Source organism: Lolium rigidum, chromosome 4 (assembly GCF_022539505.1).
Source record: "Lolium rigidum isolate FL_2022 chromosome 4, APGP_CSIRO_Lrig_0.1, whole genome shotgun sequence".
Taxonomy (NCBI): domain Eukaryota; kingdom Viridiplantae; phylum Streptophyta; class Magnoliopsida; order Poales; family Poaceae; genus Lolium; species Lolium rigidum.
In genome coordinates, this window is record NC_061511.1 from 238,405,821 (window position 1) to 238,477,042 (window position 71,222).

General features: G+C 46.6%; 4 protein-coding genes across 5 annotated transcripts; all 4 read right to left on the reverse strand.

Moving 5' to 3' along the window:
• Positions 1 to 9,848: 9,848 nt before the first annotated feature.
• On the reverse strand, positions 9,849 to 10,651 carry LOC124707346 (photosystem II reaction center W protein, chloroplastic-like). Its single transcript, XM_047239003.1, has 2 exons — positions 10,531 to 10,651; positions 9,849 to 10,438 (listed from the first exon to the last, which is right to left on the reverse strand). Exons 1-2 carry the CDS (start codon positions 10,592 to 10,594, stop codon positions 10,119 to 10,121), a joined length of 384 nt encoding a protein of 127 aa, XP_047094959.1. The 5' UTR covers positions 10,595 to 10,651; the 3' UTR covers positions 9,849 to 10,118.
• A 6,208-nt stretch (positions 10,652 to 16,859) lies between these two features.
• Positions 16,860 to 18,903, reverse strand: LOC124648462 (40S ribosomal protein S15-like). The gene is made up of 3 exons (XM_047188229.1): positions 18,725 to 18,903; positions 18,558 to 18,615; positions 16,860 to 17,169 (listed from the first exon to the last, which is right to left on the reverse strand). The coding sequence occupies exons 1-3, from the start codon at positions 18,901 to 18,903 to the stop codon at positions 16,921 to 16,923; spliced, it is 486 nt and encodes a 161-aa protein (XP_047044185.1). The 3' UTR covers positions 16,860 to 16,920.
• A 7,155-nt stretch (positions 18,904 to 26,058) lies between these two features.
• Positions 26,059 to 29,911, reverse strand: LOC124707347 (calmodulin calcium-dependent NAD kinase-like). Of its 2 annotated transcripts, XM_047239004.1 has the most exons (8): positions 29,815 to 29,911; positions 28,953 to 29,176; positions 28,785 to 28,846; positions 27,764 to 27,985; positions 27,444 to 27,573; positions 26,948 to 27,273; positions 26,574 to 26,715; positions 26,059 to 26,485 (listed from the first exon to the last, which is right to left on the reverse strand). In XM_047239004.1, the coding sequence occupies exons 1-8, from the start codon at positions 29,909 to 29,911 to the stop codon at positions 26,246 to 26,248; spliced, it is 1,443 nt and encodes a 480-aa protein (XP_047094960.1). In that variant the 3' UTR covers positions 26,059 to 26,245. The 2 variants fall into 2 exon arrangements, with proteins under 2 accessions (XP_047094960.1, XP_047094961.1); XM_047239005.1 differs by lacking the exon at positions 29,815 to 29,911 and having other exon boundaries at positions 28,785 to 28,860; positions 28,953 to 29,340.
• Positions 29,912 to 34,723: 4,812 nt separating this feature from the next.
• Positions 34,724 to 45,169, reverse strand: LOC124707348 (TNF receptor-associated factor homolog 1b-like). Its single transcript, XM_047239006.1, is given in 14 exon segments — positions 34,724 to 37,094; positions 37,722 to 37,917; positions 37,996 to 38,342; positions 39,221 to 39,374; positions 40,251 to 40,360; positions 40,605 to 40,876; positions 40,879 to 40,967; positions 41,065 to 41,223; positions 41,563 to 41,692; positions 41,779 to 41,847; positions 41,924 to 42,012; positions 42,899 to 43,010; positions 43,873 to 44,090; positions 45,090 to 45,169. Coding segments are annotated over 13 exon segments (4,128 nt in total). The 5' UTR covers positions 44,051 to 44,090; positions 45,090 to 45,169; the 3' UTR covers positions 34,724 to 34,871.
• Between the last annotated feature and the right edge of the window lie 26,053 nt (positions 45,170 to 71,222).

Genomic DNA, 71,222 nt, shown 5'->3' on the forward strand with positions numbered 1-71,222 from the left:
GTCCTAGCTGCAGGCACAACAATTCAACGACTCGCTCTTCAGTTAAGACCATGTCCCTTGATTTCTCGCTCATGTCCTAGCCCTCTCACCTCGTCAGTCTGGCTGCTTATACACAGTCTTGTTTCGACAGCTGACGGCCCACCTAGCGCATTGGGGGGCTTTGCTAGATCAGCGTCTGGTAGTAGTTTTAGCCGGTGTGCCTATCTCAATGCCATTGGAAGATGTTGTGTTTCTGGTCTAGACCAAGCTCGAGATCGGGGTGGTGGTTCAGGGTCTGGGTGAAAGCTTTGCAAGACCTCGGTCTCTGCGACGTTGACGCACTCGCGTGCCATGCACCTTCTTGAAGGCGTCCCCGCAAGATCCCCCTCCTTTGGATCCTCAAGCTCTGCTCGGTTGCTGGCCCATCGTGGAGTCCCCCTCGGTATGCTGCTTTGGTGCGTAGGAGGTTTGTTGGTGTGGACTAGGACGTGCTTGCTCCGGTGCAACTCAAGGCTCCCTCAACCGGGCGCTTAGTGGCGTTCTTTGTGTTGTTTTTTGTTGTTGATTTCGGTTTGCGCTTTTGCGCATGTGTATGTTGTAACTCTTAGCCGATTGATGTTTTCGTTATTTCAAAGTTGGAATCATTTCAAGCCTTCCGTCTAAAAAAGTTAAAACCATGTCATATGCATGCAGAAGAAGCAGAAAATGGTGGTGTTCAGGCGTCATAGGGAGAGGCCGCCGGACTCGTGGTCCTCAAGGGTGGAGAGGAGCGGACGGCATACAAGGACCAAATGAGGTCGAACACACCCATCAGGTTGTTGCTCAGCCCCATGCCATCTGCCCACATCCGCTCGTCCACAAGTATCATTGCTTCCACGCCGCTCGTGATCAAACCTCCTTATGGCATCTCTAGTAGTTAGACCCATCCCGGACATCAAAAGTGTCCATTTGGATCGGCCAGTGGACACTCATATGTCCGTTTGGGTCGGGTAGGCCCAACGACCCGACGTATTTTGCCCACCTAGATCGAAATTTGATTTTCCAACCAAATTCAGACAAAAAAGTCAATACATGATCCAAAGTTGTCATACACTCAACAATAATTGTGGTTCAGAACACGGTTAATTTAGTCAATCACAAAGCACATACAAATAGTATCTAATCAAGTTGCATAAGGGTCACAAGGTCGAATAAAATGACACAAAGTAGGATAGATGTGGGGATCACGCGTCATGTTCGCGGATGATGGCTCGCTTCTTCTCGAACCAGGTCCTTTCGTCTAGATCCATGATGCTTAAGTCAGCTTGTGTGCGGCCTCCATCATTTGGACCTCCATGACATGTTTGGTGAGGTCGATAAAGGTGGCGGCGGTAGCCTCCTTCTCTCGGCGCCGGTTCTCGCCCCTCTTGGTCAGGGCCTCTTGTGTCTCGGCCATCATCGTCTTCTAGGTATCACTCAATGCAAGGGCCAACGCATCACACTTCGGATAGGCCTTGGTTGACTTGTTGCCCCTTGGCCAAGATGAAAGGGCATTTCAGCCGAAGGCTTCGTCTTCACCATTAACGGCCACCGCCACACCGACTACGCGATTCTGGATGATGATATTGTAGATTGCATAATCTAGCTTACACTTGGATGTTCTTGACCGCATGCCAATAATGGACGATGTGGTAGCCCTTGCCCCACAATGTCTTGAAAAACTCCAAGGCTCAGAGCACTTGCACAAACACAATTTGTTAGACCTTGGTTCTATGCCAGGGCATTTACATTGCATGAATAACGCTGGTCGTGCCCTTACCACATCAACAAAGCCGAGGACGCTCACTTTACCCGAAATGACATGATTAATTTCCGCACAAAACTTGTTTATCTCTTGTTGGATGTACGCCCACCTCTTTTGGAGGGACAGTTGGTTTCAGATACTATGAATCCGGAACGGAGTTAGTTGCCGGCGTTCATGGAATTCTTGGGTGACCTTCCTCCAATAAGCATGAACTTTTTGCTCGGCACCACTTATAGGATCTTGGCTAATATTTATACAAGAAAGATAGATCACGAGTTCCTGTATGTTTCTATAGGCGACAGTCCTTTGGCTTGTGCCCTTTTTCTTTCCATCACCAGCCTCCTTGGAGCATGCATCGACCTCACCGTCCTCGAAGCCCTCGCCCTCACCACCATCAAGCACGGGAGTGTCTTGGTCCATTGGTTGGCCAAATTGGGAGAACAATGGCTCCAAATCGATGTCGTATCCTTGGGTCTGCGCATCGCTCCTAAGGCCGTCTACCAGGAGAAGCCGGCGCCATGGATCGTCGCATCGATGCAGGCCTCATCATGCTCGACGTGGTAGGCCTACAGATCACCGAGCGTTAAATGACTATAGCTCATGATAAGCAACACGAGGTCAGGCGAGCATGTCGGGTCGATCGGCGTTAGGAGGGGTTGTGGCATTTCCCCGAACACAGGTTGCGGGGAGCGGACATGTTCTCCCGTGGGATCGCCCAAATCTTCCTGATGTGACCTCCTCCCTGATCCTAGCCAGGCATGCGGTTTAGGTCCAGATGAGGAGCCCCGGGAAGCCCTTGTTGTACGTGGCATCCGGTGACAATGACCGCGAGCCGGCGAGCAGGGACAGCGATGCCTGGACCTGCATTGCAGGACATGGCGTAGCCGGCGGAAAAAGTGATGGACGTCATTGTAGAGGTGGGAGTGTGGCCTGGGAACTTACATAGCTCATTGACGAGTACTGGGCATGACCAATGATTGACTCCCGCTTAGCATAACTAGAGACATAAGAAGATATCCCGAGTTGGGAATCAGCATTGGCCTGCATCTCCAAGGCCATGTTAACGGCCACTTGATGGCTGTGAAATACGCCATTTTTCCTCACGTATAAACCCTTTCTAAGTATTTTTTTACTAAACATCTCTCTAAGTGAGCCACTAATGACTTATTGCAAAGATGTGCAATCCCTTCTATTTTTGTGTGATGTGCAGTAAATCGCATTTTAAGGAAAATGGACATGTAATTACTGAAGATAATCTCGTCACAAATGCAGCAAAATCAACCAGGGTCGAAAGGTCGGTTCTAGGAGCAATAGCGGGCATTGGTATGTGCAAGCCCCACCTGCACTGTTCGCCCGTACAAGCGCTAGAGGACCCCTGAGGTCAAACCGTATAACTTTCGTTAAGGGATCCATTCCAGAAAGAGAGCCATTCATCTCCAAATAGAGCCGCCATCCACCAGATCCATCTGCAACTCATCGAAGGAGATCCACCACCATAGTTCATCCATCTCCTCTCCAATCTCCTCCATAGTCATAGACATCGCCTTGTAATAGAGATCTACTTGAGAATTGACGACCATTGTAAGAATATTTAATTGCAATCCAAGTATTTACAACATGATTTCTACATTTGATCTTGTTATTATGCGTAAGTAGTCCTCACGGGCTGCGGGTTGAGGTGAATCCTCATAGCGTTTATGTGCATCTTATCATATGGGAGTCCTGTGTAGAGATTGAATATGAACTTTGTTATCTTGTATCTTTGTCTCTTTGCCTCAATCCGAGGATTTGTAGGTACCTGAGCGTCTCAGGATCGATCAAGGGAAGATGTGAGATGAGTGTAGAACGGCTTGCTATCTCGAAACCTCAGTGACAGAAAGGGGAAAGTAACGGTAAATGCTTAGTGATTCGATTGGGATAAACAGTAATATCATCTATCTTAATGCTTTGGTCTATTTTACTTAATAACGGTTGTAACTCGTGGTTGTGGGGACAACAGTTGTGGGGATCAAGAGGCTATTGTCACCTCTGGTTTTAGGAACAATAGTATTTACGGATGTGCTTCTCATAAATCTCTTATCACTATTTTATTTGCTATACAATATTGTGCTTCATTTCTATCTTAATCTCATATGTATGCATAGCTACATGAGAATTCTTGACCCTGGCCTCTTTAATTTTCATCCATGGAATACAACACCAAACAAGGTAAACTAGAAAGGTCAGGTAAACGTAAGATAAAACTAAATAGCAAGTCATGTAGAAGTTTTCTTAAATCCATTTAGCAGTGTTTCCAAAAGTTCGATTAAACCTAGATCTTCTAGGAAAAAAGCTTACAATACTACAATACATAATCCGGATCGAATGTACTACCACCCTCGCGGCTTTTGCAAGCCCTCTTGTTGATCTCATTGTGGCGGTGGAGGATAGTTCCCGAAGTTCCATTGGCTGCTCCAATGATTGAACTGGGAAGTAAGATCGTTGGTGGAGTCTCGAAGGCTGATGGAGAGGTTGCTCATGTTCTCAATGCTTTCTTCAAGCGCGTACATGTTCCGATAGGTGGTGAAGTCATGGAGTGGCTGCTGCTCCTATTCCGGTCCTACATGTTCTTGTTCAACTTCCTATTCTCCTTGTGGTTCATTTTGTTGTTGTGGTATACTTGCCTCAACCTGCGCATCATAATGCAAATGCCCATCCTCGATAGAGACCATTAGGCAAGAGGGAGCGATCAAGGGACCAGCTCCCGGTATGTTGAAGTAATATCTACCATTTATTTTTCTGACCATACCACATGCATTTAGAGTAGTAAAACCAAGGAGGCGAGGGCCTTCCAATGCTCGTAAATTACTTACATTGATATTAAGTCCTCTTGCCAAGATGGTGATGACTCCCCCTCCACATATGGCGCCCGAACTTCAAGTGCTTGGTGGTTCAGGTAGACAATGCGCCCAAATTTGGACGGAAGTTGCTGTTCGTGAACAAAACCTTTGCGAGGATCATCATGTCCTCTTCATTGGGTCTTGTGAAATCACCGCGTGCCTGCAAGGTGTTAGCAGTAACATAGTACAAATAGCGAATAACAGGGCATTCAATAGTATTCCCCTGAGGGAGTGCGATGGATTCAAAGTAAATCAAGCATAACGGTTGTCGGTAGTGCTATTCCCAATGCCAAAGTAGTTGCATCACTCATCTAGAGTCAGTTCATACTCATGGTTCATCAAACGGAATGATATCCGGTCGACTCCGGGTTGATTCTCCTCCGAGTTGTGGTACTTCCCCACAGTATGCTTCAAGGTGCTAAGGAACTCGAGTGTCAAGCGACGATAGGTGGAAGCCTCCTGAAAAACAAAGTGAAGCAAACCAACATTGTTGTAAAGAGTATTGAAATCATGGTGTAAGCCTAGTTGGTACAGAATATGGGGGCATGCCCATTTCATCGACTTAATCTCGCGGTTGACCCATTGACTTTTTTCATCCTCTGTGTTGTGTTAGGTCATAGGAACATGTAGTACCAACAATTATCATATCTTACCTCAATATTCCCTCCCATAGACGAAACCCTAATCTACGAGCCCCGAAGATCTACCCGCTTTGACCAGCCTCCAATAAAATTTGACCCTTGGACTTTTCTATTCCTCTTTGTTGTGTTCGGTTCATAGGAACATGTAGTACCAACAGTTAGCCCATCTGACCTCAATATTACCTTTGGTAGACAAAACCCTAATCCGGGAGCCACGCAGATCTACCCGTTTTGACCGGCCTCCAATGATAGTTGGCCCATGGAATTTCTCTTCCTTTGTCTTGTGTTAGGTCATACAAACATGTAGTACTAATAATTAGCCTATCTTACCTCAATATTCCCTCCGGTAGACGGAACCTTAATTCGGTAGCCCCGCAGATCTGCCCCTTTGACCGACCTCCAATAATAGTTGATCAATAGAATTTTCTAGCTACTAGGGTCACATAAAATGTTGTGTGCTAGATCAACCATATCTCAAGATTTCCTTCTGTGCTCAAGATAAAACTGCACAAGAAACAACACATAAAGTATCATGGATGCAAACAACACACATGAAATTACGCAAAACCCTAGAAGCAAAAAACTAAACCATAGAAAAAAAATGGAGTCAAACCTAGGGAGAAAAATAGAATTGAGGCTATGCCACTTTGACGTTGCCTCTGTACGTGGGAAACATAAATTATGGAGGCAAAAGTGGGCAGGGAAAATGATACAGCTACGCCGACGATATAACCACTGGCATATGGCAGGGGGCTATGCCGACGGTTCAGCGTAGCTTGGTGGCGTCATCGACCGTTCTGCTTGGGATCGCACAACCACGTGGCAGGGCCTGAACCTACGGTGACCCTCGGCATAACAGGAGCTATGCCGACGGTGTTTCTACGCCGACAGCCGTTCGGTGGCCCTCGGCGCCTGTGAACTACGCCGACGGCCCCGACCTTTGGTTGTCGGCATAGCTACAGGCCGTCGGCACAACATCGTTTTCCTGTAGTGTCAAGGACGATGCCAAAATGTGTAGCGTCGCCGGCGCGGAATTCTTGAGTAATTTAATCCTAGGAAAGTAATGTTGTATGTGAAGTCCTTGGCGTCGACAAGGCATTTGTTCTAAAAACCTTCTCCTTAGTTAATGAAAATAACAAATCTTTTTCCTTGTTTCAAAGAAACTTAATTAAATATATAATTTACATTGGGCACTTAAATAACCTTAAACTTAACACTGAGTCACTGACAGACATAGCTAACTGTTGCCTGTCTTGTGCAGTATTCAAGTGATTACATGAACTCAGGAATATCCATCCGTGTGTGTGATAGATTAACGGTAGTAATAATGCATATCCTTCTCGTGTGTGAGGCCTCCGGACTTGTGGTCATCGTTTCGTGGTCGAAGAAGATGGCCCAGCACACACGCGAGGATCCACTCCGGGTTCAGAGCCGTTGACAACCGCCCGAACCTCGTGCCCTCCTCCTCCCGTGTCCATCCGCTCTTCGACCAGCTCCGGTCCCCATGGCCTCCACGACCATCGTAACCCCATGCCCTTGAGGACCGCCGGAGACAGATTCAGAGCCGACAACGCCTTCCTGTTTTCCTTGGAGTAGCCATGCCCACGCCTCAGCGTCTCGTTCCTGGCCGCTCTCAGCTGAGCCAGCTCTGCAGAGGATGACCGCCCGAGCCTCGTGTCCTCCTTCTCCGCGTCCAGCCGCTCCTCGACCAGCTCCGGTCCCCATGGCCTCCACGACCATCTTAGCCCCATGCCCTTGAGGACGGCCGGAGACAGATTCATGGCCGAACACGCCTTCAGGCCTTCCTTGGAGTACGTGCACCTGAACGCCTCGGCCCTTGCCACCCTCAGCTGAGCCCGCGGCGGCGTTCTGGAGGCGGTGGCAATGACGACGGTGGTGGCGCTGAACGTAGCCATTCGCTGATGAGTCTGATGTGTGGTGTACTCGGCGGGACAAGTGCTCTACTCTGTGCGAGTTTGGCTACTAAGGAACGTTATATGTAGTCCTTGATCATAGGCTGCACTTGCCACTTTGACATCACAGATTCTTTTGGAGTTCCACAACGGGACTACGGGAGACGAGCGCAAGCAGGTGTTCGCTGCCAACCAGGAAATCCAACAGACAAAGCCACATGAATGAGAAGTTTGCAAGCACGGCTGTAGCTTGATAGCGACGAAAAATGAAGAACGACAAATGAAATGTGCGTTTTGCTGGAGCCTGGAGGCAGAGAGAGGTAACAAATCCTTTTGCATGCACGGTAGCTAGGCATATACACAACCGCCGGAGACATATTTACATTTTTCGATAAAGAGAATATATTAATATCAAGAAGATACCAATTACACCCAGCCTCTGCAACAACGCACCACCCTAATGGCACTACGGATGCACACAGCCAAAAAAAGGAAAAGAAAACTAAGAAACAAAAGTCCCGCTACAGCATCTCAGGCCTAACAACAGCAATACATCCACCACCATGACAACACCTGAATTGCAGACTCTCCAAAAAACGACGCCTTCAAGAAGGGAACAGTGCTCAAACACCGTCGTCGCCCGATCAAAGATCTTAGGTTTTCACCCTGAAGATAGTCCCCGCTCTCAAAACAATGCCTCCACCTTAAGGCCAGACCTTGGGTTTTACTTAACCACATAATTCGAAGCGGTCCAGCCAATTTTGATCTTGGAGGAAGAAGCTAGGAAACAACATCCTGTTTTTACTCGAGAAAGAAAATCCAATAGACCAAGCCATAAGGTATCACAGGGTTGCAAGCCACAGGTACCCGAGGATCGTATGGTATGGCAAAGGCTGTTGTTGGTAGCAGCAAAAGGATGATGAAGGACAAACGAAATGTGCATCTTAGCTGGAGCCGTGACACAGAGATAACAGATCCGTTTGCACTGCGTTGCTAGATGTACTAGAATCAGACTACGAGACAGAGGAGACAGGCGTGAGTTCAGGAAAGCCTTGTCGCCGCCATTCCCGCAGGTGGCACGGCATCGACCTGTCCGGCCGAGAGGCGACGGACTGAAGGAAGCTGGGTATACGTCGAGGACAAAGGAGAGTGCAGCAGTACCAGCAAAAAAGATATGACCAGGTTCAGATTTGCTCGATTTCACCTGATCGATGATTCAGGTGGATACATGACGACCCAAGTTGTCAAGGAGCAGTTTCATCATTAGTGGTCGTCAGAGAAGAATCGAAACCCAGGACCTCAGGATATATAGCTCAAAGCCAACTGAGCAACCTCCTCGTTGTGTTACTACATCGAAGCAAGACCTGTCAGTCACTTCCTAACTGTTGTCCCGTGAAAGCCGCAGTTGCCGAAAAAACTGACTGCGAGCGTACAAAGCTGGTTCCCTATCATCAAACGTAAGCCGTAAGCGTGGGAACTTCACGTGGACCTTGGTTAACTGCAAACATCATCGGAACTTAGACAGAGACCAGGTTCAGTTTTTCTCAAGTCATTTGAAGACGAATTAATTCAGATAGTTTGTGATGACCCGGGGTGCCAGAGGAGCGTTCCAAGGCTTTTGTGCTATTGCAGCGAAGCAAATCCTCCAATTACCTTTCTGTACCATCGGTAAGGTATAGCCTGCCTGGCTAATAGCTACTTAGGTGACATCTGCAAGTGAGAATATAGGATGATGCATTCCTCGAACACAGAATCAGATCACGTGTGCCGGTAACTGTCCGTACTTACGGTATTGCATAGTGACAGTGCAGCATTAGCTCACCGGGGAAATCAATGTTTTCTTACAGGAAGAGCACACAGGGAGCACCACATCAATCAGCAGAAACATGAAGGAGCTCAAATGTAGTTCGGAAGTAAGTCAGCTATAGACCAGAACAAGACCACCAAAAACTGAAACCGGAAAGTCGATTTTGAAGCAGGGTTTTGGAATTTGTCGAGGAAAAACAAAGCTCCGATTGAGAGTATGAAAAGCACTCCTTTGAACATGAATAAAAAAAGATGATGAAGTTCAGATGCTCAATTTCACCTGATGAAGGAGCTCAAATGAGGTTCGTCGGTAGTCAGCTACAGATCGATAAGGACCACCAAAAATTGAAACGCGGAACTCGAATTTGAATCAGGATTTCGTGGAGGAAAAGCAAAGCCCCGATGAGGTATAAAAAGCACTCCCTTGAACATAAATAACAAAAAACATGATTAAGTTCAGAGTTGCTCAATTTCACCTGATGATTCAGGTGTTTATGTGACGACCCAAGTTGTCACTGAGAATTTCATCATTACAAATCATTTTTTGGGGTGAGTGAGGCTCGAACTCTCGACCTCAGGATCACTCGCATTAGCTATGAGACCTACGCGCTAGCCAACTGCGCCACCACCCCTTTGTGATGTTTAGGTGAAACAACCGTTAGTTTAATATTATTCTTGCTACTTGATTATCCTGTCAAATAATAGTCTGGAAAAAAATAGATCATCCTGCTAAATTCTGTATACGTGCATTGCATAATTTGCATTAAGAGATTTGTGCAGCTTATATCATTCAGTAAAACTCCTTGGACAGCAGGATGAGAGATTTAAGCATTTAGACACAATAAACTGAAGGGATCCCTAAACTGAATGCTTAGGTGTGCTGCTTTTGGATCTTAATTAGGACCCCCATAGGCCCAGATCGATTACTAACAGCTGGATTACATAGATTAACACAATTGAACTGGAACTCGCTGAGAAAAAAACGATCATAACATTCGCAACAATTTAACACTGTCATAAGCTCATAGCTGACTGCTGCTTCTTGAATCTTGAGTTAAACAATGTCATTCGCAGGCATGCAGAAGAAGAAGACGGTGGTGGCGTGGTGGTTGAGAGTTCAGAGCGAGAGGCCGCCGGACTCGTCGTCGTCGTCGAGGGTGGAGGAGTAGACGGTGTAGAGGGACCAGATGAGGCCGAAGACGCCGAGCAGGATCCACCCCAGCAGGTTGTTGCTGAGACCTAAGCTGAGTCCGGTCCCCTCCGTGGACACCCGCTCGTCCACCAGCGCCATCGCCGGCGCCGCAGCCGTGGCCATGGCGGTGGCCGCGCCGAGCAGCGGCACGCCGCCCTTGATGACGGCAGGAATCGCCTCCTTACCGTCCTTGGAGTAGGCGCACCTCAGCCTCTCGGCCCTGGTCACCCTCAGCTGGGGCAGCCCTGCAGTTCAGCAACAGCGTCTCAGCGTTAACAATTCAGCATGCTGCAGATGGCAGCAATTTGCATATTTTTTTCATGACAAGATTACTTACCTAGGCCCAGCGACGGCCTGCCGGCGACAGCGACCGTGGCCGCAGTGGCGCTGATCGTTGCCATTGTAGACCTGAGCTCTGGATGGAGAGATGCAGCTCTGAAGATTGCTTACCTAATGTGTAGGTGCAGATTGTTTGGCTGTCCAGCCCTGGCGCCTTATATGTTCTATCCTCATGTGCCCAATCGGCACTTGCCACCTGGACAGACACCACATGCAGGTTCCTACTGGCACAATAACCAGAGGTTTGCACGGTGAAACGAGGCTCCAGCCAGGCAAACCCCAACAAGTTGCATTGGTTGGCTTCAGGTTCAACACATCTCAGGAAAATAACCAGAGGATGCAGCAAGACAAACGAAATGGGCATCAGCTACAGCCAAAAATAACAGATACTTTGCGTTAGAGCTCTTTTACAGTACCCAGCGATGAATATGGGTCATCCAATCGATGGATTGAACGGTGAAGATGAAACCATACTGCCTGACTTCGATCGTCCAACTCACGAGCAGTATAGAGGTGTTCTGCGCCTCCGGAGCAAGCAGTATACGTGAATGAGGGTATTTTAGGAAGATCATATTTTGTAGCAAGCCAGAGTCCATCTCCTACCTCCGTTCGTCCAGTTTGCCCACCCAAAAAATCCCCTCACTCTGTTTCCGGCTGCCACGGACCTGCACCCTCGTAGCCCCTCCTCTCTCCCCTGCTTGAGCAGCGGCGGAGACGCGAGCCACCCTTCCCAGCCAGGGTCCGGCCGCCGCCAACGCGCACCCCCGTATCCCCATCCCCTCCTCCTCGGTCGATTTGAATGGCCCTACGAACTAGGGTTCCGGCCGTCGCCAGCGTGGACCACCGTGTGGCGCAGCTGGTCGATCTTGGGCCAGGATCCATCCTCGGCCATGAAGTTTTAGGAGGGCCGCGCGGCCCAGCCGGTCAAGTACTGAGCAGAGGCAGAGGCGGTCTCGCCGGCGGTTGCCACTGAGCGCGGTGACGAAGCTGAAGCTGCGGGTGGCCGAGGCAGAGGCGGTGTCGCCGGCGGTTGCCGCCGAGTGCGGCGACGAAGCTGCAGGTGGCCGAGGCAGAGGCGGTGTCGCCGGCGGTTGCCGCCGAGTGCGGCGACGAAGCTGCAGGTGGCCGAGGCAGAGGCGGTGTCGCCGGCGGCAACCGCCGAGCGTGGCAACGAAGCTGCAGGTGGCTGAGCCCACCGGTACAGCTCTTCTCAGACGGCGTCCCGGACAAGGCTGACCATGGTTGGCGGCGGAGTTAGAGCGGCGGAAGTTGCGGAGGTCTGGTGATTGACGGCTAGTGCCTCACAGAGTCTCCACTGATGGGGCGACGAGGCCTGAAATCCAATCATAGGACTAGGTAATGCTTCTGCCTCAATCCATAGCCCTCTCGAGATGAAATCATATCATCATGAACTCTAATTTAATTGGTGGTTCGCATTGCTCAGTTAATTATGAGTTCACGGTAGCTTAGTATATTTGGTTACCATTCTGTATGCTCTTTTGGAATATTTGTCGGCACTGTATTTGTTTAGAGTTAATTATATATGAACCAAGAACCTTCAGCTGCTTAAAAATAATAAGCAATTACCCATTTATCAACAAGCTCTTTCGCTAATTTTCTGTTGGGACTTGGTTCTTACCAAAGGCTGCATACACACCGTAACAGAAAACCTGTTCAATCAAATTTGTTAATGATGTTTTGTTAGTTACTACCACAATTGCATTCTTAAGACCTGCTGAATTAAAGTACGCCACACATACATCTTCACCATTTGATTGGTGTTCTATTCACACTCCTGATGTTTCTGACCAAGAGAGTACAAAAACAGAACCAACCCCTATCTTTCTCACCAACATGGTACAAGAACAGAGGCATTCCTCATTCAAATCAGCGCTAAGGCAGCCCTAGTACCAAAGTTATCGTCAGTTGGTTAATTGGTTAACCAAGCAACTTAGCGTTATGGTCATCTTGTGGTAGAACCAACAGCTCTACCGGGCCTAGGGCGTAGTTTGTAGGGGAAGGAGGGAGAGGTGTGCGGACGAGGCGGTGGACGCCGGCGGCTGGGCGCCGTCGTGCGCGCGGAGAAGAGGAGGGCGGCGGCTAGGTTTGAGAGACCGACTCCTCAGGGAGTCGGCAATAATGAATCTGATTATTGCTTGATTGTTTTGCATCGTTACATCTGATATATAAAGAGCTAAACCCTAAACTGATAATGGGCTAAGCCCCTAGTTGGGCCCCTGGTTGGGCCCCCTCCTAACATAACCAATACCGGTCATAACATCTCTCCCCGCCTGTGCAAACAGCTCGTCCTCGAGCTGGTAGTCGGGGTAGTGCTGGCCGACCATCGGCGATTGGCGGTAACGCTGGTGGCGCTGCCGGCGGCTCCCCACGGTAAGGCTTCAGCAGACCCACATGAAAGACATCATGGATGCGGGAACCCTCTGGCAGCTGAAGGCGATATGCAAGTGTGCCCACACGCTCCAAGATGACGAAGGGGCCAGCGTAGCGAGGTCCAAGCTTGCGCCTCGCACGCGGGTCGAGGGACTGGGTGGAGCGATGAAGAAGGCGCAGCCACACCCAGTCGCCCACCGCATAAGCCACCGCGCGATGATGACCGTCGTAGTAGTGCTTGGCGAGTTGCTGAGCCTGAACGAGACGTTGCCGCACCTCAGCAAGAATCTCGTCGCGGTTGCGGAGAAGCGCCCCCGCAGCCTCTGTCCCGCTGTGCAGTTAATTTCTCGAGCCAACCTGTTAGTAGTTGTTTTGGACACCTTGGTGATAATCCACTCAATATGCATCTATTTAAACCGGTGGAATTATCTATAAGGATTCGAGGTGGGACTAAGAAGAAAAATATAAGCAGACGCTAGACCGAGTTCTGTGCATCTCGTTGTCGTGAATTGGCCCGATTGAGATTGAGATTGAGATTGAGATGGGATTGTGACTGGGAATTGGGCCGTTCGTCCGTCTCTCCTGGCAGCTTGGCGGAAGCCTCAACAACCGAACGGGTACCTGGTGGCAAGTGTGCAGTATTATGTGATTTGCTGGGAGGGCAAAACGGTCCTAAAAATAGTTGGACGAAAATTTTGGCAGAAATTTTAGCTTCTTTATTATTAGGTATAGATTTAATTTCTAGAACTAAAATTATATTTAACCAGGTAGTCTAAACATCTGGTACATATTTGTAATGTTGTGGTATAAATCATAGATTGTACTATACTATATAGAAGACATAGTGCTACTATAAACTGGTGTCGAGCATTCCTGCTGTTTTTCTAGCAGTTCCATTCACTGATTAGTACAATGAGCTCCTATAACTTTGCTAGTGCACTCTATGTGTTCCTGTCTAGTGTGCTGCGTCTACCTAGCATGAATGGCCGGTGCTGGGAAAGCAGCTACCCTTAAGTCACTCTCATTGACATTATGTGATATACTTTCGTTGCTAGTCCTATAAAAAATTGGTACTTCTGTTGCTAGCTTACCTTGCATTGCAAGATTACCCGCGGTAGTACTGCTTTAATTTTGTCTCAGTTGAGATACAAAATAAAGGAACTCCTAACTTGCAATTGTTGTCTTGTATGACAGGTTGATGCTGATGAAAGAATTTGGCTGGAGCTGGATGGAGGAATGATATCATCACCTATTTTTAGAAGGATCATAAAAAATTTGTACTTAGCCAGAATATTTTTCTTGTAGAAACATCGAGGCATGTGTTTTAGCTCCGGTCCGTCGAGCATATATTTAATCGTGTGTTCATGTAGTCTATGATGAGATGTTTAAGCTCCATGTAAATTTATCTCGCCAGAATTATTTCATGGCATTATATTGATGTTTCTTTGTCTTGTCGTGCAAAATCATTTAGGTTCACCACTCTCCATAGACAGCTCGATCTCCATCCGAGGAGCACCGCATCTGCAAGGGGAGCTCAGATGTTTGTTCTCGTTTAGTTTTTTCAATAGAGCACACATAAAGACGCTGGATAACTATGTATGTGCCCGGCTTTTTATTAGTTCCTCATTTCTAACGCCAAACCCCTTCAACTTGGCATATGAGTTGTAGTACTTGTAATCTTCTTCCTCTCAAGAAAAAGTTTCATTAACCTCCATACCCTCCATGACATACACTGCAAATATGAATCAATGCTAGACTATATTATAAGTCTGAGAGTCAAATTAACACATGTTTCAGTATGAATATGAATTTTTTCGATAAAGGGAATATATTAATATCGAGAGATACCAATTACACCCAGCCTCTGCAACAACGCACCACCCTAATGGCACTACGGATGCACACAGCCAAAAAAACGAAAAGAAAACTAAGAAACAAAAGTCCCGCTACAGTATCACAGACCTAACAACAGCAATACATCCACCACCATGACAACACCTGAATTGCAGACTCTCCAAAAACGACGCCTCCAAGAAGGGAACAGAGTGCTCCAACACCGTCCTCGCCCCGATCAAAGATCTTAGGTTTTCACCCCGAAGATAGTCCCCACTCTCAAAACAATGCCTCCACCAAGGTCACCGCCGGGCACAACCGGTTAAGGTCGGACCTTGGATTTTCACCCCGAAAGGTAGGACTCGCGCTTCACATGTGTTGTCGCCCCCACTTTCATACCGCTCGCTGTGAAGCCCGGACACCAAGCAAGCCCCTCAACAGCGCGGAGACTTGAACCTCCCTTAGCTAGTCCTCCCTCTCGGCCTTCATGAAATTCTCTTCTTCCGACTTTCATCATGGATCCATAGTCACTTGATGTCAACACGAGAAAAGAGCTTCGCGCCGCTCCCTCCGGAACCAAACGGTCGGAATAAACGCATGGGTGCGCACGACCAAATACCTCTCGATCCAGCAAACTCCGGGCAAAGCACCGTTACATTCGCCGGCGGAGCCTTCCGGAACTCAACCCTCCGGCCGGATCACGAGTACGGAGCCTCCGGTAGGTCCTCCTCTTCACGCAAGAGAGGCCCTAGGACCGCCGCCTTTATTCAGGCCGGACCCCCACGTCTGCGACCATCCCGGGCTGGCCAACCCAACCCTCCACCGGCGACACCATCGCCGGCTTCCATGCACCTCCATCTCACCACCGGCTGGCGATGATAGATCAAAAATCCACCACCACCAACCGCAGGCCGACCCTCTCCGGCGAAGAAGAGGCCACCTCCTCCGTCAAACCCAAGGCTGCTGCCCCGGGCGCCCTCGTGTCGCGGAAGATGCCCGAGATCGCCTCCACGCACCAACGAGAGACGGGGGTGGATGGCATGGCGCAGACCAAGGGTCTGGCCGCCGCCCACCACCAACCCCTGCCGGAGTGCTGCGGGAAGCCGACGAGAAGAGGGAGACTGCAGCGCCGCCCATCCCACCCGCGCCAGGGGACAGCCGACGGGAGGAGGGCCGCCGCCGCCGTCGCCCATCCCACGCGCGTCAGCTCCGCCAAGCATCGAGGAGGTGGGGATCCGGCCGCCGATCTGCACGCGGCGACGAGGAAGGGCCCCCGCCGCCGCCACGCCCCGAGGGACTTTGCCCCCGGCGGCGCTACCGGCGGCGGCGGAGGGCGGGGTGCGGGAGGGTTAGGGTTGGGGGAGGGAGGTATGAATATGAATATGGGTCATTCCATTCTTAAATTCTTAAATTATTCACATGGCTTGCCACGGGTGAAACTTACAATGGATCTGCATAGGGATTCAGTCACCCTGTACATTCTCAGTTTCTAGTCCTGCTACCAGCATCTAGGCAACATAAAAAAAGATAAAACTATTCAGAGGGGTTTGCCATTGGTGAAACTCACAATGGAATCTGCATAGGGGTTTGCTGCGTGTGGAATTCTCAATATAATGCAAATTTACGAGCTAATTCCATCTCAGAGTGTGAATTTACTTAGGATGAGGCCATGAGGGCATGGCAGATGAGGATGCGGAGTCGCTACGGCAAGGTCCACGAGTGGGCGACCCCAGTCAAACACGGCGGCGAAAAGCGGGTGTGGCGGGAGCGCGACGGGAACAGGAACAGAGATACGTCGGTGCCGGCGACCAAGACGACGGCGCGTGAGGCAGAGGGCAGACGACGATCTCGGTAGTAAATGGGCTGAGATCTTGGCCCAGCAGCAAGTTCCATTACGGAAAAAAGCTTCCACTATTTCAAAGAGTTGGAAACGTCTATGATACCCTCAGAAAAAAAATGGTGACATGTTTGTATACTGCTCCCTGCAGTACAGGGTACCGTAAAAACAGGTAGCAGGCAGGTGCTCACAGTTCCAATAGACATACTAGAATTTCCACCACATACTTCTTCCACTACATTAGACATACTAGAAATTCCACCTCAGACAAAACAGATGATCACAAATCCAGGAAAAGCTTCGGCGTGGGAAGTGCCGCAGGATCCTTCACTTGAGAGGAATGAACCTTGAGGAGTGGGTGGCGCCGATACCGGGCCTTCCGTGCTTGACAGGCTTGTAGGTAAAGGAGAACTCGCCGAGGTAGTGGCCAATCATCTCAGGCTTGATCTCAATCTGGATGACGAATTTCCCATTGTACACTGAAATTATGCTGCCTATCATCTCTGGCACGATGATTATGTTGCGCAGATGAGTCCTCACAGCTTTTGGCTTCTCACCAGCAGGTGCCTCCCTTTTCTGTACATTTTCAGAAAACAAAGTATGAGCTTCAGATGCTATAATCTCAAACAAATTTTCAGTACAACAAAGTTAATGGTTCAAAACAACATTAAATTATGTATATTTTTGAAGCTGGATGTCACACAAATAACTTAGAGACGATGAAAACACTAAAACCTGCTACAGACCAAAGTATTCCCATAAACTTAAGCACACACAATTCTACCACTTTATCCAGATCACATTAGTCAATTCCAATCAAATAACGAGTACTCAAAAATTTTATATCATACAGTTCTAGTTTGTGATTTTCTTTTCTTTCTACCCACATTAAGAAAATAGATGTGTCTCACAGTAATTAGATTATAAGGAATATATGTATATGTCAGTGGACTCTGAAAGATGCAAAACAGAGCACCCAGACTGTTAGCACTACTCACTATACAGATCTACTATCAGAGTGCTCCATGGTAGCCTAAAGATGATTTCTCCAACATCAAAAGTACCAGATCAAAAACTTAAGAACTGGAAGTTGATAACTGAACAAAAAATTGTAGGACATGGCCTAGACGATCTTTCTTTTCTGTAGCGTAATGAAAATATACTTCAGCCTATTTCAAACAGAAAAGTCAGCATCTTAGCATGTTGCACAAAAGCTTGCGAGCAATACCCCTCCAATGGCACAAATCAATACATTCAATGGGTTGCAGTATCAGTTGGCTGTTGGCATCTCAGACCACTAAAAGCAACGACATATCTGCTATAGTTATCCAAACACATTGCATGAACCCTCTGAATTCTACAAACCAGAACCAGGGTATGCTGCCAAAGCATCAGAAAATTAAGATTGAAGCTCATGCCTTACCCAACTTCACAATAGAGTTGAGTTTATTAGCAATAGAAATGTCAATAGTTTACCAAGAAAATCTCAATTTAACCATCCTTTTTTAGAGCCAATTTAAGCATCCTAGTGCCGGAAACAGTACATTTAACGAAAAGACTTAAATTCTTAATGCTGCAAACAGTACATGGCACAATTAAACCTACAGGGAGAAGGACAAACTCAAGTATTTTTTTTCCTACTTACCTCATCAATAATATCCAAAACAGTCACGAAATGAATCTATTGGACACTACAATGACCAGGATAGAACGAGTAATCCATCAAACCATGTACTGGGTGAAGTAGATATACCAAAAAAAAACAATCTTTTTTGGTCAGACAACTCCTAATTATACTACTTCATACACACATGATGATTGCCAAGTTAAAAATCGCATCCAGTCAAAGCTCGTCTAGAAATCATCTACTATTGTGGCGTGCTGGCACAAGTGCTGACCACAACGGCGGTTACAAAGTGCAGTAAATTCAGAAAACCCAAGAGCAGAGTTGCACTAAAAATTACCGCCTTGCGCAGCTTCACCATGAGCGCCAAGGCCTTCCTGCTCAGCCCCCTCTTGTACCTACAGCAATCAGAAAAGCAAGTAACTTTTATCACTTCTTCCCTTCCATTCAAGCGATCTCGCTCGATCTAGCTAGATGCACGCGCGCGCGCCGCCGGGCTCTACATACTTTCTGCGGCCGCGGGCGTGGAGGAGCTGGACGAGGTCGTCGGTGGACATGTCGAGGAGAGCCTCGAGGTCCACGCCGCGGTAGGTGAACTTGCGGAACGTCCTCCTCTCCGGCTTCCCGGCAGCGGCCACCGCTGTCTCCGCACCGATGCCCGCCTGCAGTGCCACGAAGAAGCGCATGGATTAGCTCGGTGATAGGGGAATGCGGGAGGGTTTGGGGGCGCGAGTTGGCCGCGGCTCACCATGGCTGCTGCAGGTTGCGGGAGGGGAGCGGAGGCCGGAGGAGAGGCGGTAGGGTTTCGGCGTCCTTGGCAGCGACGGAAGCGGCGGCGGTGGGGTTTTGGAGAAGGTGGCAGGTGGGGAATGTTGGGCGACGGTATATAGGAAGTAGGTCGGGGAATTAGAAGTTTTTTTTTTGGAAGACCGATATAGAAGATGGAGTCCTTCGCCAAAGTACTGTTGGACTATGTTTTGAAACTAGAATTTATGTCCCCTCCACTCTTTTAAAAATTGTTAATTTTGGGCATAGTATAGCAATATAAAAAGGCCAATCATTAAAAAGGTTTTTTTACATGATAGTAAAGGAGTGGAACTCAGTTATAGGTAGAGCTAGTCCGATGGAGGTTTGGTTGAATAAGCTAAGACATATAAGAAAATTTCTTAAGGGATGGGTAAAAAATCAGAGTGAAAAGTATAAGAAAGAGAAAGAGAGATTACTAAACATTATCGATTATCTGGATTTAAAAGCGGAAACAAGTACTTTGGATACAAATGAAAGGGAAGAGCTGAAAAAGGCAAATGATAGTCTAACTAAACTAAGAAGGGAAGAGGAGTTAAAATGGGCTCAGAGAGCGAAGGTCAAGCATATTCAAGAAGGGGGAATAATACGAGATATTTTCACCTAATAGCAAATGGTAAACATCGAAAGAAGAAGATCGTCCAACTTGAACAGCAAGAGGGGACTATTGTTGGGGAAGATAATCTAAAAGTTTATATTACTGAATTCTATAAAAAGTTATTTGGAGCTCCGACTCCAACAAATATTTCTTTAGTTGAGGACGAGATTAATGATATAACGCAAATATCGTCTATTGAGAATGAGATCTTGACTGCCCCTTTTACTGAAGAGGAGGTTCACCAAGCTATCTCACAAATGGAGCTGAATAAAGCTCCTGGGCCGGATGGATTTCCAGCTGAATTCTATCAAAAAATTTGGGAAGTAATAAAAGACGACATAATGGCTCTGTTTGCGCAATTTACTAATGGGGATTTGCCCCTTCATAAATTGAATTTCGGAGTTATCACATTACTACCCAAAAAAGAGAATGCGGTTCAGATTCAACAATATAGACCTATTTGTTTACTTAATGTCTGTTTTAAGATATTCACTAAAGTTGGTACTAATCGCATATCTGGGATTGCCCCGAGAGTTATTAGGCCAACTCAATCCGCATTCATGCCTGGGAGAAATATTTTGGAAGGGGTTGTCATACTTCATGAAACGATTCATGAGCTAAATAATAAAAAAATGGACGGTGTGTTATTTAAGATTGATTTTGAGAAAGCGTACGATAAGGTAAAATGGTCTTTTTTACAGCAAACATTACGAATGAAAGGTTTTGCTCCGGAATGGGGTAGATTAGTGCAACAGTTTGTGCAAGGTGGTAGTGTTGGGGTGAAGGTTAATGATGACATTGGTCGTTATTTCCAAACAAAAAAAAGTCTAAGGCAAGGGGATCCTCTGTCTCCTATGCTTTTTAACAGTGGATATGATTGCCATCTTAATTGAACGAGCCAAAGAAGATGGTCAAGTCGGAGGGTTAATTCCTCATTTAGTTGAGGGAGGTCTCTCTATACTACAATATGCTGATGATACTATCCTTTTTTTGGAACATGACCTCGACAAAGCCGTTAACATGAAACTAATCTTATGTCTTTTTGAAGAACTCTCGGGACTCAAGATTAATTTCCATAAAAGTGAGATTTTTTGCTTTGGAAAGGCAAAAGAGGAGGAAGACCAGTATAAGCAGATCTTTGGATGTGATGTTGTACAACTCCCTTTTAGATACTTAGGTATTCCAATACATTACAAAAAACTCAAAAATGCTGACTGGTATCCGGTAGAAACACGGTTTGAGAGTAAATTAGGATGCTGAAAAGGGAAGTTACTATCCTATGGAGATAGGTTAGTGCTTATTAATTCAGTATTAACTAGCTTACCGATGTTTATGTTGTCTTTCCTGCAAATACCCGTTGGGGTAAGGAAACGTTTGGACTTCTATAGATCTAGATTCTTTTGGCAGTCCGACGAAAACAAAATAAAATACCGGCTTACTAAATGGAATATTGTTTGTCATCCCAAGGATCAAGGTGGCCTAGGTATTGAAGTTCTGGAGATCAAAAATAGATGTTTATTGAGCAATTGGCTTTTTAAACTTCTTAATGAGGATGGGGTGTGGCAGTAGTTGCTACATAACAAATACCTAAGACAGAAAACATTATCAGAGGTTCAACTGAAACCGTCTGACTCTCCATTCTGGAAAGGTTTGATGGCTGTCAAACATGAGTTCTTTTCCAGGGGTTTTTTCAAAGTAGGTAATGGATTGCAGACCCGCTTCTGGGAAGATGCCTGGTTAGGCAAGACTCCTTTGGCTCAACAATATCCTTCGCTATATAATATTGTTCATCATAAGAATGTCACCGTTGCGCATGTATTAGGACAATCACCGCTGAATATTACATTTAGAAGAGTGTTAAATGGTAATAAATGGACTCTATGGTTGCAACTATGTAGGAAATTAATGGCCGTACATTTGAATAATGACGAAGATCGTTTTATTTGGGAATTGACACCAAATGGTATGTTTACAGTAAAGTCAATGTATGAAGATCTTATGTGTGACCATACCCCCTTTCTGAGAAAATATCTATGGAAGGTTAAAATTCCGCTAAAAATTAAGATTTTTATGTGGTTCCTGAGTAATAAGGTGTTATTACTTATTAACGAAGGACAACCTAGCTAAACGTCATTGGAATGGGTGTACAAAATGTGTGTTCTGTGGGGAACAGGAGACCATCCAACACCTTTTTATTGAATGCCCTTTAGCTAAACTATTATGGCGTACGGTTAATTTTACTTTTAATCTTCCACCTCCCACCAGTATTACTAATATGTTTGTTAATTGGTTAAATGGAGTAGATAGACAATCTAAAGTGTATATCCGTATTGGGGTCTCTGCTTTATGTTGGTCTATTTGGAGGAGCAGGAACGATATGATTTTTAATAAAAAACCCTCTTTCCATTTTTTGCAGGTTATCCATATGGTCTTTCATTGGGTCCAGCTTTGGGCCCTGCTTTCCCCGGAGGGACAGCGGGATGCTATGGTTACTGGATGCACACGTCTCCTGATGGTCGCTCAGGATATCTTGTGCCAGGCTGGTTGGCGGCATACAAGAAGGATATGTTGAGTGTCGTTTTTAGTATGGTGTTTTTTCGAAGGATGATTCTTGTATCAATCCTGATGCTGCGTGAGTTGTAAAACTTTAATACTTGGATTTTAATAAAAGTCCGTGTGCATCATCATGATGCAGAAGCCGGGGAATACCCCCATTTCGAAAGAAAAAAAGCCCCCTTCTGAACCGTCGGATGCACTTGAGTGATTTCCACATGTCCAATTATGGTAGTACAAAAACGATTCAATTTTCTCCAGAGTATATAGTATTTGTACCCAACAATTTTTTAGTATAGTCTGTCAAGTCGCGAAGTTTTGTAACATTTCTCTGTAGTGTATCCAACAATTTCTCCTAAGTCATCCAACTTTACAGAAACATGCATGTAACATCGGTACAATTTCTATATATCATATACACATTCAACATCGTAACAGTTGCTCATACTTACACAACCAAAATGATGCACATATGTAAAAAAAACCCAACAAAGTGTGTAACATCGACAAAATCCTCAAATGTTGCCATCATAACCGACCACCAGAACAAGGCTCTATAGCAAGAAGAAGATGAGTAGGCGTCATTTGCCATCCATCGCCAAACTAACATGTCTGCAATCGCCTTGCGCTGAACACCACGAACAAACTGGCTTGTATGTACTACCAGAAGGCGAGGTTGCCAAGAGCTCCGCACATGTTAGAAATCCAACACATCTCAAGGATAGCCTCCCAAACCGTTCGCCTCTTCTGAATTCCCGAGACCAGATTAGGGATCTCAAACGTTATCTCGAAAATGAACTTTCCGTCTAACCACATGTCTTCCCGAAGAGCACATCACAAAGGTTTCGTTGCAAAGTACCATCTTGGTAGATGCTACAAACACGGTCCGCTCATCCCAAGAGAACTGCATGTCCAAACTATTCCATGACTTGTTGTGATATGTGCGCATCCCAGCCCTCAGAGTTCGAGGGTGTGACACACCTTCTACCAGTTGACAAGGAAGTGACCGTGGTGGGCTACCTTCCTGCCAGCCCAAGGGAAACCCCGCAAGATCATCTCCACATGTTTTGGTGTTTTCTTGGAGAATCCCAACACCACGAGTTTATGGAGAGGGATGGTCGTTAGAACCAACCTAACCAAGGTTAGTCGTCCTACCTAGGTGATACATGTAAAATGTATCCATGAATTTTGGTGTTTATTCCATGATATTTACATGATATGTGAGGTTCCATACATGTTTACATTGATTTTTGAGGATTTTCCACAAATTTTTCTTTCATTTGTTTGTAATGTTACATAATAGAAACCCATGGTTTTTTCAAGTTTCATGGACCTTCCGGATGCAAAATGGACCCCAACTTTTTCCATGTCACCTTTTCGAGAAATACAAGAAGATAAGCCGAAGAAGTACTAGGGGAGGCCCGCAGGGCGCTTGGTGGGACCCATTGTGCGGCCAGCCCCTTGGGCCGCTTCATGGTGGGCCATAGACACCCCATGGCCCCTTTTATAGGTCAATAATCCCAACTCTTTGTTCACTTTGGACCCTTATAGTCGTCCGAGCAACTGCAAATAGCAATTACGGAATTTAAAGAAGCCATCTTCTCATAACCATTGCGTGGGGGGGGGGGGGGTAATCTCTATTAATAGACTTATTAAACTACTTGTTGGTCTTCTCATCAATGGTATTACCACTAAAATCTATATGGGGGTTCAATATGTCATTTTCAATCTCCCTCTTTTTGGTGGTTGATGATGACAGGATTTAGAGCTTAGAAAAGTTGATCTAAATTTGAGTGGTATTTAACTAGATATAGGTGGGATTCATGTGGAACGGTTGATTTTCCCAGAGTATGTGCATTGTGTATTCAAAATGAAAATTCTACTAATGCACAAGCATAGAGGGATACTTCCCTATAACCTTTGCGCAAGCTATGTGTGATTATGGCAATACTATGGAAAAAAGCAGCATGTGACAAAAGATATAAGATTTAAAAAGCATAACACTTCATAAGCATTCATAATAACCGAATAAGCATAGCACGTGGAAATGGCCATTTAAACAACCCGACGGTGTCTTACACAAATAATATCTGGTCATTCACCCATCCATGAGATAGATTGATGGCAGCATGTGACCATGATTCATAACTCAGCTTCAGTTTTCAGGGATCAATCACCACCCTTTCTGGCTGGAACGGAAGACTCTATTGTAATAAACCTTTTCCTAGCTGAATTTGATCTTTGGCGGCGGGGTACGCTAGATGCGGGCACTAGAGAGTAGTCATTTTTGTTTCAGGGCGGCTGAGTCCTTGTCTCACCTTGTTCTTACTCTTGTACATGTAGAACTCTTATCCAATCTTGATGCAAAGACTTGCAGTCACTTGCATGTTCATGAAAAGAAGTTTTCACGGATCAGAGAGGCAGAAGAGGAAGATGGTGGTGAACTGGTGATGATCTTCAGAGCGCGAGGCCGCCGGACTTGTAGGCATCGTACGTCAAGGATGGAAGAAGATGAGGCCCAACGCACACAGCAGGATCCATCCTGGCTTCGGCTTCCGCACCGTATCCTCTGTCAACATCCTCTGATCGACCAGGGCCGCCTCTTCTCATTGGAGTAGCTGCACCTCAACCTCTCGGCCCTGGTCACTCTCAGCTGAGGCAGCCCTGTACCTGCAGCTTAGCAGTACAGCGTCTCAGTGTTAACAACATAATATGTTGCACATGAGTGGCATACATTTTATTTTTTGGGGCAATTTTCATATTAATAAAAGCATAATACCAAAGAGTATATACAGGAAACAAAATAAAAAGGTTGAAGAAACTAAAACGGATCAGCTAGAGATTACTAAGCCATTATCTTAACTTCGACTACCATTTTTGTGCGGATGCTGAGCTTGCTTACCTAGTTACCTAGAACCCGCGACGGTTTGGCGGCATTTTTATCGACGGGAACGTCGCCTCCCAGTGAATGAATATTCCGCCTTTATGAGACACACAGATGTCAAACCTGGTGTTTAAACTCTGGTGGACCGGGGGTACAACCACTCACCTATCCACCCAACCTCAGGTTGATTCTCCTTATATATTCTAGCATTGCCACCTTGAACATCACAGATTCTTGTTGGGAAATCCTGCAGAGTCAAACGACTCCAACCAACTCGACTCTTGGAAGATGCAACTATGAAGGTGGGGCACCAGGTACAACACTTGCATCTTGTATCTCCCAGAGGAAAATCAACGGACGACATGGCCATAAGGATCATAGGTTTGCACGGTACACAAGAGGAAATGCTACAGATTTTGCACAACAGTAACCAAATGATGCAGAAAGATAAAACGGAATGCACATTTTAGATAGTACTAGATACTTTGCTTTTGATTTCCACTCATGTACAGGATAGGCACCACACAAGTTCTCCAATTCAACTAGACATATATACCATGTATAATATAGATGAGGGTGCCCACTGCCCAGGGCACCTCATCTCGTCATTTTGTTGCCTCATTCTCTTAGGCCAAAGTGAAAATTTTGCATCATTTTGTTGCCTCATTCTCTTAATGACAAATTTCACAAAACTACAGAGTGATTAATTATGTCACAACATTGGAAACCAGACCTCACGTTTGATGTCATGTACGTCTCACTAAGGCATATCAATTTTTCAGAACAAAGGCAATATTTTTGTCGATAGCAAGGTACCTATGATGATTTGTCAATCCTGGAACCTCACTGCTCCGGTCTTTTGTAGGTGTTCCTGCTAAAGAACACCGTGCTCCGAGCTTGTGCTCTTATCGAAGATTATCAAAGCACACCGTTAAACAAAATTGCACTGACGAGTGGGTGCAAAAGGACGCCAGATTGAGTTGATACAGAAACACAATGATCGATCGACAACAACGGCCTTTTCCATTAGCCATCTAGCACCACCCACCAGTGTTAATAAGCCACATCAAACAAAGATCGTGGAAAAAGAAAGAAGAAAAGAAAGAAAAACGCCCACAGGCACCAGTACGGCTCAAAAGTTTGTACCGGTGCGTCACTGCGGCAGGCACAGACGGCCAGCCGACGGCTACTATGACGCGGCATGGAAGCGTGCCTCGCTCGCCTGCACCGCGGCCTTGAGCTCACGCTGCATGGACGCCCTGGACGGTGACGCCACGAGGTCCTGCCACGCCGAGGGCGATGGCTCTCCGTCAAGGTAGAGCTCATCGACTGAGTTGGCCTCGTCATTCAGGCCGATCGCCCTCTCCAAGGTGCCGATCTCGTCCGGGTCCACCAGCAGGTTGCTCTCGCCATCCTTCCACCCTATCAACTGCGTTTCAACAACACCATATGTTTCTTAACAAGTCTGATAGGGCGACGAGGAGTCCATTATCGACTTCAGAGTTCAGGCTGCTCACCTTCGGAGCACCCATGGAGTTGGTGCTGTAGAGCCTCGCGTTGTCAACCACGCCGCAGTACCCGTGGAATGCCGTGGCGAATCTCTTGTGCGACTGCAGCTGGGACTTCACCCTCACTGCTCTCCCGGTGATCACCGCTCTCCTGCCAATGCCAACTTTTCAGATAGTGCTGTGTTTGCATTCAAGTATGAGCAGATATCTTGCAGATTAATGCTGTTTTGGGTGAGATGTTCAGTACAGGAAACTAACTATATAGTTCAGCTAGTGCCAAATTGTGAGGACATTTGTATGAAACAGAAATAGGAGTAAATGAGTGGAAATTTAGTGAAATAGATGCTAGTTTTGGCATGGGTTGAGTAGGTTATGAGATTCACCTGATTCCCCTGACAACTGCCAGATAGGCATCACATACTACACCGACGAGCTCGATGCGGTAAGGCTTCCTTGATCTCATCTCGCTCTCTTCGTCAGTACTGCAATTCTGAACTGGCTCCCAGTAATCCTCGGTGATTGTCCCGTCTTCAGTAACCTTGTATCCGACGCCCATGCGGTACCGCTGCCGGTGCACAGTCCTTGCCATGGCTACTGTTTGCTCGAAGAATGGCTCCCAAGATAGTGTGCCATCCATGATCACATCCCTCCCTTCGTTGAGAGCAGTCACCAGGAGCGACGAAGCCGCATCCATCGATGACTGGTGCACCTGTATCAAGGTTGTGAATCATAATATAAGAAAGTGTATACTGATTCATCTGCTAATTCAGTTTTTCATTACTTCATTTTTATCAGTCAACTAACAGGTATACACTGTCTCACTCACTTAAGATGTTTTTCTAAATAATATGTGTACATAGAGAACACAGTAACAAATACCAGCTCTGCCGTCTGCAGCATGTCATTGTGGTGGCCTCTTGAGCTGATGGCTCGATATATAACATCGGTTTCCTTGAATGCATCTGCCTCCACCACCACTGCATTAGCTGCTGCTCCAGACCAAAATGATCTGCAAATAATAAATGTATAGCACAGGATCAGCTTATAGCCAGAGACATCGTATATGTAACTGTTCTACGTCTCCAGTTTCGAAAAGGTCCGCATTTCTCATATTTATTCTGCATTTTGTGTGTCACAAAGTGTACATATTGCAATAACAGAATTACAATGAGCAATAAGTACAAAATTGAAAAACTTACTCCTTGAGTATATCTTTAAGTACAGTACTCTTGCCAGCTCCCATGCCACCACCCATCAGGAGTAAGACTGGGCTGCGATCACAATGTGCAGCGGGGACCATCACATCACTGCATTGCGCCTGATCATGTGAAGATAGTCCTATGGCCTTGAGCTCCTCCACCAGTGTGGAGAATAGCCTGGTAACCTTTAAGTTTTTTGTGACCCTCTCAAATCTCTGATTCCTGTGTTTATGGGAGAATTAGATAATAGACTTCAGTTTTGGTGTCACAGAAACATAGATTATTAGTTTCATATATCCTCTGTGATTGAAGCAGGTTACAGTTTTATGTTCTATTAAAATAGAAAACTATGTCTCGGATCTAAGTTGTAAGCATATTCTCAATCTAAACTCCTCTGTTTGGGAAGTTAGGGAGATGTATGCTTCATCCAAGAGCAATCTTAAGCATATAGTTCTTGTACTTTTACTTTTTTTACATTTTTAATGTATGAATTCAACTATGGTTTTCCGACCAGAACGGATATCGCTTTAAAAATGATAGGTTCACACTGAAATTATTGAATCCTACTGGCTGCAAATGAATTGCTTAGATGATTTAAAATAATAAATCCAACCACAAAAGCAATGGGCTCATTCATAGAGAACGTTTCCAGGAAAGTCCCATGACGAATCAACATGTGGTTCCAGGAGTAAATTAAAGCCTTGGCACATGGGTATCATCTGCATCTCATCGCTGCTGGCTCGGTTTCTGCTACATGCCCATGCTGAGGTCTGAAGTTGATCTAGCCTCAGGTTAACTAACTTACCGTTTGGTCAGATAGGAGAAAACAGAAAGAATGGGGTGAATAAGGCAATGATAAATAAGGTAAGCATAAACTGGTTAAACCAGATTGGCATACCAAGTACATCCACTAGAGTTAACTGCGGAGATGATGTAAGCCAGAACCAACTGATGCAAAACAAAGCAAAGAATAGCCAAAGAGGCGTGACGTAGCTTGAGAATGGATAGTAAATATACATACCTAGTGGCCTCCAGCACCATGTTCCTGAGCTTTCTTTTAGGTGCACCTTCCACTGTGAGAACCTGTGGATATGACACTGTATCAATAAATATACAAGATATCAGTGGAAGAAGATTGGCAAGGAAGAAAGAACAGAGGGTGGATTTCATTCAAACTCTTTTTTTTTACCTGGGTAATCATGTAGGTGGAACATTTCCAGTGAAACGAGAAGTAACCGAGAATACACTTGTCGAGCTCCTCGATGAACTTGACGATGAGTGATTCAGGGTCCGCCGTGTTCTGGAAGAAGGCGAATATGTTCTCCTCGTAGCCCTTGTTCTTGCGCAGGTAGTCGTAAGCCAGCGTGCAGAGGTGGGGGCACTCGCTCGCGTGGTCGAACCCGATTTGCCTCGCTGGAGAAAAGACCAATTATTTGGTCATGGGAGTGCATACACAGGCATGGAAGCACGAAGGAAGGTGGAGGGGAAACAGCTTAGGTCCAAAACGAAGGAGCATGGCATGGTATTGGATCCTGATAGCGATGTGTGTTTCTATTAAATTGTAAGACAGGGGGGAATGATAGTGATGCGCATGCAGCAGGAGCAGGAACGTTATCTATTGTAGAAAAACGATCTGGTGGATGCGCAAGTTGGGTCTAGTTAAATCTCCGCCAGGGGTCGGGATAATTAAGAAATGGTGATGCTTGTGGAGCTGGGGTTCCCGAGCGAGCTGCGTCCGTATTTCTTGGATGGTGATCGCGCAAACAGTGAATAGGAGGAACCGGAGAAAAATGTGGCGCGGGTTGCCCTGATGAATTGGATCACGCGATTCAGTGGATACTGGCTAGGACTATGAGCAAGCACGCAAGCAGCACGGCAGAACACGAAGAGTATCCGCCCGGCTTATCGACGAACAGGGAATGGCTGAACGGCGGAGCCGCTCCGGTCGATTAATCGATGCTCGCGGCGAAGTAAGGAAGAGCAGCAGCCGGCAGGAAGTAAGCGAGGGCAGAGGGGTGGAGAGGGGATTGGGAGGAGAGGAGCGCACGTACCGACGTAATGGGAGAACCGCTCGAGCTCCTGGACGCGGCTGGCGCTGGACACGGCCAGCCGCGGCACCAGCGCCGCCGCGGGCCCGTCGTCCCTCATGCTGCTCCGGCCGCCGCGGTCAAGGCGAAGCGAGGCGGCGCTGCGCCTGCACAGTGCACAGGTCCTCCACCCAGGCAATGAGGATGAGGAGGAGGGCGCGATGCGGCGTGGATTTGTATAAGCGGAAACGTCTCAGCCGAGTCGTCGGGGCGGGTTGGAAATTTGGGAGCCCCGGGGCAGAGGGGGCAGTGGCGTGCCGTGGCTCCCAACGGAATTGGCGGGTCCGGCGGCGGCGATGGGGACGGCGGCGCGGGATTCGCGTGGGGGCAAGCTAGACGATGACAAATCAGGCGAGGAAGACAGGCATTCCCCCAGTTCCACCCCGCGCGCGGCGTGGTAGTGGGGAGGAAGGAAGGCCTGGCCCTGGCTGTATATGGATGTGGGTTCCGGTCGCGGCCTCGCGACGGCGCGCGTCCTCGTCCTCGGTGGTGGTGGTTGGTGGTGGCGTGCCAACGGCCGGTGGCCGTAATGAGCGATCGCGCGCAGTTTTGACTTTGCGCCCCACCGGCCAGATTCATTTGTAGGAGTACAAGAAGGCGGTAGCCATGTGCGTGCTGGTATGTACGTACGCGGCGACGTCTTCCGATCTTCTCGGCACAAGCGGCGTGCCCGTCAACAATGCACGCACGCCTTCCCTTGACTCGCGCGGATGGTCTCGCTCTCGCTCTCGCAGCCGGCTAGGCTTTGGAACCTGGTGCGGTGTGACCGCCTAACCGGTGTGGATGGACGGCGCAGCAACTCACCCAACCCAACAAAAAGCATTTCATGCTACCATCTCCACGGGCAGCATCAATAGCGTTTTCAATACATCTACTAGGGTATCGGCTATAAAATGATGCTACATCGGCAACCCTATCTATGCCGGCGTTTTCGGAGCCCTGATGAAATACTCCTCACTCGCACGCCGGTCTCGACCCACGAGGACTGGGTGGGGGTGCCGTCACCTGCGGCCACATTGGATTACGCCCATGGGAGCCACACAATCAAAACCCTACCTTTATTTCCTTCTTTCCCGCCACTTTCCCCCATCCATTCCATTCCTCCACTTGCCCACGCCGTCACTGGGATGCCTCCGAGAGGAGAGGGAGAGGACTAGCCACGCAAGAAAGAGGGTGATGGAGAAGCCGGAGGAGGCAACGGACACCGCTTGGGAGGAAGAGCTAGCCCGATGCAGATGCAGGTACGTCACAATTGACCACGTGAGCAAACTCGGTTCTCCTGCCCCGAGATTGGTGATAGCGAGGCGCCCACCAATCCCAACACCGTCTTCTCATCGGTCAAAGCGCCGCGAGGCAAGGGCATCGGCCTCGACCTCAACCGCTCGTACTCCAGCTTCCCTGACTTGCGACAGGGACAACTTCCGTTAGGCGGTGCATGTGTGGATGCCCGCTACGTGAAAGACAACATTGGCCTTACTGCGAGCATGTTCAATGGTAACGACGTGGACGCCTTTGCCACATGTTTGAGCATGTGTCGCGTGTGCGCTACGACACCGACGAGGTGCGAGTTCAATACTAGTATGTCATTTTGAATGTGCATAATTCATCAAACATTGAGCATTTGCATTTATGTGAATAGACCATGGGCGCCAAAATATTAAGTGACGTGATCAATGGTCGTGGCCATGGCCACGCAAAGAACGTCCCTGAAGATGAGGAGGAGGACAAAGGGGTGGAGAACCTCGATGTGGTTGATGTTGAGACCGGCGCCGCCACTAACAAGAAGAAGAGGAATGGAAGTCAAGGTCTAAATTGAAAGTCTTTGGAGGAAAAGTGTCTGAAGCGTGGAAGGCGGTGAGCCATGACCCCACGGTGGCAACTAAACTATCGAGAAATACTATAAGAGGATCTTCGACCAAATCAATAAATGGAAGCGCTTCGGAGAGTATGCAATGATAGACATGATTTGTAACGAGTCGGCCATATCGCATAGGTGGGGTGCCATAAAAGAGGCTTGCAACAAATTCCATGGTAACCTTGAGACCATCAAGTACGTGGAGGCATCCAAGTGGCAAGAATTTGCAAGAGACTATATGTAGGTTCGCGAAGTTTGGCCAATTCATTATGTTGATTTTGTGTATTGATGTATGTGTTGTTTGCTTTAGTAGTTTGATGTGCTCGAGATGTACAAGCAAGAATACGAGGATAAGGACTTCATCTTCATTGCTCCAAGGTTGCAAGATGTGGGATGACATCCAGCTATCTCTCAGTGATGGTAAAACCGTCGTTGATGGACATGGACCGGTCCCCTCCTCTGCGGCTTCGGTTGGGCCCCTAGTAGGCAACAAAAAGGTGAAGGCCGAGAGAAATTTGGCGTCGTCATTGGCCAGGGTTGAAGCATCCATCGACAAGATGATGGTCAAGGTCACATCCAACATAAAAGAGGGAGATGAAAGGAGCGATGCAAGGTGGAAGGTGATGTTGCAAAAGCAAGATATGAAGTTGAAACTTGAGAAAGGCAACCTTATCAATGGCTGAAGAGTTCGCCGCAGGCTAATCCAAAGGTGACTACCACGTGGGTCTTTGTGCAGGCTGCACCAAAGGAACCCAAGGGAGCACCCAACCGGCTCTTCGAGGAGCACCTCCCTGTCATCATCGGCATCCTTCAACAAGAGGTACGACGCGCCGCCACGCTAGCAAATTAACTTGGTTCTCCTCCCCCGAGATTGGTGAGAACGAGGCGCCCACCAATCCTAACATTGTCTTCTCATCGGTCACAGCGCCACGAGGCAAGGGCCTCGGCCTCAACCTCAACCGCTCATACTTCAGCTTGCCTGACTTGCGACAAGGACCACTTCCGTTAGGCGGTGCCTGCATGGACGCCCGCGGCGTGAAAGACAACATTGGCCTTCCCCGTAGCATGTCTGATGGCAACGACGTGGACGCCTGCCACATGTTCGAGCATGTGTCGCGTGTGCGGTACGACGCCGACGAGGTGCGAGTTCACTACTATGTCATTTTGAATGTGCATAATTCATCAAACATTGAGCATTTTCATTTGTGTGCATAGACCATGGGCGCCAAAATATTAAGCGACGTGATCAATGGTCGTGGCCATGGCCACGCAAAGAATGTCTCTGAAGATGGGGAGGAGGACAAAGGGGTGGAGAACCTCGATGTGATTGATGTTGAGACCGGCGCCGCCACTAACAAGAAGAAGATCAGGAATGGAAGTCAAGGTATAAAGTGAAAGTCGCTCGTGGACAAGTGTTCGAAGCGTGGAAGGCGGTGAGCCATGATCCCACGGTGGCAACTAAACTTTCGAGAAATACTATAAGAGGATCTTCGACAAAATCAATAAATGGAAGCGCTTCGGAGAGTATGCAATGATAGACATGATTTGTAACTGAGTCGGCCATATAGCATAGGTGGGGTGCCATAAAAGAGGCTTGCAGCAAATTCCATGGTCATCTTGAGACCATCAAGTACGTGGAGGCATCCGAGTGGCAAGAATTTGCAAGAGACTATATGTAGGTTCCTGAAGTTTGGCCAATTCATTATACTGATTTTGTGTATTGATGTATGTGTTGTTTGCTTTAGTAGTTTGATGTGCTCGAGATGTACAAGCAAGAATACGAGGATAAGGACTTCGTCTTCATTGCTCCAGGTTGCAAAATATGGGATGGAATCCAGCTATCTCTCAACGATGGTAAAACCGTCGTTGATGGACATGGACCGGTCCCCTCCTCTGCGGCTTCGGTTGGGCCCCCAACCAAAAACAAAAAGGCAAAGGTCGAGAGAAATTTGACGTCGTCATTGGCCAGGGTTGAAGCATCCATCGACAAGATGATGGTCGAGGTCACATCCAACACAAAAGAGGGAGATGAAAGGAGCGATGCAAGGTGGAAGGTGATGTTGCAAAAGCAAGATATGAAGTTGAAACTTGATAAAGAAAAGGTTCAAGCCGTCAACTTGGAAGCCCATGCCACCATTATCAAGGCAATGGATGATGAGGCTTCGAACGATTGAATAGGCAAATATCGTGACGGTGAACTTGTCTAGCATGGATGAGTTGGCAAAGGCGTGGTACACGATATATCGTGATCGCATCGGCAAGGAGGTGATTGCTGCCCAAGCATCGGCGGCCTTGGCGACGCCAACACCAACACAGCCTGGTGACGGAGGAGCCGACAGAGACGGGGGAACTAGAGGTAATTGAGATGCCACCAGCATCCATTTGATCTCTATGACTCTATGCGTGTCTCATGTTGTTTTGGCAGCCAGAATTTAATGGCGATTTAGTGTCCGGAAGTGGTGGCCACGAACTTGCATTTTATTTCGGGACTTCGATTTTTCCTACTTATGGAACTTTGAATTCCTATTCGTTTGTGACATTGAATATATATTTTTGGAGCCGACGTGAGCAGCCTCTCCCAATACTACGACGGCCCCAACTCCCCAAGTAGGTGGAGATGCTCTCATACCGGCCAGGGCCGGCTTTTGTTGGCAAGGACTGACGCACAATGCCAACGACTTTGCACAGGTTGGACTAAACTGGTCAGACTAGGCGGCCACCCGTGCGCCGTGCGCGCTCGCTCCTAATATTTCAGATGACTCGAGGCGAAATTAACGGCATGGCAACCGTGCCACTGCCAGCGTAGACGGCGACCACACAAACAGACGACGAATGTTAGAACAGCGTCTAGTGATGCATTCAGTCAGACGACCACTCTGACTCGAAACTCTCTGAAAGACAGCGGCCACACACACAAACGACGAACGTTAGAACAGCGTGTAGTGATGCATTTAGTCAGACGACCACTATGACTCGAAACTCTGTGAAAGCAAACGTAGACGCGGCAAGCACTTTACAGAATGTAAACTGTATCCCTTTCTTTCCCCTTTTAAAAGCTAAATATTTTTAAAATTACATGCCATTGCAGAAGCTCAGGGCCCAGCACCAGCATCTGTTACAACAAGCATTATTCTTTTCGACTGTAAGACTGTATACAGGCACGCTATCACCAGCGTCCGTTGGCCTGGCGGCGATACGCGGAGCCTCCGTTCACCCCGCCTGCCAGGTTACTGTAGTCCCCTATCTGGTGTTGTTGTGCAAACCCATTGCCGTTTGTGTTGACTGATCCCAGAGTCATCGATGGGCTGGAAGAAGGGCTGTGCCCATACAGCCAAGGCTTCGACGTGCCCATGTCGGATAGGCCACCATTGGTGGCGTATGTATCCAACGAAGAGAACTGCATATCCCTGCCCATCCCCTGGAGAGGGCTCATGTCATAGCCCCTTGTATATCCATCGTCGTAGTAACGCTCGGTTGAGTTAAACCGACTGGGACTACTAGCAGAAGCCATTTCGGAATCTGCCAGGTTGCCTCTGCTATACCGCCCAGGGCTACTAAGAGAAGCCATTGCTGAATCTGTGAGGTTTCCTCTACTAAACCGCCTGGGGCTGCCAACAGAAGCCATATCCAAGTCAGCCATGTTGCCTCTGTTTAACCGTCCAGGACTGCTAACGGAAGTCATTCCTGAATCTGCCATGTTGCCTCTTAGCGTATATGGCAGGCCGAAGGCATGGTAATCATGCCGTAGAGGCTCCGGCATACCGCCATTGTTGCTCTGTTCCTCGTCGAGCAAATCGTTAATGATGTCCAGGTGCTGATATTCATCAGCGACTGGCGGCTGCTGCATTCCAAAACTGACAGGAGTCTGTCTTGACGGTTGCAATCCTCCAAACCTGCTGAATTTTTCTGTTTCAGTACTCCGTGCTTGCTGATACCCATCATCTTTCCAAGTTTGTTGATAGGCATGACCGTTTGTTGTTCGCTGGTAAGGGGACTCATCTCTCCAGAGATGATTGTTGCTATTGCTATCACCTTTCCATGGTTGCCAACTGTCAAGTCCATCTGAATTCCCCAACCCAGACTTGAACCCATGCCTAGCTGACAAGTGATCGTTCCTCCCAGCAGGAGGTATCATCACTGATGTAGTTGATGCATATGTTGACAGCGGCTGTGAAAGGGCAGTACCTTGTCCGAGAGCAGCTGACTGGTATGAGAAATTTGAAGAGCTCGTACCCGGACCAGGCTTACCGATGATAGCGTTACGGTAGGTCTGTGGAACATACGCTGGGGCAGAAGGGGAAGGATCATTTCCTGATCTTCCAGCCGCTTCACTCATTGAGCGTGGAAGCAATGCAGAAACTTGAACTTGTGGGGTAGCTGGTGCAGTCGTTCTTGGTGTAGGGAATACAGGGGCACTTGAAGGCCTTGATGTTGTGACAGCAGCCTCAGAAACTGTGGTGGAAATGACCTTTATGGGAGTAGTCTCTTCTCGAGCTTCTGAATAAACGTTGAGCGAAGTTTGTGACAATTCTGAGGGAAGCAGAGCAGCCTTATCAACTTGTGGTAATCTTGGGGGTGCTGGCACGGGTTTATCAGACTTTGAAGGAAGGGACGCATCTTTAGCACATGGTGGTATGGGGGGCACTACAGAAGATTTACCAGCCGACGGTGATTTTAAAGGTACCGGGCCAGCTTTATCAGCCGCTGGAGTTTTAGGAGGAACCACAGAAGCTTTAGCAGCTGGTGGGGATTTTGTACGAGCTGAAGTAGCTTTATCAGTCTGTGGAGATTTTGGGGGAACTGGAGAGGTTTTATCAGTCGGCAGAGATTTCGGAGGAACTGGAGTAGCTTTATGAGCTGGCGGAGATTTTGGAGGAACTGGAGTAGCTTTATTAGTTGGTGGAGATTTTGGGCGAACTTGGGCAGCCTTATCAGTTGGTGGTGATTTGGGGGGAACTGTAGCAGCTCTATTGACTTTAGGCGATCTTGAAGCAAGAGGAACATCTTTATCTGTATCAATTGGAGTTGATTTTGAGCTATTCGGATGTGCTCTATTTGTTTGCTGTGTCAAATTCGATCCATGATCTTTGCTTGAAACTGGGTCAACTTTTGTTCTCGGAGGGACCTTACCAGGCACAGCTTCTGTAATCGTGGTGGCTGGCATGCTTGAAACAGCTTCCTCGGGCACACATTTGGCCACAGGGACATCCTTATTGGCTGTTCCATTAGCTTTTACATCGTTTGCAACTTCCTGGGAATGTTCTGGGCTCTTCAGGGCATCAGGTGGCTTCTCTGAAGAACTGGATGAGGAGGATGACCCATTTGTCTTTGTTTGAGACTCCATTGCTTCAAAATGAGCTTTGAAAAGTTTTCTCCCCTCAATGTTTTTCTGAAATATTCATAGAGAAAAACAGGTTACACAAATGAATTGGTTGAAGCTTGTTATGCACTGAAAAGCAAATGAAAACAAGACCCCAGCAACTCGTCTGCTGCAAGTGACTACGGTAAATATACATATGTATTTTATGCACTTGACATATGGATCTTCCCTTCCTGAAGAAACAAAAACAAACACTACTCATCCTACATCTGGGGTGGGGATATGGGATAGAAAACTAAATCATAACAATTTTTGCAATTAAAAGCTGTTCCACTAATAAGCCATAGGCCCATAGCACATATCCATGGACATCGTCAAACAAGTGTAACTTTACAATGTTGATTTTGAGATTTGAACACATGAATTTATCCAGACTGTACCAGGACCCCCATATGCATAAAAATGCATAACTAACGATTTTGAAATTAATTTCGAACCATCAACTTTAGAGATTATAGAATACATAAGAGTAACGAAGGATAACTATTCCGGACAGTGAGCGTTTATTTTATCTAACATTTTTTTTTAAATCTCATAATTTGGACCTTCAACATTCTTGCATATGTAGACACTCGAAAATGCAGCACAACTGAAACTATAAAGGCAAATGCCACAAAGGTGGAAGAGTAATTTCACCTCGTGCAGACGCTGCCCCAGCTCACGAAGTCTATCTTTCAAGGTGAGCAGAACAGTATCTCGGTCCAATTTTGGTGCAGTACCACAGCCAGAACTATTGCGATCTGAACTGGCAGCAACACTGGAGGAGGGCAAGCAGTCATCTTCTTCAGCAAAGTTGATAATGCTTACGCCCTTGTTGCGCTGATTTTTTCCTCTGCACAAAAATCCAGTTAGGTCAGGTGTCGATCTTACAAACACAATGCAAATCTTTTAACATATTGTCTTCACCTACCTATTTGGTGACAAGTGATTTCTGCTGTCTGGCAAATTGCTTACTTTGCTGTGAGTACCATTCATAGCAGTTGAATCAGCCGAAAATGCTACTGAGTTAGCCTCTATAGAGGAGCCTCTCTTTCCATTCATAGGTCTAGAACTGTCCAAATGATCTGGACCATCTGAAGCACCACCTTCTTCCAAGGTATCGCCAACCTTCGCTGTCACTTCTTCTGCCTGATTAGATGGTAAGCCGTCACTGTCATCAATTGTGATTTCGTCATTCAGTCTTTCGAGAATTTTCGCGTCCGATTTCTCCTCTCTTTCCTTGTCTTTAACCTTACGATTGTTCTTCTTTTGTTTGGCCTGAAAAAGAAACAAGTTAAGATCACACAAGCAAAAACAAGAAAATATAAGAGCAAGGAAAGCATTAACCTAACAATGAGACATTAAGAGCCAAGGGTAGCACACTAGAAATACTGCACACGTATGAAAACCAAAAACATGCACCAAACTTAATGTATCTTCAATATCATGTAAAATATCTGTTGTCATTAGTTCTAGGATATCTTCACACCAAAATAATGCTAGGTGCTAGGTAGCTAGCATGACATAAAACCATGGAATAATAATAAAGTAGAAAGAAAACGGCTCCTCACTAAAATGGGATGAGCTCATATACATCTATAGGTTAAGCAGCTCTTTCAAGCTCGGGAAACTTCAGCAAGTTTAGCTGGACTATGGGCCAAGTTCATCACAAGAAATCAAGCCAAGTTTTTAAGTGTTCTCATAACATAAGTACATAACTGAAACTCACAAAAACATAGGTTAGAACTAGAAGAGTTCCAAGCTTCCAACCAGTTCTCGGTACAAACCACATGCTGCCCTTTTTAGTTTAACACCCAGCAGCGAGTTCCAGGTAGTTCCTATCCGAAATCACCCATGGCAACTTGGCGGTAGCAGGGAAGGACCGAAGGATATAAAAAGTTGTGACCGATGAAAATGTAAAATATAGGCTTAACTCAAACTCAAGACGATGTTTTGGCATGCATCAAGAATTGCAAAGAAGAAATATAAATCCTAACTCACAATGGGAAACTTGTTCGATAATTCTTGGATGGGAAACTTGCTCCAGAAACTATAGATATTAGCTAGGGTTGGTTACTACTGTGGCGTTTCTATACATACGGAGAGCAATACAATTCAACCTACGAAACTAACCGGAAAAGACGTAAGAAAGTAACCTGTTTTTTCTTTGCACGCTTGTCCTTGTCATTCACACCACCATTGCGCTTTCCCTTAGTCTCATTTTCAAGAAGTCCTGCTGCTTCCTCCTCACGAATTAGCTCTTCCTGCCTCTTCAAAGCAACAGCTTCTTGGTACGCAACTTCAATCCCACTGACACAAGAAAAATGTAAGAATCAGACCCAACAGAGAGTTGATCATCACACTATAGAACAGTTAACCACAATTGAAGATTCATCTACCATAACTTTCTTTTTAATCTTAAATAGAAGAAATGCCTTAATTTTCATTTGTAAACTATTAGAAAAGATCAATATTTAGTCTATTTTGAGCTAGATAAGCATAGAGACCCCTGCTTCATTATAAAATGGTCAAAGTACCTTCCATCAAATAGGTACGATAGAGCACAACCACACAAAAGAAAAACATGAAGTAACTTGTGCCACAATCTTATACTTCCACGAGACACAGATAAGTATCTTTCTGGACACTGAATGGTACCCAAAATACAATTGACGCCTTTTTCGTGTGTTTTTCAGACAATCTGGTTGTATCACGTTCATGTGCCTAACCTAATCATTCATTTTGATAATTGATCACTAGAAATATAGTTTGGCTGCATGCAATCCAGAACAGCACTTATGTTTTACCAGATCAAATTTTTTGTTGCTAATGAGCATGACACAAGGTTAAGTACATAAGATACAGCCTAATATGGGATTAACTGGTTAAGTAACTTTCTAGTACTTCGGAATTGGATCCAATTAAGCCTTGAACATTCAGGATAGACAAACTAATCCTCGGCTTTAATTTCCACAAAGTTCACTGTGTCCAGGTTTTTCATCTCCTAGAAAAATCTTGACAGTTCAAGGGTTAACTAGCTTTATTCAAATGTACAACTGCTCAAGACTTTCAATAAACCAGCCCACAAAGTTTGAGCCACAAGTAACTTCTGATATTCACCAATAGCACAAACTAGCTATAGCTTTAAGCAATAAGATAAAAAAAAATAAACAAAACCATTGTTACCTAAATATGTGAGATAGCACAAACGTTTCAAGTATCTTTCGCCCAAGCTCAGTTAGGCGTCTTTCTTCGCGCTCCATGGAGACTTTGTTAACCTCGCCAGAACTACCATCCTATGAAGATGAGAATAGTTACAAAATGATTAGGTGCAGCAGTTATTTCACCACTCTGTAACAGAGTACAGTCCCAAATTTATTATTACAACATCACATCCTAGAAGACAGATTTTATAAAATGAATTAGCAAACAATATGCACGGCCTCACGGGTATGGCTAAGACAGTAGCAAGTAGCAACAAGAATATCTCTTACTGAACTGGAAAAAATGTTGCAACACTTCAAACCTCATTATGCCTACCTTCATGCGGCTCTGGGAACATTTGTCATCCTTTGGAGATACTGGCTGACAAGGCAAGGGTTCTAAGGCTGCTCTCTCAAGTAAAGTTATAAAATCACCAGCCAAAACAAATATGTCAATATCAACATGGACCATGGGTGCAGGTAGTTCATCCAATTCTGCTATATTTGTTTTGGCTTTCATGGTCATACTTTGGTATTCAAGTGCCTTCAGACCCGTATACAAAGAGTCCATCACTAATGTCGAAGTAACCTCTTTCTCTACAAAAAATGTTTCACCAATACTTTAAGTATGGTACTAGTCTTCTCCCTGGACATACGCTGCCTGGTTCTTGGGTCAATTGCTGACCAGAATGCACGAAAACTGAAAGGCCACAAAGATTTCAAACTGTAAACATAATAGGAACAAACAAGCAACTTAAAATTATTGTGATATATACTAGAAAAGATAATGTGGTCACCTGGACCATCTAATTTTGTCCTCAATGAGCTTGGTAAGTTTATTTCTTCGTTCCTCGATAAAACGGCGGTAAATTTGTTCTATATTTGTTGTATAGACACGGAGCAATTCTCTGCGATAAGGGCGTTCAAGGCAACGAAATGGTCTGTCCACTTTCTCCCTGGAATATGAAAATACAGGCAGTCTGATGTTACATGATAGTTTACATTCGACCTATAAATACCGAAAGAAAATAGCAGCGGCAAATTATCTGCTATATAAAAGTAGTAAAGATGAGAAACTGAAACAAATGCATTGCGCGCCCACCGTGGAAATAGTAGTAGGAGTTATAGGAAGAAACAATATATTAGAAAAAATAGCAGTTTCAACAATATTGTTCTTGCGAAGACATGCTCAAATGAAATAATGAACAGATCTACAGTTTTCTTCTGAGGCATGAATCAGAAGCACCATGATGAACATATTAGCTATAAATCATGAGCATAGACAGATTAACTACCTGATGACTTGAACTTGAGCAATTATTTCAAGAACATCGTCCACAAGAAAACCATCCTGAATCTTTGACAACTCCATGAACTTTTTCCATCCCCAGTCATGCTCCTTCTTCCAGAACCTATGCAAAGTATCTACAAAAACTACTTCATTAACACCTGAACAAGGCAAGGAAACACATATAGCTTCCTAGGAAAAGAACAAACCAAGTTTAGGTCACCTGAGTATTTGACTTTCTTAGGATCCATGTTGCCTACAGCTATAGTGAACTGTGCAAAATGGCTCCATCCTGAAATAGTCATACTAGAGTCAGGGAAGTAATTTCAAATGTGTGCAAGATAGCAGCAAACATGGCAACATCAAACCTGGGAGGAGTTTGTCATGATTAGCAACGCAAAGAAACAACGACAAGTGATTGGAGACATCACATCCTTGAGGGTATACAAGTATGTACCTGTGAAACAGCAACATAATCAGTGGACGTGCAATCGTGCACACAGAAAAGAACAATTATACACCAGAAATATTAGTCAGGAAGCTTTCAGATTGTTCATAAAGCCCCAGCAAACCTACAAAGCTTTCTGAAGATAAAAAATGGAAAACTTGGTAGCCACAAAGAGATAATAGTAACATCTGTATACCAAGCTGTGTCAACATTCTAACAGCATAATCGGAACAGAGATATCAGGATAGTGAAATTCCAGTCCTTACTCCCTCCCCAATCCCACAACCACCCACATAAAATAAAATAAATAACTGTAATACAAAATAAACCAAAACATGTCAAAACAAAATTGACAATGGCAAATATGGGAAAATGATCATGTGGCACTCTCCTAGCTCCAACTTGAGGAACAAAATTTCATATTCAGAACTTGCACTTCTTGGGCAAGGGTTAACACGTCAGAAAAACATTCATATGCAAGCTTTATAATCAAACATGGATGGGGTTAGGGTGCAGAAAGTAACAAAAAGGAAAGTAATAAACAAACTAAGACACATGTTATGCATATTACATTTTCTAAATACCAGCATGAGAAAGAAACAAATGACAAGCTACAGGAAAACTAAATAATGTCTACATCATAACTCACGTACAGGACGCAAACTCTTGAATGCTATGTCTCCACACAAGGCAAAAAGAACACGCACAAGGTAAACCGTGAAACACTTCTATCTATTCAAACACAGTCTAAGCTATATGTTCATCAAATAATGTAGAGCGATTGGCGGATTTCCTCCCCTCAGATCCCAAGTCACATTTGAATGTAGGTCATTTACCAAGATCGTTGTCCAAGTAATTGAACAGCATTCCTAACAATAATCAACAATCACTTTACCATTTGTAACCACCAGCATCAAATGGCTCGCTTTTCATTTCTCTCTTCTTTTCTTTAGAAAAATTCTCAATCTTCCAAGTATGCCGACCATATAATTCTGAAGGTTTGGGGCCTGTTATTGTAGTTGAGAGAGATGAGATCAAACACACAGAAAGTAGAGCTTCCAAATATACAAAAGGTTATCTCCAAAAGAGATCAATCAATAGCATTGTGAAGTGGCAAAAGGAGAAGGTAAAGGAATAATTTAATTGTATAGAAAGTGGTACTTATCTCCAAAATCATTAAATTCACTAAGCGGTACTTAGCTCAGTTCTAATCACAAGGTATTTATTTAGTAGTTAAAGTTTTGTATAGAAAGTGAACACTTGGAGTGCAATTGAGTAGGTACATGATCATAAGAAAAACAAATAACAGCATGGTCACATTTTATTTTCTTCACAAGGGATATACTGGGAAAGTAGTTTAATCTTTATACGCTATGCACCGCTCTAATATACATTTGGTCTGATTTTAATCATGAATGATAAATGTCTTGAATCATCAGACACTGGCGATCTAACCATATCACCATTTCTTTCTTTTCCATTAAAGACATATATTAAAACGATTTAAACCTCTCTACAATGCGAATCAGATACATGTCTGAGTGGCCAACCGGCATTTTTTTACCACAGTTTTTATGGTAGTAAAGCCAGCACAAATCAACCTTGCATACTGTGGGTCAGTGGCACTGCCAAATGAAACAAGGGACTGATAAATGGATCACACGCAGCACCCTTACAGCTGAACAAGATATTTTGGTGCACATAAGAGTTATATAGTGTATCAGCTGAGCAGCTGGTGTTGGACTATTCGAACATGCCAATGATGTCAAATTTCAAAAAAAATCGCATCAATCCAAATAAGACCATGTCGCACCAAAACAGCATGCTAATTGAAACCATGCTATATATATGCAAAGTGCGCTGACTCACCGCGATCATCAAAATCGTAATCAGTGTCCCAGAAGGGCGGGGACGTCGAAGGGCTTCCGCTGTCGCCCTGGTCGCAGGACCGCCACTCCGACAAGGACTCGCCGGACAGGCTGCGGTCGTCATCCCTCATCCCGGTGGTGCTCGCAGAAGAGTCATCGGTCGCCAAGGCACCGGCCATCAGCGAAACCCTCAGCTACTTCGGACGACCTTATCCGCGGCTGCATGCACAAACGACAATATATGATTATCGCTTCTGAGCTGAATCTAGCGCACCACAATGCTAACAAAAACCAGTAGTACTCTTATCCGGGGAAGTAGGCAGTAGAACTGCCTCCCGACAAAACAGTTACCGAACGCGCACAAAACCAGCCGCCCATAAGAATATCACGGTCCAACATATAACCTTCCAATTTTCAATAATCACCGTCTGGATTCGACAATTATCGCTTCTGAGCTGAATCCAGCGCACCGCAGTGCTAACAAAAACCAGTACTCTTTTTATCCGGGGAAGTAAGCAGTAGAACCACCTCCCGACAAAACGGTTATCGAGCATGCTCACAACCGCCAAAAATTAGCCTATCACTGTCCCAGCCTATACAGAACCTTCCAATTCTCAATAATCACCGTCTGGATTCGACAACTATCGCTTCTGAGCTGAATCCAGCGCACCGCAATGCTAACAAAAACCAGTAGTACTCTTATCCGGGGAAGTAGGCAGTAGAACCGCCTCCCAACAAAACGGTTATCGAGCATGCACAAAACTGACAAAAATTAGCCTATCACAGTATAACCTAACAGAACATTCGAATTCTCAATAATCACCATCGAATTCGACAACAGTTGTAGAATCTGATGGCTTCTACTTGCTTTTGGTTTAAGACAGCCTTCCACATGTGAACTCCACAGCTATAGTAGTTCGCAGTATTCTCGAGCCCTGCTCCGCTCCGTTCAACGGAGACGGGACAAGGGGATCTACCGAGACCCATTTTCTGGAATTCTCGACTCAGCGGCAGGGCCGCCGAGCTGACAGCACCCGGGACCAACCAGCTCAACATCGGATCAGCCAGCTGCCGGGCCGGACCAAGTCAACACGCAACCACCCGGGCCCTAGCCCTACCCGTCGCCGCCCCGCCGCCGACGGCCGGGAGCACGGGCGCGCGGGCGCGCGTGGGGGCTCCTGATCTAAAGCACGAGGGGCGGGCCCGAGAGGTGTTTACCTGCCGCAGCCGCCGCTGGTGTCCTGCGGCGGCGGAGCGAGGAGTGTGCTGGGCGCGGGGGCGGCGACGGGGCGAGACGCGAGAGAGGGAGAGAGGGGAGAAGGGGAATATGGTCTGGATTGGGGAATTGCGATTTGTAACGAGAGCGAGGAAGAGGAGGAGAGGGAAAAAAAATCGAGATGGGGAGGGGTGATGAGGTGTTGTGGTGACCTTTGGCACGGTCTGATCGCCCTTTCTTTCCTGGTTTCCCCTGCTGCAATGCGCGTCGGACGGCGAGGAAAATAACTGAAAAAGGGTACTGTGGGAAGTCGGCTGGAGATGACTGGTGAGGTGAGGTGAGGTTTTCCGTGCGCGCTTTGTGGACCTGCGCGTGGTCGGTCGGACGGGTGAGGTCAGGCGGTGCGCGCCCCAGATCGGGAAGCCATGGGAAATGTTGACACTGAGCGCATTTTTGTTTATTTTTTCTTCTGACAAAAATTATAAACTCTTTTCTTGTCTTTGAGTTTTCACTAGTTGATCGAGAAAGGTGAGTCTCTTTTGAAAAGGCATGGATCATAAACGAGAGATGGCTTTGCGGGCTCGAGGTCACATTCAAAACTTTTTTTTGAACAACATTCAAACTTGTTACCCTATTTTTTTTCTCCGCCTCCTTTCTTTCTGGAACTAGGCGAGGCGATGGGGGACCTAGTGTACCACCTTCATACCTTATTGCATTCCTTTTCAAAACGAACATGGGCAACCCCTCATTCCATCACATTCCCTCGGTGTTCATTTCCTTTCCTTTCTCTTCTACCATGTCAACATCTTATGTTATTTTCACCAACGATAACCTCTAATGACTCATTGCCCCTTGCTTTTTTCCTTCTCTCAAATTAAAACTGTCGTACCATCATATCTCTAGACGTGGAAACCAAAAAAAGAAACATATGGGAGAACAAGTGGGCTTACATATGAGACAGCGTGACCCCAAATTGTTTCTCATGTTCATGAAACTCCATGACTCCCCTCCTCTAGAGTGTTTCTTGACTATTGCACCGCTGTTATGGCCCGATGGAGAAAACTCTACTCTCTTTCTTTCCAAGTCTTAATTTATTAGAAAATGCAATTCTCGAGGCATAAGCTTGATATGCTTCATTAGAGGATATCCTTATACCAAATCATACAATTACTAAACTTTATTTTCACTTCTCTATCTTGTATGGCTCCACTGCAACTAGAGATGTGTACGGTGAATTCGGGGAGAAAGTGTGATATGGATCTCGAGCCAGCGACCGTAGTAAGCCTTCAAGGCGCCCATGGTGCCCTTGGGATGGAACCATCAACCTTGACACAAATGTGCTCATTCAGGCTTCAACCATTAAATCTCCATCGATGTTGCGTGCAGAAACAATGGCTCTTCTCCTTGCGGTGCAAATTGCAAAGCAAAATACAAGCACATCAGGTTTCATTCGTCACCGACAAACTAACATTAGCCACAACGGCCGCAACAACAAGAACTACCGATACTCAGGTTTATGGGTGCGGAGGAAGTTGCACACTACAAGAAGGTTTCGAGTAGCTAAAGCCAAATATTTACCACACGAAAAAAGATCTCAATAGAGTTGCTCCCAACAGTGCACATCAGGCAATCAGCCAGTCTCAGTCTCAACCTATTTTTAGTTGTTCTAATTCAGGTCATGTTTAAGATAATTGCCTTATGTTCTAGCTATTCAAATTCTCATTATGCGGGAAATTCTATGTTGTGGCGCTGATACGTCTCCGACGTATCGATAATTTCTTATGTTCTATGCCATATTATTGATGATACCTACATGTTTTATGCACACTTTATGTCATATTCGTGCATTTTCTGGAACTAACCTATTAACAAGATGCCGAAGTGCCGGTTCTCGTTTTCTCGCTGTTTTTGGTTTCGTAAATCCTAGTAACGAAATATTCTCGAATTGGACGAAACGAAGACCCGGGGTCCTATTTTTCCACGGAGCTTCCGGAAGACCGAAGAACACACGAAGTGGGGCCACGAGGTGGCCAAACCACGGGGCCGCGGCCCGGGGGGCCCGCGCCGCCCTATGGTGTGGCCCCCTCGTCCGGCCCCCGACTCGCCCTTCCGCCTACTTAAAGCCTCCGTCGCGAAACCCCCGATGCGAAAAACCACGATACGGAAAACCTTACCGAGACGCCGCCGCCGCCGATCCCATCTCGGGGATTCTGGAGATCTCCTCCGGCACCCCGCCGGAGAGGGATTCATCTCCCGGAGGACTCTACACCGCCATGGTCGCCTCCGGAGTGATGAGTGAGTAGTTCACCCCTTGACTATGGGTCCATAGCAGTAGCTAGATGGTTGTCTTCTCCTCATTGTGCTTCATTGTTGGATCTTGTGAGCTGCCTAACATGATCAAGATCATCTATCTCGTAATTCTATATGTTGTGTTTGTCGGGATCCGATGGATAGAGAATACCATGTCATGTTAATTATCAAGTTATTATACATGTGTTGTTTATGATCTTGCATGCTCTCCGTTTCTAGTAGAGGCTCGGCCAAGTTTTTACTTTTAACTCCAAGAGGGAGTACTTATGCTCGATAGTGGGTTCATGCCTGCATTGACACCTGGGACAGCTTGAAAGAACATCTCTTGCATTTTGTTTTGTGTGTTTGATGTCAATATATGTGATACACTAATGTTTGATTAAGTGGTACAGGGATTACATAGTTTCATATTTGCGTGTGTTGGATTTGGTCGGTCCGTCAAAAGATAACAGGAAAAGTTTGGCCAGAGCCGGATGATCCGGGCCGGATATTCTTGAAATATCCGGCCCCCGATTTTGGCTAAGTCTTCGAGGAAAAGCAGCTCAGTAGGGGGCCGGACATTTGGCCGGATAATGTCCCGGTATTGTACCGAGGCCGGATTATCCGGGCCGGATATTTTGGAAATATCCGGCCCCTCGATTTTGGCTAAGGACTGGAGGAAATGTGAATCAGTACATGGGCCGGATATTTGGCCGGACAATGTCACACTTTTGTTCTGTAGGCCGGATTATCCGGGGGGGGCGGATTATCCGGCCCCTACTTACACCGGATTATCCGGCCCCCCGGAAGCAGCAACGGCTCAATTTTGAGAGGGGGTATAAATACCCCCCTCTTCTACCTTGGTTGCTTGCTCAATCATTACACAAGAAATCTATCAAGCCACCTCCATTAGAGCCACCTCAAGAAACTCAAGATTTGCAAGATCTCCTTCCTCCCCCAACCAAAGCTCTTGATCTTTGGGGATTCGAAGGAGAAGACACCGATCTACATCCTCACCGAAGCGTTCTTCATTTCCCCCTCTCTTGTTTGAGGGATCTCATGCTAGTGTTCCTATTTGGTTCCCTAGTTGATGTATTGTTGTTGATTGTTGTATTGTTACAGATTTGGGAGCCTCCAATTTGGTTGTGGATGTGTGCCCCAAGAACTTTGTAAAGGCCCGGTTTCCGCCTCGAGGAAATCCCTTAGTGGAAGTGGGCTAGGCCTTCGTGGCGTTGCTCACGGGAGATCCGAGTGAAGCCTTCGTGGCTGTTGGTTTGGCTTGCGTAGCAACCACACTCCTCCAAACGTAGACGTACCTTCTTGCAAAGGAAGGGAACTACGGGAATCATCTCCGTGTCATCGCGTGCTACACTCTCGGTTACCTCTATCCCACTCTATCTCCTATTGCGTAGCTATACCTTGCTTAGTTGATATCCTTGACATATAGGTAAATTCACATAGTTGCATATCTAGAGAATTTACCTTTCGTGTCAAGCCTAAATTGAAAAAGAACTAAAAATTGGTTAGCACCTATTCACCCCCCCCTCTAGGTGCGGCATACGATCCTTTCAATTGGTATCGAGCCTCGGCTCTTATTTCGGGCTTAACCGCCTAAGAGTATGCCGAACGAGGAGCCCTCGGAAGGGGCCGCCACGACGGTCTCCATGGAAGACTTCAATTCGTTGAAGTCCTCCATGGAAGCCCAAATGGAAAGCATGAAAAAGATGATAGCCGAGCTTTTGGCTCCGGTCCTTCCCAAGGCTCCTAGTCTAGAGGTAAAAGACACGGGTGCGTTAAATGAGGGAGAGGCTTCGGACTTACCCTCATCTACCAAACCCGTAGAAGGTGACAACTTAAACACTATCAAAGCTACAAGTGCATCTCCCAAGGGAACTAGTGAAAGTGAGAGCTACAATCGAGTACCTCCACCTTTCCTATCACCCGATATACCGGTTCCCATGCCTCATTTGAACATTCGGGGTGACCCACCTAAGTTTTCCGTTGATAATTTCGATACTTGGCAATTTGAGTTCCGCTCTCATGTTTGTAGTGCCTCAAATGAACTATGGAGAATCATCATGGAGGGCTTCAAGCCATACAACCCCGACAAGTTGACTAGAAGAGAAGTCGTTGATAGTCAACTCAACAACACCGCCCTTCACATGATTCAAACTAGTGTGGGGACTCCGGAATTGCATCGGGTCCGGGACTTCACCACCGCCAAGGAAGCTTGGGACGGCTTGGCCGCTAGTTGCATTGGAAGTGAGAGCACAAGGAGGAACAAGTATAATGCTCTTAAGAATAAAGCCGAAGGATTCTTGAGGCTACCGGATGAAGATCATGAACTCATGTATGGAAGACTTCTCACCGTTGCCAATGCCTTCCGGCTTATTGGTGCCACCCACATAAATGACTCTTGGATCAAGGAGAAGTACATTGAATGCATGATGCCATTTGTACCCATCGATGTCAAGACTCTTGTGGGGAGGGAATGCTATTCCTCTCTCACCTCTCAACAAGTCGTGCACGAGATGCAAGCTCTCAAGGTGCTTGAGGAAACCTCTCATGATTCTCGCAATCGTGCTCTTGGAATGGCAAAAGGTTCCAATCTTGCCTTGGTGGTCAACTCCGGTGAAGAAGTGATTCCTCAAGAATCTTATAGGGCATCTTGGAGTATGTCCTATCCGGAAGATTTGCAATGCCACTACCATGATCACATGGCCTTCCATGCAAAATCCTTTTGGGTTGATCCCTCCAAGGCCAAGGAAGACAACATCAAGAGGAACAACAAAAGTGGTTTCACTAGCTTTGGTCCAAAGACAAGATCTTGCTACAATTGTGATGACAAGCGCCACTTCATTGCCGAATGCCCCTATGAAAATAGAGAGCTTCATAATGGAAGGCTCATTCCCAAGGATAAGAGCAAGGACACCAAGGGCAAGTATTCAAAAGCCCCCAACAAGAAGTTCTACAACAACAAGACCAAGAAGGGCAAGAGGCCCTCAAGAGTTGTGCTAGTAACAAGGGAAGAATACTCTTCCGATGAAGTTGAAAGTTCTAGTGGTGATGAAGATGAAGAAAGCTCAAAGGAATTGGCCGCCATTGCCACCACCAACATACCCTCTTCATCCCTCTTTGAATCTCCCAATGAGAACCCTCCTATCAAGAATGCACATTGCTTCATGGCAAGGTCCTCCTTGGACACATCTATCGTGCTATCAACTCAAGAAGAGTATACCTCCGGAGATGATGATGTTGATGATGAAGAAGATGCATCTTCCAATGGATTGGTTGCTCTTGCCTCCCTCTCCACTAACTCTTCATCACCAAGTGTATTCCCCAATGAGGTCATCCTTGTGGAGGAAGAAAATTGCCTCATGGCTAAATCCTCCGAGGTATCATCTCCTAACCCCTCTATGCCTAACATATCTAGTGAACTAGGGGTTGATGATGCTAGTCTAAAAGTGAAACAAGAAATGCTAGATTTTGATGATTTCATTCTCAACCTACAAGGTAACACTAAAAAGCATGTTTCAAACCTCATGATTCGTTTAGCTCAACAAAGTGCTATGCTTGAGAAAAAGGGTCAAATAGAGAGAGAAGACTCTCTCGAAATCCATGCTCTTAAAAATGCTCTTAAGGAATGTCAAGAAACCATATCTTCTCTTGAAGAGAGGTTAGAAAATATTGAAGAGCCTCAAGATAAAATTAACAAGCTCACTAAAGCTAGGGATCTTGCTAGGGCTAAGAATAAAGTGTTTACAAAGGAAAAGGCCCAATTTGGGGTTGATCATGAGAAACTTGTGAAGGATCTAGATGAACTAGACAAAGCTCACAAAGCTTTGAAGAGTGAATACACTCTCCTATCCAAGTCGTTTGAGCAACTTCAAATTAGGCTTGCTTCATATGATGTGCCTAGTTCCTCTACTCCTCTATGTGATCATGCAAACATTGTTGAGGAAAATGCTAGGTTGAAGGATGAACTTGCTAAGGCCTCCTCTCCCCAAAGTAAACTTTATTTGGATGATCTTTTGAGTAAGCAAAGATCAAACAATGGAAAGGAGGGCCTTGGTTTTAATGCAAAGGCAAAGAAGGCAAACAAGCAAAAGGCCAAGCCCGCACAAGAAAAGAAGAAAGTCGTCACTAATGGTGAAGCCTCCAAGGGCAAAACCATGAATGATGATGATGCGGGAATTGCTAACCCTCACTATGTTTTATTTAAAGATTATTATGGTGATGTTTATGCTAAATATGTTGGCCCATATGATGGTTATGTTGCTTGGTCTATTTGGGTCCCAAAGACCCTTGTTGCTAACAAAAGAGGACCCATTGCAAAATGGGTACCTAAATCCAAGAATTGATCTCATGTAGGACTATGCCGCCGGAGGTTCAAAATGGGTACTTGATAGTGGATGTACAAGTCATATGACCGGCGGCAAGAACCTCGTCAAGGAGTTGAGGCCTAACATTAATGATATCACCGTCTCCTTTGGCGATAATTCTACATCCGAGGTATTGGGTTTTGGCAAGGTTGTGGTTGCACACAACATTACTCTTGTGGATGTCATGCTTGTCAAAACCCTTGGTTACAATTTGCTTTCCGTTTCCGCCCTTGGCAAGATGGGTTTCGCCGTCTTTATTGATAATGATATTGTGGTCCTCTTGTGGAGCAAGACTCTAAAAGTCGCATTCGTTGGGTATCGCGAACACAACTTGTATGTGGTGGACTTTTCGGGGGCCACCACGTCAAGTGCGATGTGCCTATTCGGAAAGGCGGACGTGGGTTGGTTGTGGCATCGCCGCCTAGCCCATGTCAACATGAGAACTTTGCAAAGTCTTCACAAGGGGAACCATATTGTGGGACTAATGGAAAATGTGTCTTTTGCCAAAGATCGTGTTTGTAGGGCTTGTGTTGAAGGCAAAATGCATGACTCTCCGCATCCAAGCAAGACCATTATCTCTTCCAAGAGGATCTTGGAGCTCCTTCATGTGGATCTCTTTGGTCCCGTTACTCATGCAAGTCTTGGTGCGAAGAAACATTGCTTGGTGATTGTCGATGACTACTCAAGATACACTTGGGTCTACTTTCTCAAGACGAAAGATGAGACTCAACAAATATTCATTGACTTTGCTACCGAGGTGCAACGCCAACACAACCTCCTCATTATGGCAATAAGAAGTGACAACGGCTCCGAGTTCAAGAACTACACACTCAATGATTTTCTTAGTGATGAGGGGATTCGTCATCAATATTCCGCTGCTTACACCCCTCAACAAAATGGTGTTGCGGAGAGGAAGAACCGGACTCTTATGGATATGGCAAGGTCTATGATGGCGGAGTATAAATCCCGCTATAACTTTTGGGCCGAAGCCATCTCCACCGCTTGTCACTCCTCCAACCGGCTCTATCTCCGCAAGGGCTTGAACAAGACTCCATATGAAATACTCACCGGGAACAAGCCTAATATCTCATACTTCAAGGTGTTCGGGTGTAAGTGTTTCTACAAAATCAAAGGAGTTCGTTTATCTAAATTCGCTCCTAAACCTTTGGAGGGTATATTTGTTGGTTACGGTGCCGAATCTCACACTTATAGAATCTTTGATGTATCCTCCGGGATTATCATTGAATCTTGTAGTGTGAAGTTCGAAGAAAATGATGGCTCCCAAGTGGGGCAAGTTGATGTTTGTGCAGGTGATGAAATACCTCAAGATGCCATAGTAAGAATGGGTGTGGGATTTTTCCGCCCCATTGAGGGACACGGTGTGGCGTCTCGGGAAGAACTATGCTCTACCACGGTGGAGCCCTCATCTTCTCAACATCAACAAACCTTACCTAGTGAAGCAAATGATGCACCAACCCAAGAACAAGAACAAGACTCTCCCTCTTATGTGCAAGATCAAGGACAAGATCAAGGTCAAGATCAACCTATCACTCACAATGCCTCCAATGAGGAACCAATCAACTCTTGCTCTTCTCCGAACATTGTTCAAGATCAAGCACATGAGATTGAGCAACCCCAAGCAATTGAGGAAGCTCAAGTTCAAGGTCAAGACGGGGACCCAAATGATCAAGTTGATCAAGTGACACCTCCAAGGCCTAGAAAGACCAAGGAGGAGATCGAGGCCCGTCGTCTAGCAAGAAGAGATAGGAATCTCGAGCTACGTGGACACACTCATGACAAGGTTCTTGGTGATGTTTGTTATCACCAGATTTTAGACGAATCCAGAGGTGGGCCGGGCTTGGAAGATTACCTGTGGAAGGATTCTAAGGCGGCCTGGCACGAAGGGTCTTGGGCTGAATTGCCCGTGTATCTTTATTTAGTAGTTTATTATAAGAGATAGAATTTTAGTCGTGCACGGTTTAGTGCACGCCCTCATTAGAAAGTCCCCTGGACTATAAATATGTACCTAGGGTTTATGGAATAAACAACAACTCACGTTCAACCCCAAAAACAAACCAATCTCGGCGCATCGCCAACTCCTTCATCTCGAGGGTTTCTATCGGGTAGCGACATGCTGCCTAGATCGCATCTTGCGATCTAGGCAAGCACAAGCCCCACGTTGTTCATGCGTTGCTCGTACTCGAAGCGCTTTTGATGGCGAGCAACGTAGTTATCATTAGATGTGTTAGGGTTAGCATTGTTCTTCGTTTAAGCATGCTTACGTAGTGCAACCCTTGCATATCTAGCCGTCCTCACGCCTATCTCGGTGTGGGGGCGGCACCCCGCTTGATCATTATTTAGTAGATCTGATCCGTTACGATTGCTCCTTGTTCTACAAGGATTAGTTTAATATCCGCAATAGTTTGGCCTTACAAAGGGGGGAGGATCCCGTGGCACGTAGGGTGGCGTTCGCAAGTCCTAAACGGGATGTTCCTAGGACCAACTTCATGTTGGTTTTTTGGCCTTGTTTAGGATCGGCTTACGAGCACCGTGCGTGGCCATCCGGCCCAACCTCGGAGTAGGATGATCCGATTATGTGGTGAAAACCCTAAATCGTCGTAGATCTCATTAGCTTCATCTTGATCAAGCAGGACCACCAAGTATTCGTACACCCCGTACGGATCATGGGTGGATCGGCTCTTCGAGCCGATTCACAGGATAACCTGAGAGCCGATCGAGGCTCGTATTTAACGTTTACATGTATGCCCCGCAGAAACTAAGCGAGGCAATCTCATCACCTTCCCGACCAGGTATAGGTCGGTGGCACGCCCTTGCACTTCGCAACGCCGCGTGTGACCAGAAGAGCATTGCGGGCCGTCGCTCGGAGGGGTCTCAGCCAGCCGCAGCTCTAGGCTCCCCCGGCTCTACGAGTGTTGACAAGGCCGCTGCCCGCCGGTGGGTTTTGGCAATCAACACATTCTCGGCACGCCCGGTGGGACAATCGTCTACATCAACCACATCGCCATCTACATCTGAGATGGCGGACGGCACGCCGATCACCTACGAGGATCCGCCCGACGACCTCAAGAAGCAATACAACGAGATCAAGGCTACCCTCGAAGCCGACCTCATCGGCTCTTTTCGCAGAACCCGTTCCGGTGGCATCGGATGGAAGGGGTTCTCACCGGAAGGTGCACTCGATGGGGTAGACCTTTCTTCCCCGTCGGAGGAACGCACCGTGGGTCCGCGGCAGGAGATCAACTACCCGGTGGCTCACTCGCTACACCGCCACTCCGAGAACTTGGTCAACGTGCTGGAGCGTGTCGCTCCGCGCGTGATCCGAGAGATCATGAGCCACCGCACTCGCCGTCGGGACCAGCTCTCGGGACTCATCAAGGAGAGTTGCCTTTCCGAGTCCCGTCCACCGCTGCCGTTTGCGTTGGCAGCACTCGACTGAAGTGCCGACTACACCGGCATTCCTCGTCTACGTGATTGGTGGCGACCCCAGTGACTACCCGTTCTTAATGGAGGCGCCTAAGGAGATCCCTCATGGGTACGCGTGCATGTATGTGCCGGATTGTGGTGACTGGGCACTCACAAACCAGGCCACAACATCGGGGACTCCGGCGAAGACAGGAGGAACGTCGGCGACGAGCGAGCGTACGTGGCTAACTAAATACGCCACACCGACGAAACTCCCGAGCCCAGCTCCTGCAGCCGGCTCGTAGCCGGAAAAGCAAACGTGGCAGGCCAAGTACGCCACCCCGGCGAATCTTCAGAGTGCAACTCCTACGGCCAGCACAGCGGATCAGATCAGTACCATACTGAGAGACCAGTTCGGCATGATGCCGAAAAGAAGGGCAGTCGGCTATTCCAAGCCGTACCCTGACGATTACGAGATGATCCCGCTGCCACCAAAATATCGGCTCCCTGACTTCTCCAAATTCGGTGGATCGATGGCTCCAGCTCCATCGAGCACGTCGGCCGATATTTGGCTCAACTAGGACCGGCTTCGGTGTCGGATCAGCTACGCGTGAGGCTCTTTTCACAGTCCCTCACGGGATCGGCTTTTGGATGGTACACCTCTCTACCAGCGAACTCCATCCGAGTCTTGGAAGCAATTGGAAGAACAGTTCCATATGCAATACCATTCGAAGCTTCCGAGTCTGGCATTGCCGATCTAGCACAACTACGTCAGAAGCGCGGGGAAACGGTGACAGAATACATCCAGCGCTTCAGGAATCTTAGGAACCGATGTTATTCGGTTCGTATAACTGAAAAGGAAGCAGTCGAGTTGGCAGTAGCAGGCCTTGCAACACAACTCAAGGACATGGCCTCCCAAGCAGATTATCCCTCGCTGGCGCACATGGTTCAGAAACTATCAGCATATGAACAGCGCCACCCCGACCTGTACCAAGACAAGTTCAAGCGTGCAAGTAATCATGGTCGATACGGAGGAGGATGAAGTGCTCGCGGGAGGCCAAGAGATAGCAAGTGGCTGAGTGGACTCGGGGAGGAACCCCGTGGCCCGCAAATGGGTAAAGCCACCGTGGCCGCCCGTGGGATTTGATTTTGACGTGACCAAGACCGAACAAATCTTCGACCTCCCGCTCAAGGAGAAACAGCTTGACGGTTCCCGAAGGTCTCAAGTTCCCCACGGCGAAAGAGCTAAACGGAAAGCCGTACCGCAAATTCCACAACTCGCTTTCCCATACCACCAACGACCGCCGGTGTGGCGTCAGCACATCCAAGCGGCGATAGAGAAGGGGCGGCTAATTTTCAACCAGTACGCCATGAAGGTCGACACCCAACCCTTCCCCGCCGTTAACATGGTAGAAATCACCTACCCTGAAGGTTGCCAGCCAGGTCCCTCGTTCAAGCATCAACATGGTAGGACCTCGGAAACCACTCGGCAAAGATGGAGATGAGGGCAGCTGCTCTCACAGCAAGGATACAGAAGAGGCCGCTCCACGCGATCGGCTCCGTCATGATGGCAAGCGCTATGTCACAGAGGGAGAGGTGAAGAATATAAGATATCGGCGACCCCTCTCTCGATCACCTCCTCAACAAATATGTTAGTCGGTATGGTCAACGCCGGCGACCCAATTACGGTGATAGAGAAGATCGTTTGGCTAGAGAAGCCGAAGATATCGTCGGCAGGATCACGATGAGGAGGAGCACGAGCGCTGTGCCGCGGAAGCATCCAGGGAGCAAGATGACAACAACGGACACTGGGACTGCCCCTTCTTCAGACACTGCTGGGATTCAGGAATGAGCCGATTGCCCACAATCGGCAATTGCCCGAATGCAATCGAAAAAGAAGGAGGCAGCCAACGTGTCCGTGTTCGAGCGCTTAGGGCCTCTCCCGCCACAAAGCAAACGCGCCGAGTCACCTCGTTGGGCAGATCTTGAAGATTCGAAGACGAGGGAGAAGTGGAAGAAGACAGTACCACCGGCCGAGGTGGTGCCCCGACGGACTCAGCCGTTCCCGAAGCGCGAGGTTCAGCGATTGCGCGGCCCGGAGGAAGCCGAAAGGTTGTACTCGCATACGCTAAGGAAGGCACGGCCTGACTCGGCTGCAAAAGTTCAGCGAACCCTGGATGAAGAGGGTCGTCCACGGAAAATGGAGTGGCGCCCTAAAAAGAGGAAAGCCGATGATGAGACATCGGCTGGCACAAACATGGTACTCGTCTTGCCGACAGAGCGTAGCGCTCCATGACTCTACGGAGCACACAAGGTGGACGACAGCAGGCGCATCAAGTCAGAGGTTGGGTTGGTTTCATCCAGCCTGACCAAGTAGCAAGATCAAACCAATGGGCAAACCGAGAGAGGCTGATCCTTATGATCGGCCCCAAAAATTTACGAAGGGAACTTACAAAACCTTCAACGAACAAGCAACGTGGAGGCCGATTCCAGCAATCGGCCAAAATTATCCTCACCTACCTCTCTGCCCGGGTTCAACATGTTATCCAACAGAGCCGATACCATCAACTTTCTTGACAGAATCGGCTCGGGGGGGCACCCAGGTATATGGAAATATGAGGGTATACAACAGAAGCATCTCATCTTTTGTTGACGGGTATTGAAATATGGGGGCCGATGCACAGGTCGGCCGTAAAAACAAAAAAAAAATGAAAATTCGAAAATTTTCGAACACAGCCGATGCAGCAGGCATCGACTTAAGGACATGAAAGCCGATGCAGGGCTATCGACTCAAGGGAAATTTCTTCAAGGACAATGTCAGGAGCAGCATGTCAAGAATCAAGAAACAGCCGATGCGTAGCCATCGACTCTAGTTGTGCGAGGATTATCAAGCCTTCACCAAATCCAGGATTTCCAATCTGTGGGGCTAGTTATCGGCTGTCAGAGGAAGAAAGAGGATCGGCAGTTCTCGCCTCGAGTAAGAGCTCGGGGGCAGCTCACCTTGAATGCTTTCCGCTCAGAGAAGCCGATTTGTGTTCAAATCGGCTGACGCCGCATAAGGAACTTCCCCGCACACGATCAGGCCCAGGTCTACACAGTTCATGCGCGTATTCCTCGTCTCTGTTTTGCATTGGCTGAGACTCGGGGGGCAACAAGCCTGGAAGATGCCCTGTTCTTGAGAGCCGATTAGGGTCACCTCGGCTGCGGCTGCATCATGGCCGTCTCAGGCAGGAACTGGGAAGGAAAAGCCGATGCCTAGTACAGGGCTTGGACTGTGCTCGTTGCCGCAAGAAAGGAAAGAAGTCCGACGCGTTGTCGTCGGTCTTAGCATGGCAAACGGAGGGAATGAAATTGGAGCGATTAAAGGATAAATGGAAAGAACAATTTCATTAATTCCAAGGAGCGGCTTTACAAGAAAGAGCCGATGGCTCTCAAAAGAGGGATCCGGTGCCTAGTGCACTCGCTACTGCTAGTCCTATACTACTAGTCGTCGCTGTCCTCGTCATCGCCGCCGTCGACGCCGTCGGCGCTGCTCCCAGGGAGCTCTTCGTCGCCGCTGCCCCAGCCCTTGGCCGGAGCCTCTTCCTCCTCGTCATCATCATCATCCTCGCTGTCCGCCCAGGAGCGGAAGCGCTTGGTCGGCGGGTACCCGATGGAGGAGGAGGAGTCATCCTCCTCCTCTTCCTCTTCGTCATCATCCTCGTCCTCGCTGTCCGCCCACATGCGGGGCGCTTCCTCGGCGGGAGCCGGGCGGAAGGGAGGCTTTGGCCTTCGCTCGCTTCTCCTTCTTTTTCCTCCTTGTCGGAGGAGAAGGGATTCACTGCGGGGTGGAGGCTGCCCTCGGTCTTCTTCTTCGGCGAAGATTGGGGGAAGAGTTTTGAGAAAGAAGAGGAAGAGGAAGACATTGCTACAGGAGGAGAGGGTTTTTTGGTGCCGATAGCTGGGATGAAATAGAGGATATGAGAGAGAGCTAACCAGTCGGCGCGGTTAAATAATGATGAATCTGGTGAGGGATTAATGCCATTACAACTTCCAAGGGATCGATGCTAAAGCTGTCAGGATTTTTAGAGAAGCTGAGAAGACAGGGCATAATGATGACGGATGTCGTAACGGCTCTGCTCTCGCTACGACGTGACCTCTCGAAGGGAAAGCATAATGATTTTGGAAATGTTATTTCCAAAACCAGGGGGGCATGTGTTATCACCAGATTTTAGACGAATCCAGAGGTGGGCCGGGCTTGGAAGATTACCTGTGGAAGGATTCTAAGGCGGCCTGGCACGAAGGGTCTTGGGCTGAATTGCCCGTGTATCTTTATTTAGTAGTTTATTATAAGAGATAGAATTTTAGTCGTGCACGGTTTAGTGCACGCCCTCATTAGAAAGTCCCCTGGACTATAAATATGTACCTAGGGTTTATGGAATAAACAACAACTCACGTTCAACCCCAAAAACAAACCAATCTCGGCGCATCGCCAACTCCTTCATCTCGAGGGTTTCTATCGGGTAGCGACATGCTGCCTAGATCGCATCTTGCGATCTAGGCAGCACAAGCCCCACGTTGTTCATGCGTTGCTCGTATCGAAGCGCTTTTGATGGCGAGCAACGTAGTTATCATTAGATGTGTTAGGGTTAGCATTGTTCTTCGTTTAAGCATGCTTACGTAGTGCAACCCTTGCATATCTAGCCGTCCTCACGCCTATCTCAGGTGTGGGGGCGGCACCCCGCTTGATCATTATTTAGTAGATCTGATCCGTTACGATTGCTCCTTGTTCTACAAGGATTAGTTTAATATCTGCAATAGTTTGGCCTTACAAGGGGGGGAGGATCCTGTGGCACGTAGGGTGGCGTTCGCAAGTCCTAAACGGGATGTTCCTAGGACCAACTTCATGTTGGTTTTTTGGCCTTGTTTAGGATCGGCTTACGAGCACCGTGCGTGGCCATCTGGCCCAACCTGGAGTAGGATGATCCGATTATGTGGTGAAAACCCTAAATCGTCGTAGATCTCATTAGCTTCATCTTGATCAAGCAGGACCACCAAGTATTCGTACACCCCGTACGGATCATGGGTGGATCGGCTCTTCGAGCCGATTCACAGGATAACCTGAGAGCCGATCGAGGCTCGTATTTAACGTTTACATGTATGCCCTGCAGGAAACTAATCGAGGCAATCTCATCACCTTCCCCGACCAGGTATAGGTCGGGTGGCACGCCCTTGCACTTCGCAACGCCGCGTGTGACCAGAAGAGCATTGCGGGCCGTCGCTCGGAGGGGTCTCAGCCAGCCGCAGCTCTAGGCTCCCCCCGGCTCTACAGTGTTGACAAGGCCGCTGCCCGCCGGTGGGTTTTGGCAGTCAACAATGTTAGGGCAAAGGTTTCCACAAGAAGGCAATTGGCGAACTTTAGCCATCATCATGCTTATATCTCCTTAGTGGAACCCAAGAAAGTATTTGAAGCCCTTGAAGATTCGGATTGGTTGGAAGCTATGCATGAAGAACTCAACAACTTCAAGCGCAACAAAGTGTGGACTCTTGTAAAGAAGCCTAAGGAGTGCCGCAACGTTATAGGCACTAAATGGATTTTCAAGAACAAGCAAGATGAGTTTGGAAATGTTGTGAGGAACAAGGCAAGATTGGTGGCTCAAGGGTTCTCTCAAGTTGAGGGTATTGACTTTGGAGAAACCTATGCTCCCGTGGCTCGCCTTGAGTCCATCCGTATCCTTCTTGCTTATGTTTCGCATCATAACTTTAAGTTGCAACAAATGGATGTGAAAAGTGCTTTTCTTAATGGTCCTTTGCATGAAGATGTTTATGTTAAGCAACCCCCGGGGTTCGAGGATCTCAACTTTCCTAACCATGTCTACAAGCTTGACAAAGCACTTTATGGTCTCAAACAAGCTCCTAGAGCTTGGTACGAGCACCTTAAGGAATTGTTGGTAGACCGTGGGTTTGATGTTGGCCTAATCGACCCCACTCTTTTTACTAAGAGGGTCAATGGGGAGCTTTTCGTTTGCCAATTATATGTTGATGATATTATATTTGGATCTACTAACAAAGCTTTCAATGATGAATTCTCAAAGCTTATGACCGATAGGTTTGAGATGTCTATGATGGGAGAGATGAAGTTCTTCCTTGGTTTTGAGATCAAGCAATTGAGGGAAGGAACCTTCATCAACCAAGCAAAATATCTCCAAGACATGCTCAAGAGGTTCAAGATGACCGAGATGAAGGGTGTGGCCACTCCTATGGTTACCAAATGTCATCTTGCACTAGATCCCAATGGTAAAGAGGTGGATCAAAAGGTATATCGCTCCATGATTGGATCCTTGCTTTACCTTTGTGCATCTAGACCGGACATAGTGTTGAGTGTTGGTGTGTGTGCAAGGTATCAAGCTTCTCCTAAAGAGAGCCACATGATGGCTCTCAAAAGAATCTTTCAATATTTGGTTGATACCCCAAGATATGGTATTTGGTACCCCAAAGGCTCAAGTTTTATTCTCAATGGTTATACCGATGCGGATTGGGCGGGTGATAAGGATGATAGGAAATCAACTTCCGGGGCTTGCCAATTCCTTGGTAGGTCCTTGGTGTGTTGGTCTTCTAAGAAGCAAAATTGTATATCTCTCTCCACCGCCGAAGCCGAATATGTTGCCGCCGCAAGTGGATGCACTCAATTGTTATGGATGAGGCAAACTTTAAAGGAATACGGTGTCATTTGTGACAAAGTGCCTCTATTATGTGACAATGAAAGTGCCATCAAGATTGCCTATAATCCGGTGCAACATTCAAGAACGAAGCATATTGAGATCCGGAATCATTTCATTAGGGATCATGTTGCCCGGGTGATATTGAGCTTATCTATGTTCCTACCAAAGATCAACTTGCCGATATATTCACGAAGCCTCTTGATGAAGCAAGGTTCTCTTATTTGAGGAATGAGCTAAATATCATTGATTCAAGGAGTATAGCTTGACCATCTTGCAAACACACTTTCGTCTCAAAACTTTATTTGGTTTAGATGTGGGCATGGAAATAGGGGGAGTGCGGTTTAAATTATTGAGCTATCCCTCCCCCATAATGCCAACATTAAGAAATCATTCTCTTTATATCATATGTTGATATGTGAGCTTCAATGATGAGTAGTGGCTTGGACCCAAGATATATCTTCGCGGTGCCATGCCACAACACTCATATATGGTGGCCTAGGCCACCACACTCTTCTTTGTGAAGAGTTGGAGTTATTTGGATCTTATTGACTCTTATTTGACAACTCCATGTTCTTATGGGAAATCACTCAAGTTTGGCCTTATTTGCTCATATCTTGCAAACTTGAGTGATCATGTACCATTAACAGTTTGAACCCTCTAAACCTAAGCCTATTCTCTCCAATAAGCCACTTCCATCTTGCTCATTTGTCATGTTTGGTAAAAACTTGGAGTTTGAGGTTTCTCGGTCGGATGATCTAGGTTGCCCCATCTTATTGGTAAATATGCATCTCATATGTGACGTGATAGTTCATTACATCACATATGGTTTCGCAAATATCCAACTAAAGATAGGCTGGATTTACGGAATTCTGGAATCTTCCAGAACACCGGATAATCCGCCCCCCTGCACCCCGGAATATCCGGCCGGGCCGGATTATCCGCCCTCACTTTGGGCCGGATTATCCGGCCTGGGCGTTTTGCGGGAAGACTAAGGGAGGCCGCGGGGTGAACGGTTGGCACACCAATCGGTTCCCCCACGCGCCCCCTTCTTCCTCCTCAAGCCGCCGGAGCTCCTCCTCCTCGCCGGAGCCACTCCGTCCGCCCTCTCGGAGTTCTTGGGTGGATCGGGTGGATCTCCTCCCTAGCTACCTTCTCCTCCAAGCGGTTTCCACAATGGATGTGGGTATGATTCACAATCTCTATCCCTAGATGTTGTGTTTTATATGTGCTATTTTCTTGGTGGAATTGGTGTCTAGTTGTTCCAAATCGTGTGTAGTGTACTCCTCTTGCATGCTATGAGGCCGATCTAGTCTTAGACATGGTTTTTGATTGGAAATCTGCACATCTCGAAGGGCCGGATTATCCGCCCCCCGAGCCGGCCGGATTATCCGGCCAGGCCGGATTATCCGCCCCTAGGGGACCCCGGATTATCCGGCCTGGAGCTTCATCGCCGCTGCAGTTTGCTTCAATCTGTCATGTCTAGATTTGTACCGACTTATTTGCATGCTTCTCGAGTGTATTACTGTATCTTACATGACTTATGAGCATTACCTTCTCTTTGCTACCCGCCTTTGCTTCTCACAGGTGGTGCTTCTCGGGGTGGTCGGAGACGCCAGAGGCATGATCGATCTAGTGACGAGTTTGCACCCAATGCACCTCGCAAGTCCGTCTCCTCAAGGCGGAAGAACAAGGAAGCGAGGGAGAACTACAAGGCCATGGATCCTATTTCTTATTCAGCTATCCGCTTGAAGAACCGGTATGAAGACGTTCCAAGGGATGAAGAGATAGAGGGCAGGAGATATTGGTGCATGGAGCAAATGTACATCTACAAGGACATCTATGAACCAATGAAGAATCTGAGACCCATGCAAGCCATTGATGTGGACATTCTAGCTGAGAACAATCATTTTGAAGATGCTATCTCGGGTTGTTGGAAGAATGGGCTTGAAAGATATCATGAAGATTCAATGTAACTATAGCCCAGATTTGGTGAAGCAATTCTTTGCCACTTTGGCAATCAAGACCGATGAGGAACGCACTATGGAATGGATGTCCGGCTCCACACACCGCACCGCCACTCGCGCCGCTTTGTCGGTATCCTTGGAGTTTCTATTGATGAGGGTCGTCGTCTTCATGGACCTCAACAGACTGACAAGAATGCTCTTGCAAATCTCTATACCTCAGCTGGAAGGATTGGTTATACTAAGGGGCTGCTCACCATATACGATCGGTTGCTCCGGTTCTTTCGGGCAACCATTTGCCCAAGTGGTGGTAACAATGATGCTATCCGGGGAGTTCTTGTGGATCTTATGCACCTCAGCTATAAGTGTGCTCGTGATGGTGATGAGGTGCGGGACTACACTCTTGATATCATGGACTTTATCTTCCATGAGATCCGTGATGCCATGGTCTCCCGGACCACCATACCTTATGCCCCCTACATCCAGCCTTCTCATCAACAACTCGTGTCCGTGAGTGAAGATTTGAGTGGGTATCCGTTAGTGCAGCACCATGTCAAGAAGGCCTACAAGCTCAAGCCGCTCTCTTCACTGTACCTGCACCTCGACTCTTTCATGCATGATGCTCGTTCTAGTGGTGTTGCTCCCGCTCGTCATCCCGATGCCCCGGCTCGAGGAAGGAAGTGACTCGGCTTAGTTGGTTTCAGCGTCACATCCTTTGCATGAACATTGAGATTCACAAGGAGAACTATGCAGCTAGCCGTGAGCGTTCGAGATCAAGCATACTCGGGCGGTTATTCTACACAAGCTCAGTGGTGATCAAGGTCCCCCGCCTCAGCCTCCAGCTCACCCGGGTTACACTAGGTGGCACTCTGCACAGGTTCCATGGAGTGATCTTGATGATTGCCTTCAAAGGTCCAACACCTCTCGTCGCTCTCCGGATGCTCCTGACACTGATGAAGAGGAAGAAGAAGAAGAAGAGGTGCAAGAGTCTGATGATGATTATGCCTCCGAGTGATTGCCATGGGACGTGTAGCATCGCGCTTGTCCCCTTTTGGCGTCTCGATGCCAAAGGGGGAGAAGTGTTCTATTAGGATTCTCCGGGATTTGCATGGTTTGGGCACAAGCATATGCGTTTATCATTCTTATGTTGCTTGTGTTCCCCTTTTAGTTGAACTATTTGGTTTGTTTGTGTGCCGTTCAAAACTATGTGCTATGTGGTGTGAGACATTGTTATGGTTTTCGGATTCCTATTTGTTGAGATCAAGGATATTACATTGTGTGTGATGCTATATCTCCGCATTATATATCTACACATGGGTATGATTTCTTGCTTCCTATCTCAACTTCATATGTGTCAATGTCTTTTGTTTGAGCTCATGTTGGATATCTTTTATGTTGAGGCACCATACTCCTATGTGTTGTGTATTTGTATTCAAATGCAAATTACTTATATGCACACATGTAGGGGGAGTGCCTCTATGTCTTGCCATCATGCTTGTCTCTTTTTGTGATTCCTTGGCAAATCCGTATATTGTCATCAAACACCAAAAAGGGGGAGATTGAAAGAACATCTCTTGCATTGGCGTAGGCAGATCTATTCATGGGTATGCAATGCATACCCAATATGTTTTGCAAAAAAAAAATCAGTATATATGCTCTCCCGTGGCCACACTTATCAACCTGGGCCTTAAAAACGAATTTTGCTGTCTCGTGGCGTGGGATGCCTAGCCTGTAGCCTCACCAAGTCACCGTGGCCTTTTAATTTTATGATGCCTCGTGTGCTGGGTCTTTGGAACGGAACAGCCAAGGCAACAAAACTGGACAGACGTATTGCCTTCCATCGTGGCCTGCGAATCAGGGATCATCGCATCGCCACTCGCCATCTTGCCGATCGCCGGGCGCCGCCGGCCGACGCGGCGACGCGCCTTGCAGTTGTGCCCCTGCCGGCTGCCGCATCCGGTGAGTTATCTTCCCCTATTCTGCTTCTCCAGTTCTCCCGTTCCCGTTCTCCGCATATCTGACTGAATCCCGCAGCCCCGTTATCTGATTTACCCTCAATTGAGATGAGTTTAGAGGATGATGCTTATCTATTAAGTTACTGATTTGTAGGTCTGAAAAATGAAGAACAAGAAGAACAAGCAGGAGAGTTGCAGTGCTTTGAAACGTATGTGGGATAGAGCATCAAAGACACCAAAGATTACTTCGACATCAACACCGACGCCGATATCTATTGAGGTTCATCACGAAGATCAAGATGCAAATCTGAGCAGTCCTCCTTCCAATGAGCTGCAGTTGGCACTAGTTCAACCACATAATGATAGTGGCAGAGAACCGGAGATAAACTCGCCTGATGTAGAAGAAAATCAATCATATGATGGAGAAACATATGTACTTCAGCATGATCCCGGAAAGAGGACACCCATCATAAACTATCCTGTCAATGACCGAGATTTAGTAAGAAGGAAATACATTGAATTGGGGCCATGTCAACCAAGGCAACATGATTTCCAAACAAGAGATATTGGAGGTAATCGCCGCTTTACACCTCACTGGTTTGACAAATACGAATGGCTTGAGTATAGTGTTGAACTAGAGGCAGCGTTTTGCTTTGTTTGCTACTTGTTCAAAGATGAAACTAAACATAAGGGTGGTGATTCTTTTGTGAAAGAGGGATTCAAAAACTGGAATATGATGAAAAATAGATTTGAAAAACATTGTGGTGGTCTCACTAGTGCTCATTGTGAAGCTCAAGAAAAATACGAAATGTTCATTCAACCTAGTGCATCGATTAGAGAGTCTTTTGTTGGAAGCTCCAAAATAGAAAAGGCACAATATTTATCTCGGTTGAGTTATTCAATTTTTTGCTTGAGATATCTTTTGAAGCAAGGGTTGGCTTTCCGTGGTCATGATGAAAGTGAAGATTCGTTTAACAAGGGAAATTTTCTAGAGCTTTTGAATCAGCTAGCAGAGAGGTTTGAAGATGTTGATAAAGTGGTTCTAAAAAATGCTCCAAAGAATTGCAAAATGATAAGTCCTGAGATACAATTAGAACTCATCACTTGTTGTGCCAAAGAAACAACTAGTCTTCTTTTGAAAGATCTCGGTGAAGAATATTTTGCAATACTTGCTGATGAATCTAGTGATGTGTATCAACAAGAAGAATTGGCTCTTTGCTTGCGTTATGTTGATAAAACTGGAAAAGTGGTTGAGAGATTTCTTGGAATTGTCCATGTTGAGGACACTACATCTTTGACACTTAAAAAGGCAATTGAGAAACTATTGATGGATCATTCTTTGAGCTTCTCAATGGTACGGGGACAGGGATATGATGGAGCTAGTAACATGAAGGGTAAGGCAAATGGGTTGAAGAAACTTATTATGGATGAGTCTCCTAGTGCTTATTATGTGCATTGTTTTGCTCATCAACTCCAATTGACTCTCGTTGCTGTTGCTAAAGAGAATGGTGATTGCTTGTGGTTCTTTCAACAAATTAGTTATTTGCTGAATGTTCTTGGTATGTCTTGCAAAAAGATTCAGATGTTTCGAGAAGCTCAAGCTGATTATCTCATTGAAGCATTCGAATTGGAAGAAATTGAAACAGGCACAGGGCAAAATCAAGAGATGGGTCTAGGAAGGCCATGTGAAACTCGTTGGTCATCCCACTCCAAAACCGTGTCACATGTGCTTTCTTTATACCCTTCAATCCAGAAAGTTCTCAAAAGGATTGGAAAAGAATATCATAGTGCAGAGGCTGTTGGAGCACAAACTATGTTGACGGTATTTGAGTCATTTGAGTTTGTTTTTATGCTTCACTTGTTGGCCGAAATATTTGGACACACTGATCTCTTGAACCAAGCTTTGCAAAGGAGAGACCAGGATATTGTGAATGCTATTGCGATGCTTGATATCACTAAGCAAGAATTGTTGAATCTGCGAGAAGATAGTGGATGGGAAGGTTTTCTTGAAACTATCAAGACTTTTTGTTTGAAGCGTAAACTCAAAGTCCCTGACATGGATGCACGCTATAAGCCAGTTCATAGATCTAAAAAGTTCTATAAGAATGTTATCAATCTCCACCGCTTTCGTGTTGACATATTTTTGGGTCTTATTGATAGGCAATATCAGGAGCTCGAAAATAGGTTTGATGAGGTAAACACCGAGTTGCTTGTTTGCATGTCAGCTTTCAATCCCGCTGGTTCATTTGCTGCTTATGATCAAAAGATGTTGGTACAGCTTGCTCACTTCTATCCTAAGGATTTCTCACAGCTAGAGTTATCAAAGATTCCTTATCAATTGGACATGTTTGTGGCTGATATGCGTAGAGACAAAAGATTTAGAAAGGTAAAAAATATTGCCGACCTTTCTGTTATGCTTGTTGAGACAAAAAAGAATCTCTCCCATAGCATGGTTTACAAGCTTCTCAAGTTAGTGTTGATTCTTCCTGTGGCGACTGCTAGTGTGGAGCGAGTCTTTTCTTCAATGAATTATGTGAAGAATAAGTTGAGAAACAAAATGGGGGAGCAATTCTTGAATGATTGCTTGGTTACTTTTATTGAGCGTGAGTTCTTCTTGCAAGTAAAGGACGATGACATTATTGCCCGCTTTCAGAAAGGAGATCGTAGAGTTAAATAATAAATTTTCTTTGTTCCAATGTAATTGAATTATTCGAAAAGTTGTCACTGTGATGAACAAGTTGTAGTTTCGTTCTTATTGCAAACCTATATATATATTTACAGTATATTGTAAGATTTTTTTTGACTTCGAATACCCAATATGAAAATCCTAGCTCCGCCACTGATCTCTTGCATTTTGTTTTGTGTGTTTGATGTCAATATATGTGATACACTAATGTTTGATTAAGTGGTACAGGGATTACATAGTTTCATATTTGCGTGTGTTGGATTTGGTCGGTCTGTCAAAAGATAACAGGAAAAGTTTGGCCGAGCCGGATAATCCGGGCCGGATATTCTTGAAATATCCGGCCCCTGATTTTGGCTAAGTCTTCGAGGAAAAGCAGCTCAGTAGGGGGGCCGGACATTTGGCCGGATAATGTCCCGGTATTGTACCAGGGCCGGATTATCCGGGCCGGATATTTTGGAAATATCCGGCCCCCTCGATTTTGGCTAAGGACTGGGAGGAAATGTGAATCAGTACATGGGCCGGATATTTGGCCGGACAATGTCACACTTTTGTTCCGTAGGCCGGATTATCCGGGGGCGGATTATCCGGCCCCTACTTACACCGGATTATCCGGCCCCCGAAGCGACAACGGCTCAATTTCGAGAGGGGGTATAAATACCCCCTTCTTCTACCTTGGTTGCTTGCTCAATCATTACACAAGAAATCTGTCAAGCCACCTCCATTAGAGCCACCTCAAGAAACTCAAGATTTGCAAGATCTCCTTCCTCCCCCAACCAAAGCTCTTGATCTTTGGGGATTCGAAGGAGAAGACACCGATCTACATCCTCACCGAAGCGTTCTTCATTTCCCCCTCTCTTGTTTGAGGGATCTCATGCTAGTGTTCCTATTTGGTTCCCTAGTTGATTTGTTGTTGATGTATTGTTGTTGATTGTTGTATTGTTACAGATTTGGGAGCCTCCAATTTGGTTGTGGATGTGTGCCCCAAGAACTTTGTAAAGGCCCGGTTTCCGCCTCGAGGAAATCCCTTAGTGGAAGTGGGCTAGGCCTTCGTGGCGTTGCTCACGGGAGATCCGAGTGAAGCCTTCGTGGCTGTTGGTTTGGCTTGCGTAGCAACCACACTCCTCCAAACGTAGACGTACCTTCTTGCAAAGGAAGGGAACTACGGGAATCATCTCCGTGTCATCGCGTGCTACACTCTCGGTTACCTCTATCCCACTCTATCTCCTATTGCGTAGCTATACCTTGCTTAGTTGATATCCTTGACATATAGGTAAATTCACATAGTTGCATATCTAGAGAATTTACCTTTCGTGTCAAGCCTAAATTGAAAAAGAACTAAAAATTGGTTAGCACCTATTCACCCCCCCCTCTAGGTGCGGCATACGATCCTTTCAACAGTGACAGAAAGTTCTAAGGTTGTGTTGTGCTGTTGCCACTAGGGATAAAACATTGGCGCTATGTCCGAGGATGTAGTTGTTGATTACATTACGCACCATACTTAATGCAATTGTCTGTTGTTAGCAACTTAATACTGGAGGGGGTTCGGATGATAACTCGAAGGTGGACTTTTTAGGCATAGATGCGATTGGATGGCGGTCTATGTACTTTGTCGTAATGTCCAATTAAATCTCACTATACTTATCATGTCATGTATGTGCATTGTTATGCTCTCTCTATTTGTCAATTGCCCGACTGTAATTTGTTCACCCAACATGCTTTTATCTTATGGGAGAGACACCTCTAGTGAACTGTGGACCCCGGTCCATTCTTTAATACTGAAATACAAATCTGCTGCAATACTTGTTTTTACTGTTTTCTCTCCAAACAATCATCTTCCACACAATACGGTTAATCCTTTGTTACAGCAAGCCGGTGAGATTGACAACCTCACTCGTTTCGTTGGGGCAAAGTACTTTGGTTGTGTTGTGCAGGTTCCACGTTGGCGCCGGAATCCCCGGTGTTGCGCCGCACTACATCCCGCCGCCATCAACCTTCAACGTGCTTCTTGGCTCCTCCTGGTTCGATAAACCTTGGTTTCTTTCTGAGGGAAAACTTGCTGCTGTGCGCATCATACCTTCCTCTTGGGGTTGCCCAACGAACGTGTGAAATACACGCCATCAGGCGCCTACGGCACCTCCCTCCGTTAAAAGAGAGAGAGAGAGTTTTTGAACTGGAAGGTCCGAACGACCTAGAGCTTCATTCATTAGCAGTGGTGGAGATACATTTTTCAGAAAGGGCCCTAAAGAAAGCAAGATTTATAGACTGGCCCTTACATTTTGCACTAAGGACCTCAGAATAAAGACAGAAAACCCGATCGAGTCCAGCTCATGCTCCACCACTGCAAGGATCGCCGGACTCAACCTCCACACCGCCGGGGACAAAACCACTTGGGGTGTGGAGGTGGGAGCCAACTACGGCGAGACCGAAGGGCCTCCGAACTGGCAAGAAAGCCTGGAGGTTGTTGAAATCCTAAGGACGGCTATGATTTGTCGCTGCCGCACGAGGTTGGAGGGGCCGCCCTTCGACCGTGGAATACGGTGACAACGGGGCCGTGGTGAGCCTCCAAGAAGCAGCAGATGTGTTCCCCTGCCGCAGATGCGATGGCCAACCCGATACAACAAGCAACAACTCCTCCTTCCGCTCGTCACCACGACGAGGAAGAAGAAGAGGTTTGTCGCTGCACGTTGGCCACCAAATCCGCTAGAAACAGCCTTAATTATTTACGGAGATCTTTGTCT

Bases quoted from the DNA above. Each gene is read 5' to 3' on its own strand.
- LOC124648462 (XM_047188229.1), bottom strand. From the start codon at position 18,903: ATGCGCTTCTTCGTGGCACTGCAGGCGGGCATCGGTGCGGAGACAGCG. The intron at 18,616-18,724 runs GTATGTAGAGCC...TGATTGCTGTAG, and splicing joins CACGCCCGCGGCCGCAGAAA to GTACAAGAGGGGGCTGAGCA. The intron at 17,170-18,557 runs GTAATTTTTAGT...GAAAATGTACAG, and splicing joins TGGTGAAGCTGCGCAAGGCG to AAAAGGGAGGCACCTGCTGG.
- LOC124707346 (XM_047239003.1), bottom strand. From the start codon at position 10,594: ATGGCAACGATCAGCGCCACTGCGGCCACGGTCGCTGTCGCCGGCAGG. The intron at 10,439-10,530 runs GTAAGTAATCTT...GCTGAACTGCAG, and splicing joins CAGGCCGTCGCTGGGCCTAG to GGCTGCCCCAGCTGAGGGTG.
- LOC124707347 (XM_047239004.1), bottom strand. From the start codon at position 29,911: ATGAGGGACGACGGGCCCGCGGCGGCGCTGGTGCCGCGGCTGGCCGTG. The intron at 26,716-26,947 runs GTGAATCTCATA...TGGCATTGGCAG, and splicing joins GCAGTTGTCAGGGGAATCAG to GAGAGCGGTGATCACCGGGA. The intron at 26,486-26,573 runs GTGAGCAGCCTG...GTTGAAACGCAG, and splicing joins ACTCCATGGGTGCTCCGAAG to TTGATAGGGTGGAAGGATGG.